This window comes from Rousettus aegyptiacus, unplaced genomic scaffold (assembly GCF_014176215.1).
Source record: "Rousettus aegyptiacus isolate mRouAeg1 unplaced genomic scaffold, mRouAeg1.p scaffold_m13_p_7, whole genome shotgun sequence".
NCBI lineage: Eukaryota > Metazoa > Chordata > Mammalia > Chiroptera > Pteropodidae > Rousettus > Rousettus aegyptiacus.
In genome coordinates, this window is record NW_023416310.1 from 51,692,768 (window position 1) to 51,764,856 (window position 72,089).

Sequence of the window (72,089 nt, forward strand, 5' to 3'; positions counted from 1 at the left end):
GTAATTACTTAACCAGGGAAATTGACCACATATGTTATTGTCTTATACATAAGCAAAAACGAAAATATGTTCTTCAGCTGAAATACCATCACCGTAGATAGTCACAGCATTTTGGATTATATCAGAGGTTGGCAAACACTTTCTGTAAAGGGTCAGATAGTAAAAACTTTAGGCTTTGCAGTCCATACAATTTCTGTCTCAACAACTTAGCTCTGTCATTATAGCACAAAACCAGCTGAAGATGATAAACAAATTGCTATAGCTGTGATCCAAAAAAATTTTTATTTGCAAACTAGTGTTGGTCTGGATTAATACATATATCACATTTTCTTTATTCATTCAACCATGAATGAACACATTTCGATTCCATATATTGGCCATTGAAAGCAAAAAAAAACCTTGAGTGCAGATATCACTTCAAGATAATTATTTTGTTTCCTTTGGATATATACCCAGAAGTGGACTTGCTGGATCATATGGTAATTTGATTTTCTTTTTTTTTTTTTTTAGGATCCTCTATACTATTTCCCCTAGTGGCTGCACTAACTTGCTTTCCCACCAACATGGTACAAAGATTTCCTTTCTCCACATTCTTGCCAACACAAGTTATCTTTTGCCTTTTTGATAAGAGACAACTTGATAGCTGTGAAGTGATATCTCATTGTGGTTTTGAATTGCATTTCCCTGATGATTAATAATGTTGAGCATCTTCTAATTTATATGTTGGCTATTTGTACATTTTCTTTTGAGAAATGTCTATTCAGGTGCTTTGTTCATTTTTTTTTTTATTCAAATCGCTTTTTTTCTTTACTGAGTTGTTTGAGTTCCTTATCAATTTTAGATATTAATCTCTTATCAGATGCATTGCTTGCAAATATTTCACCTCATGCCATAAACTGTCTCGTTATTGATTGCTTTGCTTTGCTTTTTCAACTTGATGCAACCTCATTTGTCTATTTTTGCTTTTGTTGCCTGTGTATTTGGGGACAGATTTTAAAAAATTATTGCCAAGATCAATGTCAAGGAGCTTTTTACCTATATCTTCTTCTAGGAATTGTATGCTTTCAGGCCTTACATTAAGGTTTTAATCAATTTCGAGTTGATTTTTGTATATGGAATAAGATAAGGGTTCAATTTCATTCTTCTGCATGTGGATAGTTATCTCAGCACCATTTAGTAAAGAGACTATTCTTTCCCCATTGTGTGTTCTTGGCATCTCTGTCAAAGATCAACTGACCATAAATACATAGATTTATTTCTACACTCTCTATTCTATTGCATTGGTCTATATGTAGTTTCCCCCCCCCCCATTATGCCAATATCATGTATTTTTGATTACTATAGCTTTATAGAATATTTTGAAATCAGATAATGCAATGCTTCCAGCTTTGTTCTCTTTGGTAATGATTGCTTCAGCTATTCATAGTGTTTTTTGGTTCCATGTGAATTTTAGTATTTCTTTTTTCTGTTTATATGAAAAATACCATTGGAATTTTGATAGAGATTGCATTGGGTAGATCACTTTGGGTAATAGGGATATTTTAACAATATTAATTCTTTCAATCCATGAATACACAATATCTTTGTATTTATTTATGTCTTTTTCAATTTGAGATGATATGTTTCTTAAAGCTATACATCCCAGGGTGTGAGCAGACAGTTTTCTCTAAACCTACAGTGTTCTTCAATCTTTTTCACATTATGCTATGCATAGAAATCACCATACTCATAGCATACTGGGGGAAAATATGATACCTTTTATCTCCAGCTACTCCATACTCTGGCTGGTGTCTTGGATGATCAATATATCAGGCCACCATAAATCAATTATGATGCACCGGAACTCCATAGTATACTAGTTAGGGAATTGTGTGCTCCAGGGATATGGGAGGGATTAGGAGAGAAATTATTACAACTATTAGAATAAATATGAACTCTCTGATTATCAAATGTTGAACAAATACTTTTCTAGAATTGTGATATGTCTTGTTTTACATTGTATATTACATCTCTTCCCCAGTGGAAATTTTTATATTCATGTTGAAAACCGATTACTCTTTGACTTTGTAGATTGGAAGTGAAAGATCTTTAGTTATTCATCTAAATATATTCTGTTTGTCTTTGTTCTATATTTAAATATATAGTAAATTTCAAACATATTTAGAGACAATAAAAAGAATAGGATTTAATTGTGTTTTTCTCAAAAAATCCCAAGGCAACAATCTGTCACTGTTTATTAAATAATTCATTCTTTAACCACTAATTTTACATGTCATCTCCTTTATAAATTTTAATGTTATTTTTCTGTATTTTTATTTTCAATTCAGATTCAATGATCCACTTATTTGCTTTGGCACCAATAACATTCCTATACATTTACTGTGGTTTTAGAATATATCTTGATTATCTTCTAAAGCTAATCTATACCCATTTTGATTCTTTTTTTCAAATATTTTCTGACAAATTATGCATTTATAAATGTAAGCATTCTTATAGTGATTTGGGGTAAATTCCCTAAAATGAATGTGATTTTTATAACAAAATATAAATTACTTAAGAAAGACTAACATCTTTTCTGTACTGAGCTATCTCATAGAAATATAAGAATCATCTCTCCATTTACATGATTCTTATTTTATATCTCTCAGTAGTGTTGTGATTTTGGTAAAGTATTATGGTCAAGCTCATCAATTAAGTTTATTGCTAAATATTTTGTATTTTGATAGATTATCTAGCTTTAGGCACAGATGATACTGATGTGGCTTTACATTGTCAGGCTTTAAGAGCTATGCTATCTCCTATGAAAGAATTTGAGCAAGTTCTCTCTTTCTATATTTTGTGTTTTATTTTCAATGGAATATGAATTATTTTCTCTATGAAATATATTGCTCTGGCACTTTGAAGAGTGGGAGATTAGTTATTTGGCACTTTCTTAATTTTTCATAAGTATTTAAGTTTTCATAAGTATTGTGAACATTACTATCATTTTCTAAATATTCTGAAATCATTGAGATGATTTAAGATTTAATTTGAAAATTGTTTAGGAAGGTTTTCATGTAGTTGAAATTTTAGTCTTTATTTTTAGAATTTGACTGAATTCAGATCAGAGAGCATGGCTTATATAATTACTTCTCGTTAGACAATTTCTTTGTGAATTAATGTTTAGTATATTTTTATAAATATTCATGGAAGTTGATAAAGTTTGTTTTCTGTTATAGATGCAAAATGCCCTTCCAATTGCAGAGGGATTCATGTGAGGTCAGAATATTATTTTGTAGCATTTGATGGCCCCTTTCCTTTTCACAACACACACTAGCAAGTTGGATATGTCTACATCAAAGCTGTGACAAAAAAGAAAAGATTCAAAGGTGAAAATAAAGAGAGAAAGCTCAGCAAAGTGCTAGAAAGGCTCCCATGCATGACTGCAGAATTTGTTTCTCGACCCCAGAAATTAGATATAATATCCGTTTTGTATACTCAGTGATTTGTTCCAAAATGAAGCATGTCAATTTGCAAAATCCTATCCTTAAACTACTAAATAGGCAGTTTCTATCACCTTAAAAAGAGAACTCTAATGAAAAACTGCCACCATCACACTTTCTTGTCTTGGGTACTGGGAAGCCATTCAGATAGCTATATTTATTTTATAAACTCCAGTCAATGTGGTCAACGTTAGCTGAAAATGAGCTGATGCCATATGCCTCCTTCATATTAGACCTGATCAACTCAGCTGACCCATGAACAAGTTATCTTTTAGATTTGTTTTCCCTGGTGCTTGATATTTACTTTAACCCAAATTCTCCAGATCTCTTTTCTGGATGATTGCAACCACTTCTTAACTGATTTCCTGACTTCTACCCTTGCCAACTCGCATTCCCTTGTTGACAGAACTAGAATGATCCTTTTGACCAGAGGATTTGCATTATTAAAAGTCTCATACCTGTCTTTCAGTCTTTGCACTTTTTACTAGATTTGCCTAAAATGTTTTCCCCTCATGTGACCATGAGACTAACTTCCTCACTTCCCTCATGTCTTTGATCAATTTCCCCTTTTCAGTGAGACCTACTCCGAGCATTTTAATACTACACTCTGCTCCCTGATGCCAGCCTTTCCAATTTCTCTTACAGTACAGTACCCTACTTGTTTTTCTATAGCAGTATTCCCTTCTGACATATTGTACTTATGATTTATTTGCTCACTCTCAATGCTTGAATGTAAGCAGTAGGCCAGGGATCTTCATTTGTTTTATTCACTGCGGTATCCCAAGCACTAGACCGCTTCCTTCTACACAGTATGCACTCAAAAGATATTTGTCGAATTATTGAATAATGTGAGATTTTTCAACGTATCTGGAAAACCACAAATATTTAAACATTCAAAAAAAAATACCCTAAAAAAGCTCTAGTTTGATGATGACATATCCCTACGGAGGTGAGAGTATAAGTGGCAAGAATGCTTCTGAGTCCTATCTTGCATTGTGCTGAGCATGGAGAAGTCCCAGCAGAGTGCTGTACTCAATTGCACAATCTCACATGATGAAGCATTCATGGCTCTGCATTTAAAACAAACAAACATATAAAATCACAACAGAGCTACACATTTCCTAATAAAGGGCTCAATTCAGATTTATATTCAGAGATTGCAAGAAAACTTTTGTTCTGGGGTGTTCATAAAACCGAGTGCACCCAGCCACACTGGTAATCAGATTGGTTAACTCCAATGTGTCAAACAATAGCAAATGATACATATGAGTATGTGTATTTTAAAATTATAGACTGTCAAAATTATTTTAAAAGAATGTGAATCAAATAATTACAAAAGGTGTTTTGTTTTGTTTTGTTTTGTTTTGTTTCCCCAAATTGCCTGATATAATACCAGACTTAATGACGCCTGCTGTCAGTACAATCTGATGGGATTTTTAAGAATTCCTTCCACATTCATATCCTTAAAAGCAGATTTGAAATCCCAGGCAGTACATGTTCAGTTCTGTAACTGGTGTTTGTGTACTTGTGGCCCAATAGCCAGAAGCTGCAGATGCCCAGCAGTGCCTGCATTGCCTTCAGATTTCTTGTGTTGTGGCCAAGTTCCAGGCCAACGTCTACATCTCACTGCTTAGAGGTTTGTAGTTTTTTGTTTGTTTGTTTTGTTTGTTTGTTTTTCCTTTTTCTTTTTCTGCATCTCAGGAAGTCTCCTTTGCCTTCGGGGGCAGATTACAACCAGTAATTCTCTTAGGGAGCTAAATATCCAATTCCTTTCATCCTTGGAGTGATTCGAATGTATATATTTTACACATTTCCCAGAGTTTCCCCACAGGATTAAGCTCCTTCTTGACTTAAAGTAATACACCCTGTAGGTCGGCCTTACCTTCTAAGTATCACTTATTCATTCTCCCCTGTTTCCTGAACAGCTCAAAAGAAGTGCTTTCATTAAAATCCTCAAGTTGCCAGATAATTAAGCTATAGCCAGAATAAAATATCAGCAGTGGTCAACTATGATACATGGAATAGTTCCAAAACTATTTTTCTGTACAAAAGTGACACCTTATAATGACATTATTCAAATTTTATTAATGTAAATGTGCTGGGTACCTTCACTTCTCTAAATATATTTCCACTTGTTTATATCTTGGTCTATTCTGCTCCCATGGATTGCATCGACAGGCTCCCTTGACCTCTGACATTTGCGAAGTTAGTCAATGGGAGGAACCTGCAAGATAACAAGAGTGAAAGGAGAATGGAGTCAGGATATTTATTCCCCTGGCATTTTCTTCTCTTCCACATCACTATGAATTGGCTATATTTCTCTCCCACAAGCTACCCTCCTGCCTTATCTATATAGCTAATCTTTCCTGTTCAGGTAACCACTTTCTCTCATTCTCCTTTAGACTTATGAGGTGTAATGGCTCTCTACTGTTACTAAGCCAGGATACAACACTTCCATGATTCATAGGGTACTCAGTTTGAATACATTTTCACTTTATGACAGCACTTGGAATTTTACAGTAAAAAATAAATGCACATAAATGCATATATATATGTATACACATCCAAACCAAATAGAAAGGTACAAAATTCTTCTGTTCCTTTCTCCAAACATCTTCAACTGTTTCTCTCTAAGCAGTATATTTTTACTTCTATATTTTGGGTTAGTCAATGCCTAATAAAATCTTCAGAAGGGAGGGTGTGAGAGAATGGGTGAAAAAGAGAAGGGGAATATAGTCAGTAGTATAGTGGAAAGTTTGCATGGTGGCGGACAATTACTAAAATTAGTGGGGTGATCACATTATAAGGTATAAAAATGTGGAATCATTATAATGTACACTTAAAATTAATATAACCAATATAAGACTGTATACCAACTGTAATTTTAAAATAAATTTTAAAAAAAACCTTAAAAATGAAAAAATAAAATCTATTGATTCCTTGCTTTGAAATACAAAAGCCTAGCTTATCCTTTTCCTCACTGTGCTCAATCAGTCTTGGCAAGTTGTATTATTTGTTTAGGCCACCTTCTATTTTTAGGATATTAAACGATATAATCCAACTTCTCTTTTAATGAACCTTCAACTTTAGAAAGTATGTCTCCTCTCTTCACCCTCATAGATGAAAAAATCAGTGGCTCTGCATTTCTCTACCCCCCTTCACTTTCCCCTCCACTTCTCAATTTCTGTTAGCTCTACCATGAGTTTATATGGTAAGGTTTATACAATTTACATTTTTTTTTCAGAATTCTGACCAACAATTAATCAGCTTTTGCAATACTTTTTTCCCCCGTCTTAAAAAAAAAAAAAAAAAACTTTGCCTTTACGTTATCACTAAGTTCATCCAGTTTTAACCATATAATTTGTTAAAGTGGATACAATTTTACTTTTTAATTTTACTAATTGCTGTCTAAGCTTACTGCACACCTTATCTTCCAAGATTTCTTTTCATTGTCCTCCTCTTGTACTTATATATTGTTCTTCCTTCTTATATTCTATTTTAATATCCCTAAGGTATATACTCAATTGTTTTTTCAGTAAAAAAACTACACAAAAACAAATTTTCTGAGATATTTTATGCAGAAATGTCTTTATTTTGTCTTCCTAATTAATTGTTACTTAGACTGGTTATATAATGCTAGTTCAAAATAATTTTCTTGAAAAACTTTGAAGACATTGCTTTCTCCTGTTATGATTTAGTGTTGCAGAAGTGAATATGTTGCCTTTTTTCTTTCTGGCAGATTTTTGAATTTTTATTGAATTTGTTTAGTATTCTATTGATTTTTCTTCATTTGATAATCACATGTTTTTAATTTTTAAGAATTTTCTTTTGTTCTCATATTGTTTCCTTTTCTCTAACAGTTCATGATTTTTTTAAATGGTATATCTTCTTATATAGCTCTGAAGACAATAAGTAGATTTTTTTAAAGCATCTTTTAATGTGCAATTTACCCATTTCTCCAGAGTCTACATTGTGCTTGCTTATCTCAGGTCTTCTCTATTTTGCTATTTCTTTTCCTTGAGTAGTTACTACTTGTTGAGTAACTACTCAAGGAAAAGAATACTTACATCAGTGAATGAAGAACTAGAAAAGAATACTTATATCAGTGAATGAAGAACTAGAATGTTTAAATTACAGCAGGATTCCTCTTTTCCTATGTAAGAGTGCTTTCCAACAGTCTTTTTCAAATCACAAGTATCAATCTCAATTGGCATGTCATATGGAGGGTTCAATGTACACTTGCTTGGTATGTCATATGTAGTTTTCCATGTACATTAGTGAGTATATCAAGTAATAGAGTTCTTCTACATGCAGTGCTTAGTCTTCTTGTATGGTGGGGTTCTATGTACACTCATTGAGCATGTCTGTGGTAACTGTTTAGATATATTATATGGACATGTTCCCCTACTGGGAATGTCGTATGGAAACTTTCAGGTATACTGGTTAGGTATGTCATATGGACGTTTCCAAATACACTGGTTGGGCATGTCATATGTAGTTTATTTACAGGTCACTATTGGGTAGAATTAAATAGATTGGCGAAAACTAAGGAAAGATCTATTCTGTTGTATTGATGCCCAAACCTAAAATCTTAGACCTTCTTAAACAGATCATTAAATTTCTTAAAAATAACAGTGCCCAGATTTAGCCTGAGATCAAATATTATTTTTGACGGTCACTCTTTCTGTGAAAATGGTTGAGGGGGACACAACGAAATACGAAACTTTTTAAATATCTATTAATGCGAAGCTTGGAACCTCTTGGAGACCCGGCTTCCATCTCTGCCACTGCTGCCCCCTGTGCATCCTCTGAGCCACTGTTCTCTTCATTTAGTTTTCTTCATTTAGATGCTAAAATTGTATTCACTTTTTGTCCTCTTTTCAAAATATCTTGCCTACTGATGATCCTCCATTTAATTTTTAGCATAGTTATGAGTTTATTTCCATTTTTTGGAGCAATACAATGACATAGTAGTTAAGAATATGGGTTAAAATTTAAACTCAGGCTGCCATTTATTCCTGTGTGACATCAGGAAAGTTACTTGATTTTCATACCTCAGTTTTTTCACTTGTACATGATTTTTAACATTTATTAAAATAGAAATACTAGTAATATCTATTTCATAGAAATAATAGGCATACTTATATCAGTGATTTAATACTTATTAAATACTTAAAATATTCTCTGACACATAGTAGAAACTAGATAAATGTTGATCATTGTTATTCTATATTATTTAAATTATGTAATTTAAATGAATTTTGAGAAGAAGAAAGAGGAGGAGGAGGAGGAGGAATTTCAGTGGCCATATCACTAGCTTAAACCACAAGATAGTAAGGTTAAATATTAGGTTCAAAAATATTACTTTAAATAGATATTGGGAAAAAATCATAATTTGAACTTGATTATAAAACATAAGTACTTATTGGTGCCTGCCCTTATTTTTACCAAACACAACTGAATACTGAGTTGCTTCCTAGAATCGTCCACCTTTTTATACCATGGCTGATGTAATAAAATTCTAAGATTGTATAATGAAATTCCAAGAGGATTATCTAACAAGCTCTGGTTATTGTCAGATCGAGATGTCACTAATTTCCCAGTTCTGAAAATGAGCCTTAAAGGTGAGATTCGAGGTAGCTCTGAACAAAGAGCTCCAACTTTTCTTTCTTATTTGTATTAAGTTGGTTAAACTTTTTAAGGTAATTTCTAAGCTTTTTTTTATTTGTCACTTATAGCATACAGTAAGATTTTGTTGTTCAAACCCTATATCCTGGGAACATTACACTGGCATATGTTTCTTTTCTGAAATATTCATAAAGGTATCAACTTTTATTTTTCTTACTAAATATATTTAAATATAATTAGGCCACAGATGAATAAAGTTTAGTCTATGTTCTCATGAATTTTTTTACAAATATATATTTAAATATTTTTTCTCATTCCACAACACGTAAAATGTTATTTTAAAGGGATGTCAGTTTTCAGGTAACATAGATTTATACTCACATTATTTTAAATAAAAGGGATGATTTTCCTAGTCCACGGGGTTTTTTAATTCAACAAACCTATAGTAACCGCTGCCCTTCTTCAAATAACATCATTATTAACTAAAAACATTTTGCCCTAAAGAATAATAATAAAACAAAAACAAAAAAAATCACAATCTTTCTCAGTAGAAGCTGATACTTTAGAGAAAAGTTGTTCAACATGTTTATATAATTTAGTTTAAATATATGATTCTGATACTACAATGAAAATTACCATAATATTTAGAAAGCCCAAAGCAGCTGTGTTTGAATAAAATCAAAGAGAAGAGATAAATGAAAGAAACGAGCAAAACACTGTGCTATCCTTAGCCCAGGTTTTTAAAGAACAGTCTTATAGCATCCATCCTCTCTAAACAGCAGCAGAACCAGCAGCAATGCAGCCATTCAACTAAGCATGAAATGAGTATGATTTCCAGGTGGCCTCCATCAATGGAAATGCATTCAGTGATGATTTAAATTTGCCAGAAAGGAAACATTCCTCAAATAAGAAGTCTATACAATTGAAAATTTGACAAGGAACTAAGAAGTAAAGATTTGAAGCTGATACCTACTTAGAGTGCCTTCATCATCAAGCATGCCAACATTTTTTAAATGTGCAAACAATAATAATGAAACTAATTTGGCTGAATCATCCTGGGAAAAGAAGATTTTTCTATAAATTTTTGTTATTAACAGCTAGGATATTCTGAAACTATTTACCATTAAGAGATAAGCATAAGGAGAAAGGGTAGGTTTTAAAATATAGTACAAAATGTGGAAATAAAACTACTGACGTAACAGAATCTCAGTATAATAGCATTTGCAATAGTCAACTTTATAGTTAAGGTTACACCTCAATTTCATATCCCTGTTTTACTTGCTCATAAAAACTTGGTAGAAAGTTCTTCAACATTAAAACTTTTCATACTCGGTCTCCAAGTAAATATGAATGATAAACATGAATTTGTTTTTTAATTTTAATAAAGGATTTTTTTTTCTTTCTCTAAGGACAATTCTCCAAAATAGACACTCAAACAGAGTGAACAATGAAGAGTTTAAAATGCGTGAATCTCCTAACTAAATTTTAAGCACCTTCAGATCATTTAAACAACACCTAAGTTCAGGGAATTTAAATTTTTTTCTGGCAAGACAGTGGTCCTCCAAAATGAACTATCTAGGTTCTAAAAACTACTGTAATCACCTGATACTTATTCATACCTTAACTTGAGAGGAACTAAGTGTGATTATGGGACGTTTAACAGACTCAGGTTGTAGTCCAGGTTCTACTAAAATCATATTTGTTTTTCTAAAGGACCTGTCCCAGAATTTTCCCCTTCTGCTCAGATTTCACCCAATGCCTCCTTAGTAGGAAAGCATTGTTAAGTCTTACCAGTAAATCAGATCCTTAATATTTGACAATGCTAGTTTCTTTCTATCCCTTTCCAAAAGCTGACTGCTTTCAAAATTTACCTAGTATCTCAGGAAATATCTAGCTCTGCTCCCATTGATGATATAAGGATGTCTTCAAAAAAACTGCTGACATTGCTCAAGACCTTCTCTAACTTTAAGTATTGCTTAACCTGTCCAGTGGCACTAACTAGAAGTCAGAACCCACTCACCCAAGGGAGTTTTGGGGATGTAGAGAGATCGTAACTTGGGAAGTAAGGTAGAGAGGGCATAGGTTGCTTTTAGTGAGTAGGAATCAAGGATGTTAATTGTTGCAAGATTCTGCAGCCACACAAAAATGACTTGTACTGTCCAAAATGTCAATAACACCTCCTTGAGAAATAACAATCTATGTATTCTTTACTTCAAGAAATTGGTAATCTAGGATGTTATTCCTCTTAGACCTGTACAGTCCTACGTGTCTTAGCAAACTAGAGGTTTGAAACATATTGCACAATCTGAAACTGAAAATAGCTCTATTGTTCTGGATCCTGAATAAATCTCAAGAACATGTCCCCAAACTGAGTATGGAAACCTAGAAGTGGTTATCCGACCTTTGGGCATTTATAGGTAATGAGGTCAGGAATATAACTGCCCTCTCTCTAATTCTCCACTGATGTGGAGATTAAAGGTGGTGGGGTAGAGGAGGGAAGGGGTGTAGGTACTGTAATGGTCTGGAAAAAAAAGAAAACAACATTACCACCTAACAAAAATGATGGAGGTGGTAAAGAGAATATTCTTTAAGAGTATGGACTTTGTTACCTGACATTCCCAAGTCCAAGACCTCTGTTCTGTTGTTTAATGTAAATGATGTTAGGCAACTTATTCTAGAAGATGTCACTTGTAGTAGATACCATACATGTGAAAACACAAAAAGAAAGAACCAAAAACCAGTTTGGGGTCCCACTTCCTAAGAAAAGAAGCAGCATTAGGAAGTAATAATAGATAACATTTATTGAATGCTTCCTCTGTGAGAAATGCTAACATATTCATTATTTCATTTAATTCTCACAGCTCTAAGAGGTATTGGGAGCCATTTTAGACACAGAAGTCATGAAGGGTAGAGATGTAAAATAACTTGACCAAGGTCACAGTAGCTGGTATATGGAAGAGTTAAGGTTTGGACCCAGGTCTTCTTTACTTGAAATTAGAAGCTCTTAGGCACTACTATACACTTTTTTTTTTTTTTTTTGGAGATCATGATAGATTGTTACAAAAAGATGCAGCATTATGGGAGTAAAGCAACAAAACAGACCCAAGTCATAGAGAGAGTGCTTCTTGGGCCTCTGTTTTCCTGGGGGGTGGGGGTGGGGAGAAAGCCACATTTGAAAAGAGTGGAACTGCCTAGATTCACCTGATAATGACACTAGGCAGACTTTCAGCAAGAGAATGACGTCTTGTCACTGGCACAGCACAGAGAAGGAGCTTGGATAAAGTATCTGTGGCAGCCACGGAAATGTGCCACTCAGCTCTATTGTATGTGAGCATAATTGACTGAAGGCCCCAGCTGCTGCCTTTCTGAATCAAACATTGCATTCACAGCCACGAACTATTCCCAACCAACAGTCAGGTGCTACAGGGATGCCAATGCAGATTCATTTCTGTGAGACATAGAATCTCTCCAACTTTGGTTTAAGGACTCTTGATTGCCCTGGCCAAAACTTACTTAGAACTACCCTGCAGTTTGAGACTCCTCCCAGCCATGCCTTCTTTTTGTTTCTCCTACAGTGGGGTCAGAACTACATTGAGATTGTGGTTGGAAGGTTTTCTCCAACTTCTTCAGCATTGTTCCATTTCCCCTTCACAGATATCTTCCCTAAGAAATATCTTACTGTCTAATCCATCCCAGGGGGTTTCCCAGATGGCATGAACTAATGGTCAGATTATCCATAACTTCTAGCTAGATGATTTCTCTGATCTCAGAGAAGAAATAGTGAAGACATGATTTCCTTTAACAGGATTATCAGCAGCTTTGCCTTCCCCAAAACTCATTTCCCTTGGGCATCTGGAGTGCTAATGCAATAGGACAACTATGAAAAGGAAATAAAATGGAGATCAATAAGGTAAGGATTACAGAGTAAGTCAAAGGACAATCAAAGAATTAAAATTAATGGTTTGATCAGTGAAGATTATAATTGATGCCACAAAAGAGCTTTTATAATACGCAGAGCTAGTGAAGAGTTCTCCCCAGGGAGTAGAGATGAAAATCATGAAAGAGTACATCATAATCATAAAGACGAGAAACCAAAGAGCCAACATATCTGGTATGTGAAAAGACCAGAACTAATAAATAACAAAGATAAAATAGGGCAAAACATTCCAGAGTTGAGGAAAGAATTAATTGTACAGATGAAAGGATTTCCCAAGCTTCATGTTAAACTGATAAAAGAGCACCTCAACTGCTCTCCTTTTCCGGTCTAGTCCTTATCTTTCAAGCAACATAATCTTTTCACATTTCTGGAGGCTTATCTCCATTCAATCACCCTTACATCTTTAAAGTAGGGTTTCAGACAGGTTTTGCCAAACTGTGAGTTATAGGGAAAGCAGCCTTCTGACTCTTTGTAGATTTATTCTTTGTCCATATTAGGAGAGGCAAACTGACATTAATTACCGAACAGCTCTCTGCTTCCCACCAACTATCTCAAATGCCCTCCTTTTCAACCAGCTAACATAGTTCGTTTAACCAAGTAGACCAATTGGTAACTGAAGATAATTGTAATAGCTAGACATTTGATATATAGGCACTAGTTATTACTGAAGTTCTTCATGGGATATATATTTGCTCCCTGCTGACCACCTCCTACTCAAGTCCTCCCAACTTTCCACACAGTTAGGACTGAAATATGCTTGGAAGCAGTCGCATCAATTTTAAATTTCAGTTGTGAAGGGAAGGTGGGAAGATAGAGGAAGAAATGCTGGAGGGAATGGAAATGGATGACTGTTATGAGAGAGTTTTCCTCTGATCTTATTTATTTGTTTGCTTACTTGTTTTGTTTCGCTTTTCTTACTATTTAGGTAAACAAGTTATCTGCATCAGAGTGATCCTGTTAAACACGTTGGATCATATATTGCTGTATATTCTCAGCGATTTCAAACACAGTCTAACAGTATAAAGGCATGACATCCCCACTAAATCTCCCAATGCCATATCCGACCATATACTTTCTTGCTCTCTCTGCTCCACCCAGTGTCCTCCTTGCTACAAACTAAGCACGGTGCCTCTTATGCCTCTTCTTTCCATTTGCTGTTTCTTCTACCTAGAGCACCTTACTCATAGATAGCCTGGTGGCTATTCCCCCTGCTTCCTTCAAGTCTTTCCTTGAATATTACCTTAAGAGTAGGTCCTATTCAGACCAAATTATGTAAGCTAATACTTTCCCCCATCTCATCTAAGTACGTTTTAACTTTGAAATATATATATTTTTTAAGTTGCATGTCAAAATTTAAAATTTAAAGTTTTCAATAAAAAAACGTTAAGGAGAAGATAGGGAAGGTAATTTTCATGTAGAAATTCTACAAAGATTAATTTTCTTCTATTTGATTTTTTTGAAATAGCCTGGATTTTATTTAAAAAATCTTTGGCTATTATAAAAATAAAGATACATATATCTTCTTCGGACTCATCTCATTTCAGTAGTTACTTTCAAATAAATAGGGCTTGTGTCTGTGTTTGCATCTCACTATGTATAGACCTCTTCCTAAGAGAACAATTTTAATTTTATAAAGAACATGTCTTAGCAGAGGGTTAGATGACATCTCCCTGCCAAAGTTAGTGGTATAATTAAAATGTGTATGAGGCAGATAGATGGCAATTGACTCCCTGTGGTTCCCTCTAATACAGATTCTCTAAATCACAGGCCCTGGTTATGACTACGGCAGTGTGTTGCCTTCTCCCTAACTACCTTCTTCACAATCATATTCAGAAGATGAATTTTGCCTTATTAGCTGCAAGAAAACAAGATGCAGTACAAGGCCTGAGTGCTGTTTTGCATGTTTTCTATAACTTGAGGATATACAATAAGATGAAAATTTCAAATTCATGAAAGAGAACAATGGTTCTCCACTTATTATGAAATAAGCTTTAGAAAGTAAAATGACTGAGTCTTTCAAACAAACTAAATGTACTCATTTATCAAGGCAAGTTGTTTTGGATATCACTGTCTAAAGGAGTGCTGCCCCAACTAAACTGTGTCATTGAGATCTGTCAACTCTTAGGAGAAGACAGAATTGAATGCTGATATTGAACATGTGAGCTATAAAGCCCAAATCACAAAGGCAGAACATTGAAGCTTACGTCTTTAGAGAGGAGAAAAACTTGGGGAAGTGACCAAGAAGAATCAATGTATTTACGACGGTTGTACAAACACGTGGTGCAAGACTGACAATATCCACTCTCAAACGTATACGAACAATAGATATGCTGTTCAAAGCAACATTATTCACGATAACCAAAATAATGAAAACAAATTAAATCCGTATCCACAGAAAAGAGAAATAGTGCTATATTAGTGCAGTCAAATTATATACAACAATTAAAATCCATGAATTAGAGCTACATACAACAAAATGAATGAATCTCATGAGCATAATGGTAAAGAAAAGAAATCAGACACAAATGAATCACTATGTATGGTTCCATTTAAGAAAACTGCAAAACAGGTAAACCTGTAGGTTGAAAGGTTGGACAGTGAGTGGTTGTCTTTAGGGTGGATGTAGTGTGGTGTGACTGAGAGAGATTATGTTTAAGGTTTCTGGGTTAATGCTAGTGTCTATTTCTTGATTTGGGTGATATTTACATGAGTATTCACTTTATGATCATTCAAAGAACTATACATTTTTTCCTTTGTTTATCATTCTTTATGTGTGTTAAACTTCAATAACAAAATGTTTTTTAAATGAAATGCATAAATCCATTTGAAAAGATAAATTAGTAAATTTCTAGCTAATAGAAATTTTATGGTAGCTCTATTTAACCTCAATTGTTGCTAAATACAAGATACAGCAAAAAAAGAAAGAATAAAAAAAGAAAGAAAAAGAAAGACTAGTACTCTTCTAAAGCTGCATTAATATAAAATCACAAAAGGGAGAGCTAGTTTGTGACTACAGTCACTTTTGCCTGCTAGAGAATGAAAATTCCTCTCTAGGACAGGTATCTTATAGTTAAGAAAAATTAGCTGTTTTGAAGGCAGAAAGTGAGGCCAACACTAGGCATAGTGTGGAAGGAGACAGCAAGAGTAAATAGGATTGCTCTACCTAGAAAAAGATCAGGAATGGAGGAGGAAGAGTTTAAAAGCTGTCAGTTGGGGCCTTTACACCACATGAGAACCCTTACCTGACCAAGCTGGCTTCATGATCTTGGACTTCTAGCCTCCAGAACTATGAGGAATAAATTTCTGGGTTTGTTTTCTTTTTCTTTTCTTTTTTTTAAGTTTATTGGGGTAACATTGGTTAATACAATTGTTTAATTTTCAGGGGCACATTATAATTTGACATCTGTATATTCCATTGTGTGCTTGTGTTTACCACCCAAAGTCCATTTTCCTTCAGCTACTATACATTTGATCCCCTTTACCCATTTCACCCTTGCCCTACCCCTATATATGATCCCCTTTACCCCGCCAACCTCCCCCCTCCTTCTCTACCCACTACCCTTTGGTAACCACTAGTCTACAGTCCATGTCACTGAGTCTCTATTTGTTTGTCCTCTTCGTTTGTTGCTTTTAGGATGAAATCCCACGTATAAGTGATATGTGATTTTCAACTTTTTCTGTCTGGTTTATTTTTCTTAGGATGAATATTTCAAGGTCCATCCGCATTGTTGCAAATAGCAGTATTTTCTTATGGCTGAGTAATAGTCCATTGAATATATATATGACCCACAGTTTCTTTAGCCAATCATCTATTATAGGACACTTTGGTTGCTTCCATGTTTTGGCCACTGTGAATAATGCTGCTACGAACAACAGTGTACAAATATCTTTATGGATATGAGTTTTTCAAGTCTTTGGGTAGAGAGATTGCTGTATCATATGGTAGATTAATTCTTAGTTTTTTGAGAAACCTGCATACTGTTTTCCATAATGACTGTATCAATTTGCAGTCCCACCAGCAGTGTATGAGGGTTCCTATTTCTCCACATCCTCTCTGACATTTGTTATTGCTTGTCCTGTTGATTATAACCATTCTAACAGGTGTGAGATGATATCTTATTGTGGCTTTGATTTGCATTTCCCTAATAGCTAGTGATGTTGAGCATCTTTTCAAATATCTGTTGGCCATTTATATATCCTCTGGGGAAGTGTCTGTTCAGGGCCTCTGCCTATTTTTTGATTGGGTTGTTTATTTTTTTGTTGTTATGGAGTCACGTGAGTTCTTCGTATATTTTGGACATTAGGCCCTTATTGGAGGTGTTATTTGCAAATATATTTTCCCATTCAGATTTTGTCTCTTTACCTTGTTGATGATTTCTTTTGCTGAGTAGACACTTTTTAGTCTGATATAGTCCCATTTATTTTAGCTTGTACTTCCTTGTTTTTGAGGTCAAATTCATATAATACTCTTTAAATCCAAGGTCCTTGAGTTTAGTTCCTATGCTTTCTTCCATGAATTTTATTGTTTCAGGTCTTATATTCAGGTCCTTAATCCATTTTGAGTTAATTTTGGCATATGGTGGTAGACAACAGTCTAGTTTCATTCTTTCACAAGTGGCTTTCCAGTTTTCCCAGCACCATTTATGAAAGAGGCTTTCCTTTCTCCACTGAAGGTTTTTAGCTTTTTTGTTGAAAATTATTTTCCCATATAAATATGAGTTTACTTCTGGACTCTTGATTCTGTTCCACTGGTCCATGTGTCTGTTTTGCTACCAATACCATATCGCTTTGATTACTGTCACTTTGTAGTATAATTTGAAATCAGGCAGAGTGAAGCCTCCAGACTTGTTCTTTTTTCTCTGCATGGCTCTGGCAATTCAGGGTCTTTTGTGCTTCCATACAAATCTGATGATTTTTTGTTCTATTTCTTTAAAAAATGCCAATGAAATTTTCATGGGAATTACATCAAAGCTGTATAATGCTTTAGGTAATACGGTCATTTTAACTATGTTGATTGTTCCTACCCAAGAATACAGAATATCTTTCCATTTCTGTGTATCTTCTTCAATTTCTTTTAATAGGGCCTTGTCGTTTTCATTACATAGGTCCTTTACATGTTTTATTAAATTTGTTCCCAGTTCTTTCTTTCTTTCTTTTGCAATTGCAAAAGAAACTATTTTTTTCATGTATTTTTCTGACACTTCATTATTAGAGTATAGGAACACTACGAATTTTTGAACATTGATTCTGTATCCAAAAAATTTACTGTATTTGCTTATTGTTTCTAGTAATGTTCCTGTGGAGTCTTTAGGTTTTCTATATAGAGAATCATGTCATCCGCAAATAGTGACAGTTTGACTTCTTCATTTCCTATTTGGATGCCTTTTATATCTTTCTTTTTTCTGATCACACTTGCTAGGATCTCCAATGTTATATTGAATAACAGTGGTGATAGTGGACAGCCTTGCCTTGTTCCTGATCTTGGAGGGAAGGTTTTTAGTTTTTCACCATTAAGTATAATGTTGGCTGATAGTTTGTCATATATGTCCTTTGTTAAGTTTTTTTTCCTTTTATACCAATTTTGTTAAGTGTTTTGATCCTAAATGAATGCTGTATCTTGTCAAAGGCTTTTTCTACATCTAATAATGTGATCATATGATTCTTATTTTTTAATATGTGTATATGGTATATCTCATTAATTTATTTGCATATGTTGAACCATCCCTGTGTCTCTGGGATGAAGCCCACTTGATTGTGGTGTATAATCTTTTTAATATGTTGTTGTTTTTGGTTCGCTAGTATTTTATTTAAGATTATTGCATCTGTGTTCCTGAGAAATATTGATCTGTAGTTTTCTTTTTTTATGTTAACTTTACCAGGTTTTGATATCAGAGTAATTTTGGCCTAATAAAATAAATTGGGATATATTGCCTCCTTTTCGATTTTTTGGAAGAATATGAGGAGAATAGGTATTCAATCTTTGAGTGTTTGGTACAATTCACTGGTAAAGCCATCTGGTCCTGGACTTTTACTTTTTGGCAGGTTTTTGATGATTGTTTCAATTTCCATACTGTTGATCAGTCTATTTATATTTTGACTCAGTCCAAGGTAGTACTTTTCTAAGTACTGGTCCATTTCTTCCAGGTTATTAAATTTAGGGTTATATACTTTTTCATAGTATTCTTGTATGATCCTTTGTACTTCTACAATGTCAGTCGTAATTTCCCTTCTTTCATCCCTGATTTTGTTTGTGTCCCTTCTCTTTTTTTTTTCTTTAGTCAATTTTATTAACCTTCTCAAAGAACCAGCTCTTTTTTGCATTTATTTTTTCTATATTTTTTGTTTTCAATTTCAGTTTTTTTCTGCTCTAATTATGATTATTTCTTTTCTTCTGCTTACTTTAGGCCTCATTTGTTCTTCATTTTCTAGTTTTTTTAAGATGAAGTGTTAGGTTGTTTATTTGGGCTCCTTCTTGTTTTTGGAGATAGGCCTGTAATGATATGGACTTTCCTCATATGACTGTTTTTGCTATGTCCCAAAAGTTTTGAAATGTTGTATTACCATTATCATTAATTTCTATGTATCTCTTGATCTCTCTTTTTATTTCTTCTCTGACTCAGTTATTCTTCAGTAGCATGTTGTTTAATTTCCATGTATTTGTGGTTTTTCCTGCCTTTTTTTTTTTTCTTCAATTGATTCCAGTTTCAAAGCATTATGATCAGAGAATATGGTTGGTATGATTTCAACCTTCTTATATTTGTTGAGGCTATCTCTGTGTCCCAGTATGTGGTCAGTCCTTGAGAATGTTCCATGTGCACTATAAAAAAATGTATAAGTAGCTGTTTTGGGATGGAAGGCTATGTAAATGTCAATTATGTCTAGTGGGTCTAATGTGTCATTTAAGGATGTTATTTTCTTATTGATTTTCTATTTAGATGAACTGTCCATATCCAGCAGTGGGGTGTTTAGGTCCCTTATTATAATAGTGTTTTGGTTTGGTTTGCCCTTTAGTTCTGTTAGTAATTGCTTTATATATTTCAGGGCTCCCTGATTGAGAGCATAAATATTAATAAGTGTTATGTCTTCTTGGTACACTTCTAGGCAGAACTGTTCAGGGAAGTGGTGGCTCCTTCACCCCTCCCCCTCTTCTTCAGGGAGTTCCGGAGGCTACAAGAGGCAGCTTCTTTATTTCTCCTAGTCCACTGCCCAACACTGGAGCTTCTGACCTATGGTAGCTCTTATGCGCAGATCCCATGCTCAAACGTGCTGATGTGCAGTTTAGGTTTATTTTGTTGAGTTTTAGAAGTCCAGCTTATTGTTCTTTAAAGGGGAGAGATCTGAGGATGTCTCTCACTCTGCCACGTTTCCCTTTGATAAAAGCTGGCAGGTAGGAGAGAGAGGTGGAGGGAGAGACACACCCAGGGTCACTCTTTCTTCAGTAAAATATTATGCACACAACTTGAACTGTTTCCATTTAGTTTTAAATGGAGCAAAGAAATGAAAACAGCAACAAGAGGTATGGAATAGTCTATACTAAAATGATAAAAAAACACAAAGGGGAAATAATAGAGTGCAAAAAGTAACAAGGAGCAACATAAACTTTATCATAACAACAGCAACATCTAAGATAGAAGTGAGTGGCCTTTTGTATGTGAGACAGGGTTTGGGCCATTTTATTTAATTTTACAAGAAGGTGATTCCAGCAAGATGAAAAATTTAGGAACATCTGGATTACATAAACATTTGCATAGTCCCTCTGTTGATATAACACTTCCTACATTTCATCTTCATTAAAATCCTGTAAGGCAGTTATTAACCTTATTTTACACCTAAGGCTATTGAGATTCAGGCCAACAAAGAAAGCCAGCCTCCCTTGTCCATCTTGCTAGTATGTGATGGAGCCAGAGATCAAAATAATTATGTTCTTCCCATTGCTTTTCCTCACCTCAAGAAGATCAATAGTTTCCTAAGACTAACTTCATGTGAACTAAATTTAGTTACCTTTAATTTATGAATACTTTACCTTATTCTTTCACTGGATCCAGGTGTGTTACAAACTCCATTCCATTCTAGCTTTTTTGATATCTTAAGTTTGATGTTTGGAAAACCCAGAAAATAATTTTCAAAAAGAAAATTCATTCATCATTCTCATCATTCAGAGATATTTTATAAATATACGGAGAGAGAGACTAAACTGTCTATCAATCTAGGTCTCAGCTCCCATAATACAGTTCTAATAAAGCGAGAAAGAAATTCCACTTTTTCACTAGGTACTATTGCTAAAATTATACATTAGTGAGAACATCAATCTCTCACTTTAAATGTTAAATTGTTTAAGCATTCAAATCCCCTCGGAAGTGGTAACAGATTCAGTGAGCAATCATGTTAGTAATGAGGGACTAAAGCTTTTATTAGGATCATAGAATGGGATCCAGGCTTTGGAGCAAAATAGACTTGAGTTAGAAGATTGGATAGAAGGCTAGCCCTGTCACTTACTGTGTAACTTCAGCAAGTTAATTTCCTAAGGCTTTGGTGCTTTTGTTCTTTAATTATAAAAGTACAATAATAGTATTTACTTAGTAGAGTAATATGACAGTTCTCTTTGGAATATAAATACGGACCTCTATACAGAGTTCTTGCAAATCTTTAGCTTTAGCATAATAACAGCCAGACATTACTTTGAATAATCAAACTTTTATTGAAAAAGTCAAATGTACTGAACATGTAAAATAATAATACAGGGCATTCTTTCTATAAAAACCATGAGTTTTGTGATTTGACTATATGATCATTATCAGCAAAGGATACATCATGAAAATAAAGATGATGTACAATCTTTTGTTAGCTTAAAACATAAAAAAATATAAAAGTTTACTAGAATAAGATTTTATTTTTACTATTTAAAAGTAAAAACAATATTAACAATAAAAATTTATTAAGTGCTCACTATTTGCCGGTCTCAGAATTATCTAGTACAATAAGTCTTCACTTAATGTTGAGGGGTAATGGAGTTTGCCACCACAAAATATGCCTTTTTTGAGATATTGATTATTTTCAGCTTTTTAAAAAAGTTTTTTTTTTTTAAAGAAACACAAGACTCAGAAAGAAACTTTGACCTCCTCCCTAACTACCTAAAAGAATTTAGGTAAAGGACCTACTCCATGGAGGGGGATATTAATAATGATATTTTAATATGAACTAGATGTGATAGAGAGGAACCTAGCAAGGCCCCTTTGATCAAACTCTTCTTTGTGTCTCATTGTTAAAGGTGGCCCAGCAAACATTGATTTACCAAACATTTGCTTTTTCATTTCCATGTGAACTACCTATCTCTTCTTCAAAGTCTTAACCCACTACCCACCTTTCTCCTTAGCTCAATATGGCATATAAGCCTCAACTGCCCAATTTGTCCTCAGGTCCCATAGTCTTATGGAACCTTCATTTGTCCACTGTAATTAAATTTAGTTATTTTCTCCTGTTAATCTATCTCATGTCATTTAATTCTTTGGCCAGCCAGAAGACCTAAAAAGGGGGAAAAGGAAATATTTCCCCTCCTCCACGGCATTATTGACAGGTTCTGTGAGTAAGTAAATCATTGTATAAGAAAACTAATTTTACCATAGGCTAATTGATAAAAACTTTCCTGGGGCATCTCATCAGCATTGTAACAAAGCAGCATTGGACATAATTACATTATATGAGGATCTACTGTCATCTCTAATTCAATAGATTATTATTCTCTCTGATGGATGGAATACTATCTGATATTTTTTTCATATATTTATGTATTTCCTGAAATTTTTACAGTGGTCATTGGTGTTTCTGCAAGTGGAAAGGAAGACAAATCGGCTACTTAAAGTCATTTAACTTGTACCTGCCACTACTCTGGTCATTGAGATGTTTGGTAGGAAATGCTAACGGCAGTCAAAGGTAAAAATAAGGGAAAAAGGAGTTCAATAGTGGAATTACCAGTGATAAAAGAGCATGAGATAGGAATAAAAATAGCCTAAGGAGACAGAAATTAATAAGTGAGATAGTGATAATAATAATTATTATTATTAATACTAACAATGTTAATGTTAAGAAGACTCCGTGTGAGAAAAAGAAAGGATTGGAAGTTATAAACTATCTCAGGGACAATAACCAAGTAGGAAAAGGAAGGAACTGAAAGCAGAATTCATCCAAATCACAGTGAATTTGAAGAAGAGAGCCATGAAAATATTTTTGGTTTCATCGATAGGTACAGCAAAAGGCTAAATGAAGGTAGAAGAAAAATTTGTCAGAAATCATTTTAGTAACAACATAACTGATACAATCAATTTGAAGTTGGAAGGTAAATATATTATTTTCCGTATTTATATTCCAAAGAGAACTGTCATATTGCTAAAAGAATGGAATACAAGATGTGTAAAATATAATTGCAATAACTCTTATATTCACACATGAGAAAAGAATGAAAGGAAGTTGGACAAGTTTCATATAATATCAGTGCTTTTCCATTCTTTTCCTGGAACTCGACAAAGAGGAGAAACAGGTTTTCACTAGCCAAATGCTAAAGGGGGAGAAAAATAACAGATTCACATTGATGAACCATGGAGAATGAAGTAAAACTAACATGGGGAGCTGCCATAGTTTTAGCACCGAGAATCCCCTAAAATTTTTCTTCCTGGGCAAACGTTTGGAATTCTGGCCCTGTTGGAGGAACTGACAAAGGACAGTCACTACTAATACCCATATTCAATCTTAGCAAAGAAATCCACTGAGCAAATAATCTGCCCATTAACAGAGAGCATTTACCCCATTAAAGCCCCTTACCTAATGCCCAAACTTGCATATCAAAAAATCTCTCTTCTGCACAAAGGTACAAAGGCTAAAAGTCTAGGAGCATCTCCTGCCTACAGTAATCTGGATTAGAAAGGTAAGGTGATTAACAGGGAGAACCAATGACTAAATTGGAAAAGATGTTCAGAAAGGGCTTTCCCAGCACCATGGAAAACATGTCCACTTCTTCTTTCCAGCCTTGGAGAGAAACACACACACACACACACACACACACACACACACACTTACACACACATTTTAAATTAAAGACAAATGGTGAAATGATTGGCCAAGGATCCACACATACCTTAAGAAGTTAAATGCTTTTACCTGAGATCTTTCCCAATAATTTCAAATATTTTTTTAGAAGACAACATAAGGTACTTTCTGTGACTTATTGCTAACTTCACATTTTGGTTTTTGTAAAATCATGCACTGAAGTTGTATCATGTTTTCATCTTTCTTTATGAAGAAAGTACAGTTCTGAACTCAATGCACTCCTCCCTGTGATGAGGCAAAACTAGTAATAATTACTAGGGTTGTTCTATAGTTACTTCCTTCTTTATTTCATTAATATGAACACACACACATGAAATGCAATTATTATAATTATTTGTAGCTGACAGACTGAGACAGAGAGATTAAATAACTTGCCCTCTTTCACAGCTGGTAGAATCAAAATCAGCATATGAACCATGTCTGCCTGGCTCCAAAATTAGGCATCCTTAATCACTCTGCTGTACTGTCAAAATAAACAACAACGAAAAATACTTTTCTTCTTTGAAAACAGGCCTTTTTGGATCCTAGAATGAGTTTTAAGGCAAAAAAAGAAAAAGTGAGGAAAGAATTCTGAGGAGCCTTAGGCTTCTTTATAAAGTATTAGTGTTATCGGTACTTAGTAATTTATTTTCTAAAGGGTAAAATGAGAGACTTTCAATGTTTTTATTTTGTGAGAGGTAGAGCTCATTACTTGTCAGAGAATATGAAAAACATATTGTTGAAAAAATTAGAGGCTTTTAGGAAAGTAATGAGTTCTAATTCAATAGGATATGCCAGGAATATTCTATAGGGTTCATTCTATTTCCTTCATTCAGGAATGATTGAATACCTGACTAATGTTATATAAAAGTCTGTTTATGTTTTCAATGAAACACTTTTTAACCTACACTCTTTAGTGCTATATTTACCACAGTAGGTAGATGCATACATGACATTCGTGTTTGGCTGGGAAAACCTCAAAACTTAGGAATAAAACATATTTGAATAAAACTTGAAGAGCAATTTAAAATCAACAACATGCAAAATAAGACAATCAGCACACATAATACAGTCAAAATACTAATTGAAAAACATTCCCTTTGAAAATAATCATAGCATAGTTATCAGTATAATGTGAAATATTGCAAGTGTGATAATCTACTGGTCACCCAGTCAATGACCTGCCACAAAATGAATTGAGAAGAAAATACTAATTCATGTTTTGGTTCAAGAATGACAAATCCAAGAATTCAACAGATATCATAAGGAAAATTAGTGATTTATGTCCTAAAGAGGAAATCAATTTAATTTTTTCATGTAAAGCTTAACTGCTTACTTCTTGTCCCGATAAAGCACTCATCTTATATCACCTCCAACTCTTGATAATCACACTGTATTTTGCATCATTCACTTCAACAGGTTTCTTTAAATGGTTAAAGTATTTCCCTGGGAAGGCTTGACTCCCTAAAGCTTACTAAAGCTCATTCTAACTTTTTCATTACTAGAACTTTGAGAGGTGTAATGAGGATTCTGAGTAAAATCAATCATGTGCTGGATGTGCAATTATTGGGATCTTTAGCATATATGCAGTAAGTAAATAAGCACTGAAGAGTCTTGCTGGGAAGAGATTCAAAATTAAATAAATGATGAAACCACAATTTAGGAAGCAGATTATTTCTCACCAGGTGTTTTAGAAATATGGAAGCACACTGTAGTTTTTTCTTTATTACTGCTCATTCTCTGAAACAATTTGAAAATGCCCCAGGAACGACATTAAGACAAATAATTTATGCCACACAAATCTTTAAACCATAAGCAACTTCATTAAGTAGCTTCCCATTGGTAGCCTGAACTAAAACAGCTAGCCTGACGGTTGGATATGAAGTAAAAAATAAAATTCCTTTTGCAATCAAAACCTCCTCTCTCAGATTTATAATGAGTTCCTTTATTTAAAGTGACCTGAGGAAAATAAACCAGCCTAATTAATGCTGACAAGTGAGGTCTGAGAAAATCAGACGTTTGCTTTAAAAAGGCCCTGGATGCTTTGTGGTAATAACAATTAGTATTTACTGAGCACTATTATTTACTGAGTGCTTACTAAGTGCCAAACAATATTCTCAATGTTTTATTTCTATTAACTAATTTAATCTTCACAACAACCCTATAAATACTATCAGGGCTGGCTACATAATTTGTGAAGCCCAGTGCAAAATGGAAATTCAGAGCCCTTTGCTGAAGAAGCATGCAAAAATATGTTTCCTTTCTTCAGTGGTCTCTCTCTTGACTCATCATGAAGTTTCCTATTTGCTATTTAATATTGTGTTCCCTTGTGCATGGGGAGCTGACCCTGATTATTATCCTCCTCTTAAAGAATGGTAACAACTACATTTATATCAATAAGTACCTTAAATGGAAAATAATTAAGTGCTCCAACCAAAAGACAGAGTGGCTGAAAAGATAAGAAAACAAGACGTCTATATATGCTGTCTAGAAAAAACTCAATTCAGATTAAAGGACATACACAGACTTAAAAAACAGGGGATGGAAAAAGATACTGGTTCGATAGACCTAGGAAGTATTTAAGTCAGACAGAGAAAGATAAACACTATGATTTCACTTATATGCGAAATCTAAGGAATAAAAAGAACAAACTAATCAAAAACAGACTACAAATATAGCGGACAATTTGGTGTCGAATAGAGGGGTGGGGGAGTGGGGTGAAGGGCTAAGGAAGTACACATTAGTAGCTGATGGATGGTCACAGGGATGGGGAGTACAGCATAGTGAATGCAGTTAGCATTGATGTATTGGCTAGGTAGGAAGCCAGAGGGGAGAAAGAACAATTAGGGGGATCATTTTATGAACTATATAGATGTCTAACCAATGTACTGTATGCTTGAAACTAAACAAACAAACAAATAAACAAATAAATAAATAGATAAATAAATAAAATGAAAATAAAAGATGAGGCAACTAAGGACAAGAAACACAATACATTCATATGGACACAATGGCTGGTTCAGAGAGGGGGAGTCAGAGCTAAAGAAACATGATAAGGCGGTTGGGAATCTGAGGAGAAGACTCACTTTTCTCATTGGACTTAAATGGAGACGAAGAGGCCCAGAGCTGCTGCCTCTGTCACCCTTCCTTGAGGCTGAGTCTAAAAGTGATGAACTGAGAGACAGAAAAAAACGCGGACCTGTAAGATATTTTGAATTCCTGCTCAAGATAAACTTTTCTTTGGATTTCTCCATTATATTAGCTCAGAAATTCCATTCCTGGTTGATTCTGGCTTCAGCTGAGTCTTAGGCATGGTGTAGGCAGAAAAAAGCTCCCCACACTCTTAAAAAAATGTTCAGATTCTAATCCCCAGAACCTGTGGGTATGTTATTGTAGATGGCAAAAGAGACTCTGCAGATGTGATTAAGATAAAGATCTTAAAATCAGGAGATTATCCTGAATTGTCTGGTGAGCCCAATGTAATCATGAGGGTCCTTATAAGAGGGAAGCTCGAGGATCAAACTCAGAGAAGGAGAAGTGATGACTGAAATAGGCTGCAGTGATGTGAGGCTGTGAGCCAAAGAACTCCAGCATCCTCCAGAAACTGGAAAAGGCAGAGTAGATTTTACCCTCCAGAAGGAACCCTGTTATTCCATTTCAGACTTCTGACCTCCAAAACTCTAAAATAATAAATTTTTGTTGTTTTGAGCCATTAAGTTTGTAGTAATTTGTTTCAGCAATAATAGGAAACTAATATAACATCTCTGGCAGAAAGAATCTTGACACGTAATTATATCAGCATACAGGCTAGGAGATCATGATTTATTTAAATATAAAAAAAAAGGAGAACACTCTGTCAGCAATACAAACGTAACTGTGTTTTCCATTTGCTATGTCCTTCTACCAAAATAAACTTCCAGGAAAGTGGATATTCTTTATTTCCACTTTACTATTAGTATTTGATTATAAATTTGCTACTACTCTAGCTTTTTTCTGTTCTGAAGAATTTATTGTCTGTACTTAGAACAAGCTGTGATATTTAATGATGAAGTCACTTTGAAAGATTCTAAAGTTTCAGCAACAGACTCATTAGAACATGTATTCTCAACCTTTCCTCTGCTTTCTATGTCCCTGAGAGACACTGCACACACTAGAAACAGTAAAATTTAATAATATGAGCCTGCTCCCTTCCTGCTCCATTGTGAATCTCATCATTGGTAATAACTGCTTTATGTGGTCTTTGCATCAACATGAGAGTAGAGAGGTGTGGAGCCTTGTCTCTGTTAACCTGGCTACAGAAAAAAATAATTAGGATATGTATATACTTGGACTCTTGAGTATTAACCAAATCTATGCTGGCAGTATGTGAAGGATTGTTGCTGGAATTTCTGCTAGGAATATATTTGCATGAAGGATGCAGAAGACTCCTAATAATAAAAAAAAATCATCCTTGGGGAAGAGTTCCCTATGAGTTTCTTGAAGAGAAAGGTAATTATGATGACAGCAAAGAACGTGCCACTCAGAGTTATACTCTGGTCCAGCCCCATGGGCTGGGATCAGGTTCTGTAAAGAAAGAAGCTACAACTCCAAAAAGAGTGAATTAATATAGAGTATCTTCAGAGGAAATAAGCATAAGGAAGTACTAATATAAACTGGTACACTGGCATTGGGGATTCAGTTTTCCGCAGGGAGCCTTGTGGTTCTCAGCTTTGATACACTGATGATTGAAGTGCCAGCTCCAGCCAGGATGGAACCCAGCTTCTAGGAGGAAAGGGACAGAGGCCACACTGAGATGCCTAGTGCACACGGAATCAACAACAGCAGGAGTCAAGATAAGACAATGAAAGCAAAGAAGTCAAGTTGTCTCTTAGGGCTGGGGGATATCTTTGAAGGTTTTAGCAGTATTCGATAGGAAGAAGAGCCAGAAAAATATAGCTTGGTACTGTACCTGTGGCTTGACTTCTACTTCTAAAGACCAAATGAAACTCAGTTACTGATGCACATTTTTGTCTTTTCTCTAATTTACCCTGTAGTATGCATACAAGCAGCCCAAGCCTGCTCTCTTTCATGCATTCTCTCTCTTCCTCTCTTCCTCATTCTCTCTCTCTCTCTCTCTCTCTCTCTCTCTCTCTCTCTCTCTCTGTCTCTCTCTCTTTCTCTCTCTGTCTCTCTGTCTCTCTCTGTCTCTGTCTCTCTCTCCATCCTTCTCTCTCTCTCTCTCTCTCTCTCTCTCTTATACACATGCACAGACACACTTTGATTTTACTTCTTAAATTTTTGCCATTCGTACTTGTTTATTATTTCAAAGACCGCTTATAAAGAGTAGCAGCAGCATAAGAATCAACTGTGATAACCAAATAAGTGAACTGCTCTGTTAGATCCAAGGGTAGAATAGATAAAGCTGTTGATACCAAGGTAGGAGAATTTGTCCAGATTCAATTAGAGAAATTCTGTACTTTTCAAGACAGAGGAAGAAAATGGTAACGAGTAAGTGTGTGTTGCTTAAGCTGGTTGGCAGTATTGAGAAAAGAAAAGTAGGAAAAGATGGCTTTATATTTTTTCTTATATCAAACAAATTTATTATGATTAGTTATAGTGGGTTAACACATTTGCTCAGTCACAGGTCCCATAGTAGCACAAAATGGGACCTCGAAGGCCATTTCTGCTGGAAACAAAGACATATTTTACTAGGTGATGAAAGAGAATGGAAATTCAAGAGCCAACACTGTCTGAAGACCCAACACGGTGCCCATTCCTCTCTGGTTTATTAATAAAATTTCCCTTTCTTACATAATAGGTACTTTAAATAGTTTTCCAATTAAAAAAAAATTAAAGAGAGAGGGAAGGAAGGGAAGGAGGGAGGAAAGGAGAGAGGAAGGAAGGAAAGAAAGAAGGAAGGAAAGAAAGAAAGAAAGAAGTAAACCAAGATGACCTTAAAGTTCCTCTCAGCGTGACTAAACTTTAGGTCCTTCCTGACTATGGGCCCATAACCTCCCTTTTCTTAGAGTATTTACTTTAGAAAACTTATACATACTTCATCTTGCCTCTTTGAGATATATATCTTCTAAAATCCAGGTAATGTCTTTCTTGAGATCCTGGTAGGTATTCCTTCGAAACAGCTATAATCATCAAGAAGGACAGGGCCCGTATCTCCCATTTTGTGAGGGAGGGCGGGAGCTGAACTTTGATGAGGAACAATTAACAAACACAGATAGCCTAATAATGTTGACCAACCTCCCCATTTATGTCCTTCAATACTTTTCCATTAGCTTGTCCCAGCATTTAAAAATCCTCCCACCTTTTGTTTTAGCAGTGTTATGTTAAATCTTTCTCCCCTACTGAAATAGTCTTGACCTCTATTAGTCTAGAACAGTTGTCCTTGCTTTTTTAACTGATCTGGTATGAAGGAAGGAAGGATTTTAATTTATAATTTGGAGGTCTGGGGTCACACTTTCTGTAACTTTGACTATGCGTAGCTCCCTGTGTTTAGTCTGCCCTTATCTAATTGAAATGTTGTCTGGGTTTAGTCCTATCTGTTTCTCTTAGGTGCTAAGAGAGCTGCATCTTTAGAGTGGATGTAAGAAGTAGAATTAGACTCAGGCAACATTTCAACCAGACAGAGCCCTCCAGTGTCATTTTTGTTTTGCCTTTCCTCAGATTATCTGCTTGGGCATCAACTTCCTTACATTCATTTCTTCAGCAAGTATTAACTGAGCACCATTTTGCACTGTGCTATGAGAGGCCTCAGGCATTGTCTACCAAACCCTAAGTAAATTCATACTAAGTTGCATACTTTTCAGGATTCAGACATTTTATAACTTCTTAGAGAGAGCTATTATTTTACAAAAGCAATAAATTCCTTTTCAAATTTTCTTTATGAGTGTATGATTGACTTGAAAAAGCTGTACATATTTCATTGATACAACTCAATGAATTTGAGAATATATATATACCCATGAAACCACCACCACCATCAAGTCCATAAACATACCCATCCATCATCTCAAAAAGTTTCCTCCAGCCTCTTAATTATTATTCCCATTTATTTTTGTGTGCGTGGTTAGAGCAATCAATGTAATATATATCTCCTTAACAAATTTTCCCTATATAACACAGTAGTGTTAGCAACATATACTATGATATACAATAGATCTTCAGAACTTATTTACCTTACATAACTGAAACTTTATACCCTTGATCATCACCTTCCTCTAGTCCATGGCAACCACCATTATGTTCTCTGCTTTTGAGTTTGACTATTTTGGATTCCACAGATAAAAAAGTTCATACAGTATATCTCTTTCTATTCTGGGCTTATTTTACTTAGCATAATGTCCTCCAGATCCACCCATGTTGTCACAGAGTGCAGGATATTCTTCTTTATTTAAGGCTGAATAATATCCCTTTGTAAGTATATACCACATTTTCTTTATCCATTCATCCCTCAATGGGATGAGCATTTATGTTACTTCCATACCTTGGCTCTTGTAAATAATATTACAATGAACATGGGAGTACAGATCTTCAAAATCGTGATTTCAAATTCTAGAGTAATAAATTCTTAATCTAGAGAAATGACAATCTAGCTAGGTAATTGAATAAATCAAAGGGTGGGGGAATATTTGAGAAGCAGGTTGCATAAAATACCTACCTAGAAAACATGAGCATGGCCATGTGCTTGATCCTCACCACCAATTGGAGATACTATTACACATTATTAAAGATGTCAACATTGCCAAAAAAAAGGATCTGGAATCATTTTTTTAATGTACCATTCTTTTGAATCTATTCCTCTTATTTTATATGACAAGGAAATGAGAGTAGTTATTAACTTGGCATTTTGTTGATTAAATCAAGTTTCCACAGCAATGCAAGTCAAAAATATTTTTCCCCAAAGAAAACCTTTAATAGCCTATCATTCATATTTAAGAAGAGACATAAAGAAGAGAAAAAAAATAAAACTACATTTTGTAAGAGGAAGATAAAATTCCATTGTGTTCAAGTATTTCAAGCATAAAACCTTCTGAAATCTGCTGTCATCTAATCTCTCTGCTCTATAGGAGTAAGCTCTTCCCTGTTTGAAACCCAATTAACTCTTTCAGACCTCAAAGGAGAGGATGGTGTTATTTATCACTCATTTTCTGGATTAGGCTTGAGGTGTTTATGGCTATAATACATCCAATTATCCCTCTTTGGGGTTATTTTCTATCTTTAGAAGGACATTTTGATGTTTTATGACAACATTTTATCCAAGGAAAAGAAGAAAATAAATTGTAAATATTTGAGTGTTTCACACTGATAGTATCTCTGTGGTTTCAGCAAATGGCTTTGGCAAGCTTCCCCACATAATGACTGCACTATAATACAAATACTAAACTCACAGTACCAAGGGCAGTGGAGCAAGACCTTTCTAGTTATATAATGAGCCCCATCCACTGCTGAAACTCTTTTAGAGACTAAATAAAACAATCAATTTAGCTTTTGTATGTCTTATTATTATAAGCTATTGCAGCATCAATAATTAAGTAGGTGATAAAGCAGTTAATAATTAAGATCATGAGATTTGAAGTCATCCATACCTGAGAACACATCTCAGCTTTATCATTTAATCCTTGTGTGACCTTGGATAGGTGACAGTCTAAGGTTGTTTTATCATCCACAAAAAACATCTATTAAAACTTACTTCAAATATTATTATTTGGGGAATTGGGGGAACACCAAGCGCAGTGTAGGCCTTACATAAGTATATGATTGGCCAGTTATTATTATGTTGATCAGGTAAAGCTGATCCAAAATTATGATCCCGTCATAAGAGAAACATAGGACTGGAAAATAAAGCGGCCCATTTTCTTATTAGTAAAAGTACTGAACTTCACAAGAAAGCTATGTTGAGCTTTGGGTTTGTCAAATGAAGTAGAATAGGCTCAAGAGTTCAAGTTCCTCCTGATATCGGCTCTGTCACTAACGAAATTAGGGAATCAATCAGTCTAATCTGATACTAATGAAAACATATGACTGATCTTGAAAAAAATATACTCACTTCAAGGTAATGTGAAGCCTTATGACTTAGGATTGTTGACAGAAACAGCCATATGAGTTACAAGAGAAAAGAATTAAATCAATAATATTCAATTTATATAATGTTTTCTCTACCTTGGCACAATGCAAGTATAATGAGATTTTGGAGGACAGACTGAAAATGCAATAGATGGTTCAACTGAATAGCATAGCTGGATTTTGTGAGTAACAGATAAGGTGACTGTAAAAGTCAATCAAGTCTACTGTGGTCTCAAAAGCAAGTTTTTATTGCCACACCTTCGCCCACAGGACAGGAGCCCTTTTAGACTAAATAGTCTTGAGGCATTCTTTTATCAAAACATGTGTTAGCAAAACTCATCTCAGAAGTTTTAATTAAGAGAGTCTCAGTAACAACAGCACAGGCCCTGATACCAAACTCTCTTAGGTCTAGTACTCACTCTGCCACTTACTAGCTACATGACTTTGGACAAGTTTCTATCCTCTCTGTCTCAGTTTCTTCATTTTTAAAAATGAGGAATATAAAAGAATAAATACCAATCCCATGTGGCTGTTTTGTATATTAAAGGAGCTCATATAAGAGAGCTCTTAGAACAGTACCTGACACATAGTAAATGCTTCTTTGAGTTTAGCTATTTTTACCTTTGGGGTTTTATTTCTTATTTTGGTCACTTGTCTCAGCATCTACATGGGTTTCCTGGCTATCAAGCAACCACAACTCCCTGGTCACAGCACTTTCACTCGCGTGTTACCCGAAACAATGAAAAAGTCACTGTCATCCCAAGCCTATATAATTCTCAGAGAAGAAGTTCTTGACTTCACTCAGAACCATACTTCTCTATTGTTTATGCCCTGCTTGTGCCCAGACTTATTTTTAAATTCTCGGGTGGAATTAGCCAATAGGCTAAACTAATCACCGATCAGCTCAAACCACCTCTCTCTCTCATCTTAGACTACCTGGTCTTCACCATGAGCCCATTTGATCAACCTGTTGTTAGCCTCTGCCCAATGTAGTCTGAAAATACTCACTCATTTGATAAGCATTTACTGAACCAGGAACCAGGCTAGATGCTGGGAACTCAGAATAGAATGAGTCTGCCGATATGGGTTAAGAAAGTAGGCAGCTGACATTAGATGTATATACGAACAGGTATTTGAACTGCATAACTTGACCTGAGAACACTTCAAGCACTACACATCTAAACAAAGTGAAACTGGCTGGTTCACAATTTTTGCTTCTTAAAAGGTCATGCTTTGCATGGCATGACTTTGGATTCTTGGGAACAAGTGATTGATCAGAGACTAATTGGGCCCAAGGGCAGCCAAAATGTACAATCTGATTTAAAATAAATAAATAAATACATAAAATAAAACAAAGAAAAATGGAAAAAAATGATGGTCTATGTCATGTAACAAAAAGGAATGATTTGGGCCAATCAAGGTGCCTTGTAAATCTGAACTAAGAAATGCTTGGGTTCATTAGTGACAGGAGGTAAGGGAAGGATGCTGTGAAAGAGAATTTTGTACCATGGCACGCTGAGTTAATTGCATATTAATCACCTTAAGTGCTTGATTGCTGAAAGGACTCACTGGACCCAAGGGTTTATATTTACACAACAGCTTTATTACTGGCAAAAAGTGCAGATTGGCAACAGCAAGTGAAGAATATACATTGAGAGGGGCCAGCAGAGCTCAGGCACAGGGTGCTTTGCATTCTTTTGTTTAGATTGGGCCATACAGAACTCACTCTATCCCCACGTCCTAGACTATCACTTCTATGCATGCAAAGTATTTCAGCACCAAGAAGCCCAAAGTCAACTCATGGAAGAGATCTCTTAGAATGAGCTCTCTGGCCGCACTTAACCACTTAAATGCCCCTGACCCAAATCATAAATCCAATTATTAGTACTAAACAAGGCTGACAGGCTGGCGCATCCTTCTTATGGATACATGATCACAGAACATCAGATAGTTTTAGTTAAAACATTCCATAGCGATGGACGAGGATCAGTAGCTCTAGGGATAACCATGTAATCAATCAGACCAGCTGATGCTATGCACAAGTGTAAGTTACAATTGAGTAGAAAATATGAGTAAACATAGGAAGCTGTTCAAGAAAAGAGGAGCATAGAGAAAATAGAAACAAAAAGAGTGAGCAAGAAGTGGGAAGAGAGACACAAGTTTTTAGGGCTTTCTCCATCTTTAATGATTTTCCAGATTTCATTCTAGTTTCTATTTTTTTTCAAGTAAGCTCAGTAAGTATTTGTTTTTTATAAAACAGAAAAGACAAAAACAATTTTCTATGTAGACCTTTCTAGAAATGGCAATTGTAGCATCTCTGATCTGGGTTTCTGAGACAAATGTTAAAGTTTAATGGAAGCCAAATTAGTCACACCTCTCCCACTATGGATTCTTAAGCAATTGAGAAATTCACAGGAAGATATCAAAACACCAGCTTACTTTTTCTGTCCGACTTAATTTGCTTAGCATGATTAACTAAAGATCTGTCCATATTGTCACAAATGGCAGTATTTCATCTTTTCTTATGGCTGAGTGATATTCCATAGTATATATGTACCACATTTTCTTTATACGATCATTCGATTTCACTCATATGTAGGATATAAAATTGAAAGCAACAAACAAACATGACAAGCAGAGACTCATGGACACAGAATGTGAATTAGTGGTTACCAGAGGGAAGGGGGGAGTGGGGAGATAGATGTGGATATAAGGGGTCAAATATTTGGTGAAAGAAGGAAATTTAACTTTGGGTGGTGAACACACAGTACTATACACACACACACACACACACACACACATATGATGTATTGTATACTTGAAACTTATTGATTTTATTAACCAATGTCGCTCCAATAATTTTAACAAAAAATATATTAGCTTGCTACAAGCAACAGTTCCAAATAAATAGATAGATAGATAGATAGATAGATAGATAGATAGATAGATAAATACAGAAACATTTGAGTTAATCCTGTCAGTTCCCATTGTCAGGCTCAGCAATCAAAGAAATCAATCCTACTTCCTTGGGAAAACATGAGTTAGAAAAAAAAAAAGATTCAAAGCATTGTTGTAACTGACGTCCTCTCACAGATATATGAGAACAGGAGACTGAGGTTTCCATAGAAAAGGAATATAATTGACCTGATAGACTATATTTGTGACCTGTGAAAGTATCACAGACAGAACCTTTACCTTTAATTGAAATTCTCTTTGTTCCTGTCTTCCCTGAGAACTGGCCCCCTGGAGTCTCTTCAAATTCATTCACATGTAATAATCTACCCTCATAGAAAAGTGAAGAGCACTGCAATCCACCCTGAGTTATTTACCTTGTTTACAGAGCAAAACACTGAAAGTGAAATCCTGGATAATGAAGGTAGCACTGTATTCTTTGTGGAAGCTAAAGTTCCTTGAGTTTAGATAGAAGCAAGTATTTGCTCGTGGAAATCAGCTTGTCACTTTGTACTTTTGTAGTAAATGAAAAACTAGTCCCAAACTCAATTCACTGAACGTTCAAAAATAAATCAGCTTCCCTTTACATTACCCTCCCATATATCTCTGTGATTCCCACATTCCTTCTGACACCACAATTAGGGAAGCTGAAAAACTGAAATAAAAGCATCCACGATAGTCATCTCTCTCCAGTTAGGAGAACAAATTATTAGGGGAAATTTAGAAGACTTCCAGCAATGATGTTTTCCAGCCTCTTTCCATAGACTATCCTTGGTGTGCCCAGTCCTTATACCACACCAGAATTTTCAGGTTAAGAAATGAAAAATAAAGGTGTGCTTTCATAAGTTAATGCAAATGTTAAAGAATATCCACAAAAGAAAATTCATGCAATGTAAAAACTAATCATTTAAGAGCACTGATCTAATACTAAATTCCCAAGTTAACAAGCATCTGAAATCAAGATAGACAGTTAAAGAAATAGGAGGGTGCTAAAGTCCTCATTGTAAACAAATGGAATTCAAAAGACACAATTACACTCTCACCTATGATAATGTTAGAAAAATAGTTTAAATTTATTTATTTAAATATAATCATAATTTAACTTTAAAATAAAATATATAGCTCTCTAAAATTTATGAAGGCAAACAAAATGTATTCTACGCAGCAAACTAAAGAAAAAGAAAAACAACAAATCAGATCTTATTGCTCCACTTCTTTGTGATGGTGGCTGGAGTTTAGGTGGCTTACAGGAATGAAAGACCTCTATTTCCACACGAGCACACTCTTCATTCCCATGCAGAAGCCAGCCTGGCAAGGGGTGCTTCTGTGAGCCTAACTGCAGTGAGCTTAGCCCTTAAACAGTAAAGGCACTTAAGGTCTGTATCTCCCAGTGCTATAAACTTTTAACTTGTTTTTCTCACCTATAGTAATCATTTTTTAATTTTCTGTCCTGGCTTAGAAAAACTTAACCATGCTAGGCAACTTGCAGTTTATTATAGTTCGATTCTCCTGAACCCTGTAGTCAAGGGTGGCCAGCGGTTTTATTAATTTTTCTGAGAATCAGCTATAACCTATCTCATTAGCCCAAAGCTCATGTGATACCTATAATCACCTATTTTATCTTCTGATAGGCCAACCCAGTAACTTTATATTCACTTACTTTTTTTCTAAGAAATTTGAACATTTTAACATATTGCACAAATGAGCATCCTTTGTCTTATTGGGTCATTAATTCTACTAAATTATGACATCACTAATGTTGATTTTTTTTCCCTCTCCACATCTCTGTTCCAATTCTTTCAGATATACTGTGCTTATTGATGTTATACATAATGTAATAACTGCTATGACAAGTACAAATCTCCTGTCAACATTTTCAGTAATTTCTCAAGTCCTGGACTTTTTGTCCTATCCATCTGTCTTGTAGGTTGTCTAGATATGTACAGTAGAACATATGCTCAAATAAAACTAGACACAAGTGAGCTAAAAACTAAATAAACAAAGTATTGATTTTGAGATAGAAAATGGGTAGAACATACATAGATAAGTGTGAAAAACAGACTGAAAATAACTCATTTAAACATTACTTGTGTTGATAGTTTGGTTGTAAGATTACCAATTCTTTCTTAATTCTTGTTCTTTGCATTGTTATAGTTACATATTTTCTATAGGTATTCGTATTTCTACAATATAAAGTGCTGCATGATACCTAGATATAATATGTAAATATATGCAATAGTTAAATAAATGCAAAATATAAGTAGATATATTTTTAATAAGTCCTGAAATAGGTTATTTTAAAATTTGATATAAAATTTATTTTATTATAGCAGAAATAGAGTGAGTACATTCTCTAGAATAATCCAGGCACATAGAGCTTTATAACTTCCAACGAAGTCATTCCTATGATTTATCTTTGAACACTTCTTTTTCCTTCCTATCAACATTCGCAGAAGAATAAATTACTCAGACTTGTTTTTCTTTGCGGCCAAAATGTTAGTGTATAAAATCTTAACTTTTATGACTATCATGAAGCACGCACAAATAGATACATTCAAATCAGTATCATGTTTTAGCCTTTTAAACCAGAAAAAAAAAAAAAAAAAAGAACATCCTAAGAATGATCTTAACCAAAAAGCCTTTTGAGATGTGGCAATGTTATTAACTGATGTTCCACAACAAAATCCTGAGTTATTGTCTACCCTCAAGACTAAAACAAAGCATTCCATATTGTGATTTATAATTTTAAGTAGACTAGGCAATCATCACTCCCAGGAGAGTTGAAATCATATCCATCATAGACAATTGAGGTAACCAATCAATGCTCCTAAGAAAAATACAATTCCCCCAAAAGTAGGTCGAAACAGCTTAAGGACACACAGACAAATGAAATTTGTTCCTACTTTCCTCTCTCTTTGTGGAGACAAAAATGTGAATTATCATTGTCACAAAATATTTTATCATCTAAATGCAAAGGATAAGCAATCTGTAAAAATCAATTCAGGAGTATTATGTTGTGTTTTAATAAAGAGCATTAAAAGTGAGATATGGGTTCCACATGTCAGCTTTGTTGATGTGAAAGATAAATTACCATTTCAAAGGGACAACAGCTGTAACTTTCTTAACTAATGAAGAATGAAAAGAAAGAAAAATAACAGTTATTAGAGGCATTATTTATAAATGTGGAAGTAATATTCAAGTTGAGATTTCATGGCATTTCTTTAGGCAATAAGAACAAGTTGCATGGGGTTAAAAGAAATAGTTAAACTGAAATACTTTCTAAACTCAAATCTTTTCTTGCCACCAGGTCAGTCATGTTAATGAACTTGAGGCTCTTTGCTCCTCCAAAATTTGGTACACATTCCTCTCACTCACCCTGCTTCTTCTATTAAGATCTTAGTCATTTTTCAAGACAAAGGTTAAGACTCATCTCTTCCCTAAAGCTGTTTCCTACCATGATAACCTCTCTGTCCCCTTATATTCCTCTCATCAGAGCCCAGCAGTCTTTGCAGATGAAGAGATCTTTGGTTTATAAGTGTAGATCTTGCTTTAGAAGCGCTGTGAGCTTCTCAAAGGCAGACACTTTTTGTATTTCCTTGAATCCCATGTTACCCAATACACTGTTTCTGACCATGTAATAGCTTCTAGCTATAGCTATACCTTCCTCCCTATTCATCTGTTCTCATTCAAACTTTCAATTATTACCAACTGGCCACCATGACTTAGTGTTCAGGTATGATTGGGAAACACATTCCTGGAGGAGGACCTAATTAGCACTGGGAAACAAGGAAGGCTTTCTGGTGGAAATTTTACAAATTTTCCCCCAGCAAACAGGAAGATGATGAGGAGAAAAGAGTATTCAAAGGAGACGTCAAAAGATATATTGAGATGAGAGAAGTCTGCAGCTCTGTACAGGGAACCAAAAGAAATTCACCATTTTTCATATATGAAGTGCAAGAAGGGAAATGGCAAGAAACAATTCTTGGACAGGTCCCTGGTGTCAGGTCCTGAAAGCCCTTATATACTCTTAAAGATTTTGAACTTTATCCTAAGGAAAATGTAAAACCATCATTCTAGCCACTTTATGGAAAATGCACTAAAGAGAAGTAAGGGACAACTTAAAGAAAGTTAAAAGAAATAACACAAGAAGTGTACACTGGTTGGCAACAGAAGAGTATCTTCAGAAGAACCATCAAGAATAACACCAGTAATTAAAGATGGGGGGAGGAAAATAAGGTTCCAAAAAGAGATTTAGAAAGGAACAGAGAGGCATGAGAAAAGACAGAAAGTGTGTTATCACAGAAACTAAGAGAACTGTGTTTTATACAAATAAGTGCAAAGCAACCTAGAGCCCAGATCTTGTTAAACACACACATGCATGCATGCGTGCATGTGTGCGCGCACACACACACACGCATTGATGAGAGTCTGTCAAAGGTATACCGGAAAAAATTGAAAGATCTCCCAATGGTCAAGCTGGAAAATAAATAAAGTAGATTTGGATTATAACCCAAAGTATAAAACTAATATCCATGAGTTCATAGTGATATAAATAAATGATTTAACAGTTAAATAAATGGCAGAAAATAGAAAAGTCCCTATGCAGATTTCTAAATAATTTATGTAGATAACCCACCCTCAAGGAGGCAAAGCTTAACTCCTCACTCTTTTGATATGAGTGACTTCCTTCCAAAGAGTACAACACAAGAAGAGAGAATATAGAATTAACTTACAGTAGAGAAACCTTACAAACAGTACCCAGACAGGTAATTAAGGTCAACATGAACAGTGATAAGTCATATTGTTAGTATGTATCTTGACATGATAGGATGAAATAGCACTTTACCTCTGGAGTCTTCCTTCCAAAGACTCATAACCCCACTCTAATCATGAGAAATCGCAATTGATAGACATTTTATGAAACACCTGACCTAAAGTCTTCAAAACTGTCAAAGTCCTCAAAAACAAGGAAAGTCTATGAAACTGTCACAGCCAAGAAGAGTCTAAAGAGACATGATGACCAAATATTATATCCTGGGTGTGATCCTAGAACAGAAAAAAGACATTAAGGAAAAACTGAAAAAAAAATCTGAATAAAGTAAGGACTTTGGTTAATAATAATGTATCAGTATTTGTCTGTTAATTACAATAAATATTTTATAGTAATGTAAAATAATAACAGAAAAATTAGTGTGAACTGTGTACTAGCTTCACTGTGAATCTAAAATTGTTCTAAATAAAAGTTTATTTTAAAATATAGGGAATATTCAATCATGTCAAATGCAGCCAAAATAAAATAAAGATACAGACTGATAAACATCCTCTGTCTTTCCAGGCCTTGCTAATTTTGCAAAAAGTTGTTCCAAAGTAATGGAAGAGTAAAAGTAAGATTACAGTACAAAATAAGGAATACTTCTAAAAGCATATAAAACATTATTTTAATATGCCTGACTCTGAAGGAATGAGAAAAGAGAGTGGAAGCAGAAGGAAGTGTGATCAAGAGAAAATAACTTCAAGTAGACAATAGAGAAATAGGCTCTTCAAATGCTGAACTGAAAAAAAAAATAAAAATAAAAAAAAAACAGTGTATAAACTTGAGAAGGAGTAGCTTCCAAAGATGCTTTTGATGTTGGTACTGTTGCACCTAGCGATTGAGATCAGCTATTTTTCTCTTGTATATGTTGTTTACTTGGACCATGGACTATTCCCCAGGCAAAAGGCTCTGAGCCTGAGATTAGCATTAGTAGGAAATTTGAATTCATGATCAGTACATGCAAGGAAGGCAGAGAGAGAGGTTAGGTGATGGTGAAGGTACAACAAGAATTGGGCCAACCAAGTGGAGAGCTCTGAAATTCAGATGAAGCACCAAAGATATTCCACATTGCAATACAGGAGTCAGGCCTTTATATTCCTCCATCTACCGGTCACTGAATGCCAGTTAACCCAGGAAGGGGTATGACCTAGGGTGAAGCAGCCAACTCTGGTCGAGGGCTGACCATGGAAGACTGATGGAAGAAAGCAGTCTCTCAGGAGTTGGGGCAGACAGAACCTTCCGTCCTGAAGAGGGATCTCTGCAGCATGTTACAGCATCTACTATACTCCGCGTTCTTGCTATACTTGTTTCATCTTCTCGGAATTTGCCTGATCTTCCTTATATATTGATGTTCGTGGTTGCAGAAGCCACCTAGTTTCTTTATTTAAATTTAAAATTTTATTTCTGCCTTCCATTCTCCTTTTAGCTTTCAGATGATTTCTGAAGGGAACAATAACCAGGGCTTTGTGGTCGTGAGCTATGTATTTCTACCAGAGTGGTGCAAATGTGAGCGATCGCTGAGGACGACCTGAGGACCTCATGAAGGAGTGCAGCCCTACATTATCTTGAAAAGAGTCTACCCAAAAGAATTTTACTCAGCAATCAGGAAGGAATTGGTCTGTACTTTTCAAATATCAAAACTGATAGTAGGTTGGGGGTAGGAATTTGGGAAGGAAAGAAATTGAGCAGCCAAAAGGGCTCAATACTTATGCCAGAGCACGGAAGGCGTAAGTCCCCAGTCACCTTACTGTAATAAATAATCTGGCTTTAATAGTCACAGAAACATTAGAAGTTATTACCACCACCCCTTACGCAGGCCAAATTCCTCCAGAAAATACTTCTTCCATATAAACTATTAACTCTATGTCCATAGGGACACAATGTGCTGAGTGAAAGCACTTAAAACAACGCTTCAGGTCCACTCATGGGCACCATGGGCTCTATTAGTTGTACTGAAATAGTAATTTTCTAAAAGATACCACAGAGGCTTTTGGAAGTCTATTGACCTTCAAAATATGAGCCTTCTCTCTCCATTCACTTGCAGATCAGATATAATGTAACATATTTAGGCTTATGTTTCAAGAATAACAGCAGATCTACACTTAAGTAGCATAAAGAGTAAACATATTTAAAAATAAAAAGAAATTAAAAATAAAGATGAAAGCTAAGTACTAGATAACACACTGTGAAAAAATATATCTTTTAATCTTACAAAATTGATACATCAGTCAGTACCTCAGGCAAAATTAAAGCATCAATCAATGCGCAAGTGAAAAAAGGTTTTAAGGCTAAACTAGCAATACAGGCAATGGGCTCAGGTTAATGAAAGCACAGTAGCACATGAGCCAGAAAGTACATGAAGTTTAAGCTTTAGGCTCCTCACTGCCATCTCACCCCAGGTCCCTCCCAAGGTCCTGAATTACTTTCAACATGTTGTATTCTTTTTCACAAAGAGGGCCCCTAAAGGTGTATTAACTAGACCTCCAAACCTGAATGCCACTCCTGCTAGGGTCATACAGATATAAAAAGATCTAATATTATGTGAAAAGGTAAGAGGTATTTGTGACTCATGGTAATATCCACCCTTCAATCTATTGTAGTTACCTATTTGATGTCTTGAATTAAATGTCACAAAATACATATCTGTGTTATAAAATACCAAACTGGACACTTAGAAATGTCATCATGGCAGGCAAGTATAATATGCAGGTTAAAATTTTTAAATATGTGAAGATAATTTAAAAAAAGAAAAAATAATTATTAAACTATTATTTTTTGTTTGTTTGTTTAACTAATATTTAATCAAGGACATTGTATGGGCCAGGAACAGTATTAGGCCTCCAGCAAATAGACTTCAAATAGAGCTCAAATGAAAAGAAGAATTTTTATGTTTGAAATATGAATAGCCAACAGGAATACAGCTTCAACAGTCAAGCCTGTAGTCTTTGTGAATTTGAAGGGAATAAAGATAAGGTTTCTAAAGACCTATCTAGGTGTCATTGGCTTTGCTCACTGTGTAATCATAGAAGTTTAGGGCTCCATAACAGCAGTTCTTATACCTTCTAGCTGTTTGGCCTTATGTATTTATCAGTTGCACTCCCCACCGAGGGTTAATTACTTTCAAGGTACTATTCTGCATGGAGGAAGTACCAAAAGCAATGGAAAGCAAGTGGAATAATAACAAGCAAAACATTCATTTGTTCAACAAATACATATTGAATACAGCGTTCACCATGTACTAGGTCTGTCTCAGTCTGTTCAGGCTAAGATCAGTGCACCAGCAAGGCCAGATTCTGGTGAAAGCCTTCTCCTGGATTGCAGGCTGCTGCATTCTTGCTGTATCCTCACAAGATGGAAGAGGCCAGGGATCTCTCTAAAGCCTCTTTTATAAGAAACTTTAAGCATCTCTCAAAGGCCTCACCTTGCAATACCATCATATTCAGGAGTTAGGATTTTAAAATATGAATTTAACCATAGGAATGTTGGACATATACCCAATAGGAAAGCATAGCCCCTGCCATCACGGTCATATTCCAAGAGCATGTGAGAGGAGGATGGAACCCAGGTTTAACACAGTGTATGTTCAAGGAAGACTTTACAGAAATAGCATCTAATTTGGACTCTAAAAAAGGTGAAAGAGAGCTAAAGTGTTTCCAGGAATTAGAAAGTAATCGAAAGTAATTAGAAATATTCAGAACATGGAATGGGATGGGAATGGGTAGAGTGGAATGAAAATACAAGGCAGGTCATCAAAGGCTAGCCTTTCCATTTTAAAGTTTTCGAAATGGGCTAGGACAAGAAGAAGAAAGATACCATGCTAGGTATTTGGAAGCAGCCCTGACTTTACATTATATCTCTAATAAAAATTAGGTGATGTGAGCTGCAGCGTATTATTTAACTTGTCAGAGACTTGGTTTTTCATCTGTAATGAATGAATAATAAGTTATTAAACAATGTTGTGTGAAGCAAATAAAATAATAGATGGGAAAGCACTGTGGGAAAAACGTTTAGACATGTTCTATGAGTATAAGGTGCCATTATTGTATGAATAATTGCGAACTGCGCTTAGGAAATGACATCAGAACTGAAGACAAAATGCAGTGATATCCAAAGGCTACTCAACCAAGAGGATCTATGCTTTCTTCAGCACAGTTGATGTATGGTCGAGAATGAAGTCTGACAGCACAGTCAGTGTAGTCAGCACTTTGTACTGCGTCTCAGCACCAGCATGGCAATGCAACTGGGGCTCTTTCCAATTCCCAAAAGGCCCAGGGATATGCAGAAGGACTCTGAGTGCTGAATCCACACATTTTGCATTGCATTCAAGCATGCTGGAAAGATTCTAAGTGCAACTGTGAAGGTTACTTTTCTGAATCAAAAGGATAACCCTGATGGCTATGTTAGAAAACAATAAGCATAAGCATAATAGCAGATTGAGGACTCCTCATTTTGAGGGCTTTTTATGCATTAGGAACCCTGCTGAATCACACACACACACACACACACACACGCGCACACGCACACGCACACGCACACGCACACACTCACACATGCACACACACACAGTGATCCTATAAGTTTGTAATGAATATTAGCTTCATTTGAGGAAACTGAGGGTTAGATGAGATAAGTAACTTGCCCAATAAGTGTTAGATGTGATATTTGAACCCATTATTCATCTGACTCTTGTATTGTGCAGAACTTTATATAATAAGATACTACACCATAAAAAATATACAGACTTGCACTTCTGGATCAAAATAGTGTCACTGAAGCAGCAGCTCCCAAACTATCACTGTAAAGTTAATGAGGACAAGAAAAAAACTCATGATATTACTAAAAATTAAGATGTGCATATACCATAGGGCTAGAATCTAGGAAGAATATCCATTCAATACAAGATACTATAGATCTTGATTTAGAAAAAGTGACCCAAGCTATGCCTGATGGCATATAATGACTTAAACTCATGAAATTGAGTTTGAATCAATCCAAGTTCACCCAGGCCTTACTGCTATGGGCCTCTTTTGAGGTCTAAGAAATGCACCACAAAGCCATATTTTATTTTTAAAGATAATAGGATTGATAGAATAATTCTGTGAACATAGAGCATTAGAATTTTAGCCGAACATTAGACAGGCCCTTTATTTTAGCCTTGGGGGCAAATTGAAGAAATATGAGCTGGTATCTTTAGTTTGAAGTGTAAATAATGCAACCATATGCTCAGTGGGAAATGTTTAATGAATTGATAGCCACATATACGGCTAGTCTGAACTACAGTGCCTAGTTTGTATTAATATCCTGGAAAAGAAAATGTTTGCCGAATTATAAAATGGCATCTAGTGAGGAATAAGAGATTACTGGTTTATTTGCAGAATCAGTGTTTTCCAAGAACTAAACAATATAAAATGTTCATGAGGACAAATAAAAGTTTTTGCTCTGAGAACTAAAAACTAAGCCTAACAGTATTGGAGTGAGAATCACTGACAGTCAATCATCCTTATCAAGGGATCCACTTCAGAGAAACACAGCTGGCAGGAAGCTAAAAACCTCTGCATGCCATGGAGTGGAGATATCAAAGTCAGCAATGAAAATTCAGTTGCTTCAACAGAATGACAGTGTCTATGACCTGGAAACAAGGAGCTCACTCTCACATGCAAGAGTGTGCATCGATCAGTGTTTCAACTCTAATGACACCATTGAAAAATTAGTAATAAGAGGACAGTTTGATCAAGGACTGAAGACCAAGTACGAGATTAGAAGATCAAGAAATTCTAGTAAAGAGGTAAAATCTTTAACGCTGTAAACTCCAGGCAATTCTCTCTCTTCTTTTGATAATAAATATATCTTCCCATTGTGGCCAAAAAGTTTTAGGTGATGTTGGAGTGCTGGCAGAAATTGTAAGGGCTTGAAGAAAGTATTGTAATAATTAGTGAACACTTCTATAAAATCCCTGAAATTTCTCCTCTGAGCAAGGTTTGGGACATAACACTGATTGTTCTCATGAGGCTCATAGGCTCCAACAAATCAATGAAAGCTTTCAAGTTATACAAATGTTTCTGCCTTTTCTATATTACCTAGAAACCCTAAAAAATCTTGTGCATAAGACAAACTTCCTCTTACTAGAAACAAAAGGCATTTAATAAATATCTGATGACTAAGTGAATGAAAGTTATTGATCCTGCAAGGGAAAAGGGGCAGAAACATTCTTACAAAGGCTATCTTAAAATTAAATGGATACTGTAAGATTCTAACTAAATATAATAAAAATGAATTTGATGTAACAGAATAAGGATTAAATTAGAATAACTTTCTATCCTGTGATTCTCAAACATTACAAATTTTCCTTATGACTGTGACAGAAGTTCTAAGGAACAATATACACACACACAACTGAACCAATTATGACTATAGGGGAGCTTCAGAATAGCTCTCCACTTGGCATAAAACCTCCCCATTACACAAAATATCAGCCAAAGTCTCTAGACTCCCCCTCATGATTTCCTCATCCTTTCACTATTTCCAATTTTGAAACTAGTAGTGTCAAATATTAAGATAGCCTCCAGTGCAAGTGATTTCCCTTTGAAATGTATTAAAAGTTTGGATGGCTTAGAGGATGTATTAATTAGAGTTCTCCAGAGAAACAAAACTAATAAGGTGTGTGTGTGTGTGTGTGTGTGTGTGTGTGTGTGTGTGTGTGGAGAGAGAGAGAGAGAGAGAGAGATTTCTTATGAGAAGTTGGTTCCTGTGATTATGGAGGCTGACAAGTGACAACTTACAAGATTTGCAGTCAGTCGGTGGCAAGCTGGGAAACTGGAGAACTGATGGGTACTTCTAGTCAAGGCTTGAGAACTATGAGAGCTGATGTTAAGTTCTAAACCTAGAGCCAGCAGATTTGAGACCCAGAAGAGTCAATATTTCAACCAGAGTCCATAGGCAAGAAAAAAATGATGTCCCAGTCCAAAGGCAGTCAAGCAGACAAGAAGCATTTCATCTTATGTGAGGAAGGACCAGCCTTTTGTTCTATTCAGGCTTTCACCCAGAATAGAACAATAGAATCTGAGGTCCACCCAGATTAGAGAGAACAATCTGCTCAGGCATGTTGTCTTCTGTGATTCCACCCATATTCCTTGCAGAGTCCAGTATTCTCCCATTGAAAATATACCCTCAGGGAAGAAAATGCATTATTATAGACAAATCACTTTGATCTGCAGTCTTTGATTTTCCTCAGTCTTAGGTAGATAAATGTCAATTTCCTATTTTCCTTGTAAAAAAGATGCGGGTGGGGGACATTGCCTGTAAAAGCATTTCAAACATTAGCCAATGAGAATGTGTTTTATGAGGGAAAGATTCTTTTTCTTCATCTTCTCAGTAAGGCCTAATACCCATGCTACCTGTTAGAGCCTGTCTGTGGATAATTTAGTAGCTTTAAATTGTATACTACATAAAAAAAACTCCCATCAATCTCTTATATCCTATGGCTAACACTATTTTATTATTTTCTTTTGTGTCATAAACCTCTCAATTTATACTTGGCAGCAGAATGGAAACCCAAACTGACATTTGATACTGAACATATTGGCTAAACCTTTCCCCCAGGTTACCAGATCTGAAGAATAGTCAGCCTCAAAAAAATTCAAAGCCACTTCTGCAAAAGCTTCCCAACCTTAAGGTCTTTCTTTCAACCCAGTTCCAGAGAGATTTATGCCTGCAAGTTTTATCTCTCTGAATAAAAATAACTGCAAAGTAAGCAGTATCTAAACAGCATATACAGAATTGAAAGAAAAAAGAAAAAAAAAAACAGAAATTAGGAGAACTAAGAAATGAGACTTTCAGGGGGAAAAGCCAAGCTTATATGTTATTCAAAGGAAAGAAGCAGTCAGTATGCCTCAAAAAAACCTCTTTGGAAACATGAAAGAAATGCCTAGAGCTGCATGCCACATCAAGAGGAGAAAAATACAGTCCCTGATGCTTATTAAAGTAAATATTATCTCTTTTGTTCAATTTTAAGAGGGAAATTTTTTAATTTTAAATACATTTAAAAATTCAATTTAATGACACACAGCATTTAAATTTACATAATATAAAATGCTATTATGACACCATATTTGGCTTATTATCAATAATGTTCCCAAACATCATTTACTACTTAAAGGTGGATTTCCTAAGCAATTAGGCAATGGAGCATTCTAATTAAAAATTAAATCAATGTTCAAATAAGCATCATCAAATAATAACTATAATCCTCTGAAACACATTAACAGCTAGAAGAGTATCTGGTTTTATCACATTGCTTTTTTTTTTTTTTAATTTCATCATCTCTACTGTAAAACTACTCTGAAAATATACACAGAAATCACCTGTTGGGAGGCTGAGTAATATATTGAATCAAAGTAGGTGTGCATGTGTCTTCGTTTTCTTCTTAATGGAAGGTAGAAATTACCATAGTGATAAATCCAGCGTGGGAATGAGGGACACCGAGGAGTGCTCTTGGGGTGGGATAGGGCTGGAGAAGAGGCTTCCTAAAGTCCCTCGAAGTCTTTGAAGCACAGTGCTTTTAAGAGCTCCAAAAGAGTTCTTAACTTATTCCATCAGAATTGCCAGGTTGAAGGTGTGTTAGTGAAACAGGGTAGAATAATCATTGACAACGTGGCAGACTCTGGAGCCAGACTGCCAGGGTTCAAGACCTGATTCCGCCACTTATTAGCTGTATGACTTTAGATAAACCATTTATCCTTTCTGTAACTCAGTTACCTTATGGGAAAACAGGAATCATGACAGCAATACTTTAAGAGTTATTGTAGGGATTATGGGAGCTAATCTATGCAAAGCCCTAGAATGGTAACTGCCACATGGTAAGTGCTCAGCAGGTCTAAGTTAATTATATGGGAAGCTGGCATATAGCAGAGGACTGAGTAGGGTCAGAGTGACAATTCTGGGTCTGCTGCTTAATCCTGTGTGACTTTGGGCGTGTTATTTAACCTCTCTGAGCCCTTATCTTCTCATTTTCAAATAAGGGTAACTCTAGTAATCACATAGGTTCTAAGAAGATTAAATGAGATCGTGAGGGCTGAACTAAGGGGTCAGGTTAAGTGTGAGCTCCCCCAGGAAGGGCCAGAAACACCCCAACTGCTGCATGAGGCCATGGTCCTCTCTGCTTTGCATTTAACAAAGATCTTTAACTATGTACTGTCTTTTTGCTCCTATGTTTATTGGAAATGTTCAAGGAAATTTTATTCACCTTTTTTTTCTCTTTCACATAAAAGTAAAAGCAAAAGACAGTGATATGTGCTGGTTTGTCAAGTACTGCAGCTTCTAGCCAGTTATACTCAGACACCAAAGGAAAGGGGTCATGTGTATTTGTCTCATTTTCTTGGCTGGGTGGATTTCGATTTGACAAGATGTAGTCAAATGCAGTGAATTCATTGCCTACACCTCATGGAAAAGAAATAGAAAAAAGATTTTGCCACTTCTGCTGACCCCCTCACACTACACTCCTTACAAAGGTGACATCACTTGGAATCAGATGCACCTTCTACCAGCTGTGGAATGTGGCACCGACTGAAATGGCATTTTATCGAGTTCTAAAGACCCAGTGTGTCTTAAATCAGACTGACCCAGAAAAGAAGGAAACGGAGCTCTAACCTGGGTGCACGGTGAGGCTTTGGTTTGTCTGATCTGACTGCTAATGAGTGTAATTCTGAGTCATCTCTGTCATTTAGGCAATTTCTCTGCAGAGGAAACACAGTCAGGCCTTTCCCCGGAGGCCAAACATCGGTCAGAGGGAAAGGGTTTCAACTGCTGCTGACTCAAAGCAAGATTCCAAACAGAAAACCCAGAGCTGGATTTGGAAGAGACCCACAATCTCTGTGGTCTCCCTTAGGGCTTCTTCAATCTCTGGCTCCCTTTGATGTTTCCAGGTGACTTAAGCAGGTAAATGGAGGAGATAGTTTTACCGAGAGGATATAGGTATAAGCTAGCCATGGCAGAGAGCAGGATTTGGCAAATTCCGCTTTCTTCATTTGCAAATGTGAGGCAGTGACTTCTGCATCTGCCTCTGCCTGAATCACTGTCCATTCGCCTGGCTAAAGGTTATCACCTCCGTTAAAGAGGCCTCTATCCACTCCTGCTCTCCAATTTAGTTAGCTCTTATGTCTATATACTATTTCCTGTGGAAGACAGAATTCTAAGATGTTCTCCAAGAGTCTCACCCTGTTGTATGTGTCACGTATAATCCCAGGGACCTTTGAATATGATGAGGTAGTCTCTTCTATGATGAGCTTCTGTTCTATGGCACACTTCACTTTAAGGAAGGCAGATTGAGTGGATCTAACCTAATCAGGAGAGCCCTTTAAAAGGACAGGGCTTTTCCTGAAGAAGGAGATTCAAAGCATGTGAGAAACTCAACATGAGACATTATCTGCTGCTGGCTCTGAAGACGGAGGAGCCTAAGTGACATGGAATGTGGGCCAGAAGTGGCCCCAGTTTGCAGCCAGCAAAAAAAATGAGGCCCTTTCTCCCTTCAGCTGTAAGGCACTGAATCAACCACTTGAGACTGGAAAAGAATCTCGAATCCAGATGAGAATGCAGCCCAGTAATAAATTGATTTAGCATCGTGAGACCTTGAGCAGAAAACCTAGTCTTGACACATCTGGATTTCTGGCATACAGAACTGTGACCTAACAAATGGTTATTGTTTTAAGCTACCAGATTCGTAGGAATTATGAAGCAATACAGAATGAACACATCCCCATAGGACTTTATACTTTCCTTTCAGAAACTTATCTAAGCTGTACAAAGGCAAGAACTAAAACTTTTATTCTGTCCCCAGCACCCAACCAAGTTTCCAGAGTATAGTAAATGCTCAATAAATATTTGTTAATGAGTAAGTGCATATATTAATCCATCCTTTTAAATTACATTATTTCCACTTAATCAAAGTATTTCTATCATGAAGTTAGAGAGGGATGCTGTTTTCATTTACATTAAATTATATATTTCCATTTCCACCCTTGTTTCTTAATTCGATGTTTCATTGATTTCTTTAATTAATTTAAACAACCCAATACTGCTCATATGCAGAGTCAGAGGCATGACCATCATCTATGGAGTAGACTCTGCCTATTCCTTGTTTTAGCTCCAGCCCTCAAGCTCTAAACTCAAGTTTTAGGCAGCAAAATGAGTGTATATGGGTGTTCCAGGTCACCTGAAGCAAAATAATGTCTGTTTCTCTTGGTGAAGGCTTGTTTTCCTCTCTTTCCTTCCCCTTCAGCATTTCTTCCTCATCTGCCCTATGACTGTTAACTAAACACAAAGGCATACCTTGCTGAGTAGCCTCACCCCTGCCATTGCCCAAGCTTACCCTACATTGTCTTTGTTCATAAGATTGTCCTCTGTCCGTATTTGACCCTGGACATCATCACCACATGAAAAATGTCATCTCATCCATCAAGACCCATATTAAATTCCAACTCTACCTTAAAACTCTCCTAGGTCTTCCTTCATCATTATTTTGTATACAGCGCTTTTGTTTCAGAGATGCCCATTCTGTAAAAGAGCTATGTGTTTACTCACATACAAAATTCTATGTGGATCGTGAGTCCCTCCAGGGTCAGAAACAAGCCCCTACACCTAAAAAAGTGCCATTTCCAATTAAGTGTTTATATATTCACTTATCGTTTTATCTTTGCTTATAGTCGAAATGATTTAAAGCTAGACCTTCAAAGAGCACTGATGTGTTAAATAGGAAACCTTGAAAGCAGCAAGCCTTACTCTCTTTAAGGAAAAATCTGTTTGGTGACACTGAAACTCTAGCTAACCCACTTTCGAAGGAGGTAAGTGAATGGACATTACAGAGTCTTATCTGACTTCATTCATGGGGACTTGGGTCCCCTCTGAACTTCCAACAAAAGTTTATCACCCCCTGAAATCTATTTTAAAATGGAAAAAAAATTATTTTCATGACGATAGCAACATTGCAACATTACTATATTACCTAAGTTGTGGGGTTCAGACAACGAAATATAAAGACCAGCAAGATAAACATGACCCGTTTGAGACTAACGTTAATATATTTTGGCATACAATGTGAAACAAAGTTCTAATTTTATGTTTTTCTAAATAGACCAAAGCAATTTTGTGAAATAACAAAAATATCTAGCTTTATTAAGAACTTGTTATGTCAAATGCTTTATGGGCTTAATTTAATTTAATTTTCATGGCACCTCAGAGATAGGTAAATAATGTTACTTCCATTTTATAGAGTAAGCCAGTGAAGCTTAGAAAGTTTTACTTACTCCAGGGTCACTGTCAGAGCTGGTACTCAGATCCAGGCATGACTATACTCTCTACTCATGAAAGGTAAAAAAGCGTGATTCTACACTGATACGGTGGGGCTTCACTGGGCATCTGAAATACTCAGTAAAAGACAAAAGGTAACAGAATTCAACTGGAGTGCCGCCTCACAGAATCAAATACTGGAAAAATTCTCCCCCCTACCTGCTAAAGAAGAGAACAGAACTAGCCACTCTGGGCTAAAAATGGTCAGAGAATGAGTATCCTATCATCCATCCATTGTCCTAGTTCAGGGTTTCTCAGCTTTGGACTCGTTTACATTTTATCATGGGAAACTGTCCTGTTGCACTTTTTAAACTGCTGTTTAGCAGCATCTTCTGCCTCTACTCCCAACTAGTTAGTTGTGACAACCAAAATGCCTCCAGATATTCCCTGGCAGAGGTGGGACAGAGGTGGCAAAATCACCTGAGGTTGAGAGCCACCGTTCTAGTAGATCAAGACTGAGACAGGAATCAAAAGATCTGGGTTCAGGTTCTGAAAATCACATAATCTTCCCAAACTTTGGTCTTCTCATCTTAGAAAATATTGGTATATGTTCTAACTAGACCCTAAAACTCTTATAAGAGCAAAAACACAAAATTTCAATGAGATCAATGTCTATTAAAACAGCACCAGTAGGAAAGGTAGTCTTTTAGCTCCCTCTGTGAATTACACAGAGTTTAGATAGAGTTGTAACATAGGAAAAGCACTGGAATGAATATTGAAAAAGCTGAGTCCTGTTCCTGGCTCTGCCTCTAGCTGCCTGCGTTTCTTTGCACAGATCACCAGGTCACCCACAGGAAATTTGTATTTTTATTGTTGTTGTTGTTATTATTAATTAATTAATTAATTAATTAAATTGCGTTGAAACTTTCCTGCTCCACTTAGCAATGCTTAATTTCTTTTGGAATATAATCTTTCCTTCACTGGTATTGTCTCATGGGAGGTAAACACTGGTGTCACCTCCTACCATAGAACTCAACAGGCAAATTCCTCCTCTCATCATCTCTGCACGGCCTCTGCACAGCCAACATATGACCCAAGCTTTGCCTATGAGCAGCTGTAGCCCAGAGCTTTGACTCCTGATCAAGAGAGACATAGATGGAAGTATTGCCTAAATACCCACTTCACCCTTCCTAGGAGAGACTTCCTGTGTTTTTTTTACTTTGAGTCTGCCTTTTAAAGCCTGGGTCTCTAGTTTTCCTCTCACTTCTGTGAACTTCTCATTTTTTTTTTATAAGAGCCTGCTGATTATCCCTGATTATATCTGCTCTCCTTCTTTCACATTAACAGTATCCAATTTTTTGTTTAGCACATTGCCACACAAAATGAAACATATTTCTCAAGTTCTTTAGGCGGCTGGTGGGGCTGTACAATTAAACTCTGGCCAGTGAGGCATAAGCAGCAGTTGCATATATGAATTCCAAAAAGTGTCCACAAGAGGGAAGGCCATGCCTTCTTTTTCCTTTCCTTTTCCTCCTGTTTGGAAAGTAGACATAACGGCTGGGGCTCCAACAATCATCTTGGATTATAAAGTAATCTTGGAAATGTAAAAGCTTTGCATGGCAGAAGGATCTTGGTTCCCTGTTCAGACACTGTGCCAGATTTGGACTGATTATTTCTAAAATTCTAGAAGTCTAGAATTCTAGGAGAATAAACTTTTGTCTTGGTTACTATGGTTGGTATTTCTGTTCCTTGTACTGATCCTAATGAATTCACCCTTTTGTTTCAGTTAGCCATGCTTACATCTATTGCTAATGCTTCTTTCGGGTGAAAGTGATGGAAAATCCAATTCTGGCTTAAATAATAAGAAAAAATATATTGGTTTACAAAACTGCAAAGTCCTGAGGTAGTCCAGACTCCAGACAAAATTCAATCAACATTTCAAACAATTTCAATCACCAGAGATCAAGTTTCTCTCTCATCCTGCCTTCCGCAATTTCAACTTCACTTTCAATTTTCATATGTTGATATTCTTGCAGCTCTAGCAATTCTTAATGAACTGCTGAGAATGGCTGAAACAGTTTAAGACCTCATATTTCATTTTCACACTTGGGGAAAGAGAAAGGGTCTCCTGTAGTAGGTTCCAAAGAAAGAGAATGCTTGCCTGCCTTTCTCTCTCTCTCTCTCTCTCTCTCTCTCTCTCTCTCTCTCTCTCTCTCTCTCTCTCTCTCTCTCTCTCTCTCTCTTTCTCTCTGTCTGTCTGTTTGTCTCTCTCTCTCTTTATCAAAAAAATACCAGAGTAAAAACCCTCAGGAACTATATCCTCACATTTTATTGGCTCTCACTAGCTTACAAACCTGTCCCTGATCCAGTCACTGTGGACAGGAGATTAGCACTATTGATTGGCTTCTGTTCATCAGGCCCCATTCCTGAGACTAGAAAGTGGGTCATTGCCATACAAAACATATAGCTCAGAACAGGTGTGAGGTGTTTCTCCAAAGCAAAGGTGGATGGATGCATTTATCTATGCAGCAGGAATAGCAGTATTTATCCTGACTATCTGAAAAGGTTGCTATGATGATTAATTAAATCCAATAGTTCAGGTGATGGTGTTTTGAAAATTATGAATTACTACATAACTATGAAACACTATTATGGGTATTATAATGCATTTCTCTCTTGTCTTTTTCCCCATAGAATTTTATTAGAGTTTGTGGCACTATTTTAAGAGTAATAGCAATCTACAATTTTATGGACTTCCTCACTTTTTGAAGGCAAACATTTATGATATTATAATTTAATCCTTTCAACGACAAATGAAAATATCCCCTCCACTCCCTCCTATGGTAGGCTTGTAACTACAGTGATGACCTGATCTTTTTATCTCCCTTTAAGGTTTTGGATGTTCCTTACTAAGTCAAACTTTTAGCGATAAGGATGTAACCCAGGAATAAGAGTGAAAAGGCACTGCCCTCTCCTCTTTTTCCTTTTTTCAGCTTGATATAATTATAAATGTATTACACATGGAATTAAAATCCCTCAATGACTTTCCAATACTGTGGGGTAAATCCAAGCATGGCTTATGTGGCCTTTTGTCTTGGGGCCCTGGCTACCCCTCCACATCCATCTTCTGCTTCTTCCCCCTTTCTTCTGAAGTCCTATTGAGTTCCTCTAGGCTCCTCATTGTGCCACAGTCTCTCTTGAGCCAGAACTTAATGTTCCCTTTGCCTGTGATACCCATGCCAACCCCAGAGCATTTGCTAGTAGCAACAACAGTTCCACCAATTTATGACTCATACTTTCTTTCAGACTCAGCTTAGATATTATTTTCTTAAGGTAGCCTTCCCTCTGAAATTGAGAGACCTATGTGAGTCTCCCATTATCTGGCTCATTAGCATGGTATGCATACAATTTCACAACCCTGATAGTCATTTGTTTAATGCCTGTGTTTCCTGTTATTTCCCAAAAATGCCGAGTTCAGGGACTATGTCTTTCTTAGCTCTGTACCCTCAAATCTTAGCACAATATCTGTAACATAATTGTATTAAATAAATAATGGTATTCAGTTAATCAGTGAATTAACCAAGACCCACAGAGTTTATTTCTAGAAAGGAAGATGGTAGAATACTACATAAGAAAATGTATTATCACCTACTAACAGAAAAATGAACAGTCACTGTGATAAAGGTTTCAGAGAATGAAGAATATTTGAGCATTAGGTTATATTTCTGACATCTTCAGTTTGATGTGCTGTGCTTACATCTGTGACCCTCATCTTTCACATTTAGAACATGTTATGGTTTGTTTGATTTCATAAAGGTCTCATCTTTAAAAGTGATTTTTTTTCTAATACAAAGGATTAAGGATTATTTCTTCTTTTGATAACATTTATCAGTATTTCTTAAGATAAATGATAACTCCCAGGGCTCGAAAGCTCAGTGCTGCAATTCACTCGAGAAATTTTAGGATATGTATAATCCAGCAAACCAAATCCAGCCCTGGGAGGTATGGATCTATGTCTTGGTTTTCTTGTCTCAGGGCTCGACGGGAGAGCAAAGCAAGAAGATAAAGCTGGGAGGGTAGGAACAAGCAGTCCAGAACAGATCATAAAAGAAGTCTGGGTGTTAACAGATCTTGAGGTTGTCATGAATTTCAGTTCAAAATAAGACACTTTTTCTTTGTCAGAGTTCTGCCTCTAAAATGGGGCATAAAAGGTTTCTAATCCTAAGACAGGAATTCAACCATGATGGATGGATATTCTTGAAAAACCATAAAAAGACAATGTGAATAGTAAAGTTGACTCTGAGGCTGATCCTTCAGGAGTCTCTTGTGACCCTTTAAATCTACTTTATAAGAGAAGTATTGTAAGTTGATTTAGTGAGATGGCTAAAACTTAATTAGTTATCAAATAATTACCTAATGGACCCTTCTTAAGATATTAAGGTTGAGCCACAGCTCTAGCTGCAATGCAATTAATTCCAAATTTTATAAGCCATAAAAGGTAATAACAGTCTTACAAATCAACTAAGGTAGGAAAATAATATTTAGACGCTGCACTAACACCAGGACACCAAAAGCAGGTTAATTGGGTGGCAATTAGTAGAAAGTGTTAATTACCATACTAGTCTTATATTATGCAAATGAAATTAAATTTCAATTAACAGTTAAGAAATCAAATAATTCAAAATATATGGGCAGTAATAGCAATTGGCATTGTTCACAGAAGTCAAAGAAATACTCTACTACATGAGAGATAGATCTTATTCTTCATTTGGTAAGGTTGTAATCACTTTCTCATTTCTGCGCATAAATTTAGAAGTATAGCTCAATATTTTAGAGTAGACACCTGCCATACCAATGGTAATTTATAATAGTATATGCTACATTATATGTGAAAGAAGAAATGGATGGTTCATTTAGTTCTTTCGCTCCTTTAGTGTAGGAGGAAACTAAGATTAAGAAAATGTAAACAACTTGTTTACATATAAATGGCGAATTAGAAAAAAAATCTGGATTAAGATTTCAGAGTACTGATACCAGGACATTTTCTACTATATAATTACCAACAGTAAAACATTATTTACAATCAATAGAAGAGAACACATTTTAAGAGTTTGGTATTTGAAGTCATACCCATTTGTGTCTTTCATTTGCTTGCTGTGTGACTTTGGGCAAGTTATTTAACTTCTCTAAGATTAAATTTCCTAATCTGTAAAATGAGGATAAAAGTACCCACCTTATCCTTCTACTGGAGGTATTTATTGAAATAACTACTTAGATTTTGGTTCAGCGAGTAGCATATAGTAAGCACTCTCAAATCATTAACAATTGTTATTAGCTCTGGTTGTATAAGAAAATAAGTTTGTGTAATTTGAGGGGCTCAGAAAAATAATCTCTTTCTCTCCCAGAGAGTCATATCACTTAAAATCTTCTTATTAGAAATCTTTTATTTTTTATTGTTGGCAAAATGCAAATGCCACTGGAAGCAATAACACTCTCCCTTATTTTTAGCTAACAACTTAACAGGAATTAAAGTTATACTGATAATCGAAGACAGAGGGTCCAGTGACTTCAGACATCTGGGATAGAATACATGAGTGACTTAGAAATAAAGAAAAAAATGGGGCATAGTGATGTTGAAAAGAGAAATAGAAGGACACAAAGTAAATGTTACTGTCATTGTGATTTTGCCAAGGTTGTCCTACTGGGAAAATCTAGGTTGAAAGCTTGCCTCTAAGGGTATAGCCATTGACATAAGAATTACTGGGTCTGGTGTTTTATTTTCAAGCTGTGTAAATATACACAAAGATAAATAGTGATTTTGGTTATTTTGACCAATATAAATTACTTGGCTAAAATCATCCACAGTTGAGGCAAAGAGAATTAGGTTGGTCATGCTTCTGTTTTTGCCTGAATTATCAGTGTAAATACAGTTTCCACTGCTGGCAGGTTTCTAATGCATTATAAAGAACTTCACCCATAAATGAAAGTGACAGAGGAGAAATGAGCAGCTGAGGCTTTGCAGTGTTTTCTCTGCACATGTAGGAAACCAACCATTTAAAAATCTTGTAAAAACTATGACTTAAATGATTGTAACAATGGATTAGGTTCAGGAAGGGAAAGAGGGAGATTGGCACAAGCACTTCTTAAAGAGAGCAGCACATTTGAACAAAGGCATGTATAACTGCACTTTCACTTGGCGTTTAGGTTGCACAAGGCTAAATCAATTGGATGTTAAAAAAAATGTGGTATTAATAGGAGTGGCTTGCGGTTGCTTTCTTCACTTTATTTCGCTTTTTCAGTTTTCTTCAAATCCCACCTCTCACTCTCAGCTATTCTGAAGATTCTTCTAGTGTGTCTCATGCCAACTTGCTCTCTAGAAGTACAGTGTATCAGATACTCTGAACAACTTTCCTGATTGAAACGACTGAAAAGACATTAAGGTGACCCCCATGATCCTGCTTCCTGATACTTAAACCCTTGTGTAATCTCCTCATCTTTAGTGTGGACAGGATCTGTGATTTGCTTCTCACCAATAGAATATGGTAAAAATCACTTCTGTGATTATGTCATGTAAGACTGTAACGTTCATTTTTCTAGGAAACTCTTCTCCTTGCTAGCTTTGATGAAGTAAGGAACCATGTTGGGGTGATGCATGAGGCAAGGAACTGAAGGCAATCTCCAGGCAACAACTAGCAAAGAAGTCAGGGCAGCCGCCATTGGCAACCAGCAAGAAACTGAAGCTCTCAGTTTGATATTACTCAAGGATCTGAATCTTGCTACTGAATACAAGAGCAACAAGTAGATCCTTCCCCATTTGAGCCTTCAGATGAGAACTGGCCGTGGTTGACACCTTGATTTCAGCCTTGTAGAACACCCAGCTAAGCTAAGTTTCTCATGACCTATAGAACTGTGTGATATTAATTGTGTGTTGTTTCAGTCCATGGAGTTTGTGATAATATTGTTAGATAGCCATAGATACCTAATACAGTGATATTGAGTAAATTATTGTAAATATTATATTTTTATGTGCATTGCTGAGCTGCCACAAAACTAAGGAACCTATAGATCTAGAAAAAAAAAAGTAAAATTAAGAACCTTAGAAGTTAAACTAGCCTTAAAGGCAGAATTTCATCATGAGGATTTATTATATACCTTGAAAATGTTGAGTTTTGTTTTGTTACATGAGGCACTGACAGGGGTGAGGGGGGCAAAGTCTAAACTTTGTCACATAGGGAAATATAATAGAATATCCTTGAAAAAAGATAGTTACATCTTTTATGTAAGGAATAATAAAAAAAATAAACAGAAAAAAAGTGTAATAAGGAAAATTGCTTTTCTTAAATATGACGCTTAGTGGAATAAAAATGAAAAATTTCTCCTTAAAATTCATAATTGTAAGCCAGTATCGTGTAGATTTTTGATACAAAATTATCTTACTTATACAGTCTAAAAAGTCTCAACTGGACAATTTAGTTCATCTAAAAAGGTAGTGAGCCAGGAGATTGTCAGAGTAAATGTTAATCCTAGTAAGTGATTATGAATTTGAACCTAGGCATTAAAGAATTATAAAGGATAAAATTCCAAAGAAAATAACCAGTACACAGTTAAAAAATTGTAAAAACACACAAGGGAATAAATGTAATGAGAGAGAACCAGCAGAAACAATAGCAGTGTAAACAGAAACACAAAAACTTCAGATATAAATATTTTCAGTTATAGAATATTAAATAGAGATGTCTAACATATTTTTAAAGATAATATAAAACCTTGAAATTATAATCAGAACAAAAAAACACAAAATTAAACAATCATTTGAAAAAGAACTAAATAGATTTTCTAAAAATAAATCACATTAAACACACTAGATGAGAGAATTAGCAAACTAGAAAATTGGTCTGAACAAATATTCACAAAGCAACCCAGAGAAGGGAAGAAAAACTAGAGGCATAGAGAATAGAGTGAGTCTAACATAATATCATATTATAAAATAAAAATAGTGATATGCAATTAAAGCAGTACTTTAGAAAAATATATGGTCTTAAAGTCTTAAGTTATGAAAGAAAAACATTTCAAAATTTATGAACCGAGCATCTATTATATGAAGTTATAAAAATTATCTCAAATAAATCCAAGAAAGTAGAAGGAAAGTATGATGTCAAAAATTAATGATAAAAAATATATAATGGAAGGGATCAATAAATTCAAAGTAGATTCTTTTTTAAGAGATAATAAGCTTGTTGAAATTGATCCAAAAAAGAAGTAATAATAAGAAAGGGCACATAACTGTAGATGTTGCCAGTATTAAACATTTGAAAAATATGATTCCCACATTTTTCCAGATAATAGAAATAGAGGAAATGCTTCTTTGTTCACAGTATGAGACTAGAAAATTTTTAGACCAAAACCAAACAAGAGCAGAAAAAAGAAAATTTCAAGCCAGTTCTCACTCATGAACAAAGTTGGAAAATTCCTTTGAAAAATATTGAAGCATTGCAGATAATATACCATTACCATTTGGGTTAATTTCAGGAATCTAGGGATGATTTAGTATACAGAAAATGTAAAAAGCTAATCTGACATATTAATAATTATGTAATAATTTTAGATGGTAAGAAAAAAGAAACAACATAAGATTCAACATCCATTTGTGGCAAAATTATTAAAAGTGATATGGAAGAGCATTTGCTTGATCAGGTAAAGAACATTTACAAGAATATGAACACAAAAAGAGCTGCAGGAAACAGTGTAAGTGATGCCCACTGTATCTCTTCTAATTAACATTATACTAGATATCCTACTAATACAGTAAGAAAAAAGAAAAACAAGAATGAAAAGGAAAGATATTGGAATGAGAAAACCAAAACAATTGTTTTCTGAAAATGATTTGATTGTCTTCATAGAAAATCCAAAATAATCCAGAGATAAAGTATGAAAATTTATAAATGAATTTCCTAAAATGCTTCTTTTGTGGTTAATAGATAAAATAATTATTGCATTTCTACATACCAGTAGTAGTCAGTTGTATTATATACAATATATATGTGATATGTGTGTATGTATGAATATGTGTGATGTATATATATATATCATAGATGTAAATCAAACAAAAATATTTCAGTTTTTTATATAAAAAGATAAAACTTAAATAAAACATTAAAGATGTAAGTAAGTACATATGTGTAGATTGATGTTTATGAATAATGATGTCAATTAAACTTATAGATGGCAAAGGCATTCCACGGAAAGGAAAATATATGTGGTACATAAATATGTGAAAAATTTTAACCTCATTTAAAAAAAGAATAGTCATTCATAGCAAACATATCACAATGGGATTCATTTTAAACCCAACTTACTGGCAAAAATTATAAAATCAATAATCCAAGTATCTGCAAAGATGTGAGGAAATGAGAAATAGCCTACTGATAAATATTAAAATTACTATAACCAATCTAGAAAACATTTTGACATTACCCACTGATGTTGGGTACGTTTGTGCTCTAAAAGCCAGTAATTCCACTTAGATATATCCCTTATGCAAAAAATACTGCATCTTATAAGTATCTACGTTAAGAAAAAATCTTACATATATGAATCATGTGACATGTACAAGAATTTCCATAGCATCAGTGTCCATAGAAATGAAATAAGTAAAATGATCACCAATAGTATAGTGAACAAATAGCTTGAGTATTTCTTCCATGGAAAAGAAATGAATAGACTGCTAGGACATGCATCAACCTAGTTTAACCTTAAAAACATGTTCATATATGTGTTGTAAACAATGTTGAAAAAAAGAAGCACATCTCGGAATAATGCATATAGTAAGAAATTTTAAAACAAGAAAAATAAGGCAAAACCAGACAACATATTGTATAGGAAAGCCTACACAAGTGTCAAATCCTGTGAAAAGGACTGTGAAAACGATTAAGAATAAAGGTCAAGTCTGGGCAATGGGGTGGGAGAGATACACGAGAAACTATAAGATAAAAAAAATGTTCTCTATCTTACTCTGGATAGTTAGAACCAGATGGTCACTTTATAATTGGTTATGAAATAATAAAGACATATTTTAAAGTTCTTTTGAAGCTTAGCATATTTAAAAAATTTAGAAAGTTGTTCTAAAGTTGTATTCACTACCACTTATGACAGGGTACTGTCTTCCTTTCCTGATCCTGCCTCTTGAATTATGTTTACTTCTAATTGTTCAACTCTCTGAGAATGTAAGTGGAGAGAAGCTTTGACAGGATTCCAGATTCTTCAGTGAGCTGCCTATATCTGGGCATGGCTGCTGATGTGCTGTGGTGGATGAGCACCATAGCTGCCCTGTGGTCTGGATTCTCCCTGGCTCCACAACAGTGATGTGCTCTGAACAAAATTCCGAGAATGTCTTCCCCCAACCCAGACACTTACTCACACTCGGCCCAACAGTGTTGCTTTGCCCAGGGCCTCAATGGTTTTGGAGAAAATAGCCCCTGCATTTTATGCTAACATTCTCTCCCTAGGGTCCAACCTAGAATCCATAGGATGCACCAGGAGGAATATTTAAATCCAGAGAATTGAATTTACTCTACTTCTCCTTAACATTTATCCAAAACATTTGTCTTTAACTGTACCAAGCTGCTCTGCTTAATTTCCTTTTTCCCTTGAACATATATTCTTTTAGGAAATTTCAGTTTCCCCTAAAAAATACTCTCTACTTTCATCAAAAATGCCCACTTTTCTAAATGTTGGAGAATGAGTGTTTTGTTAAAAATAGAAACTAGAAATATATGCAAAATATCTTTATCCATTGTTTTAAGTAATACACCAAAAATGTACCAAACTTCAAAGAAAAAAGAAATAGTCTAATTAGTTATAGTATATACACATAATAGAATTTTTTCCACATTAAGGCAAGAGAATTTAAATAAATTAGAAGTTCTCAATCATACTGATTTAAATGTAAATAAAAGTTATACAATATGAAATCCTGTTTGTAAGTCTGTGTGGGTATGTGTGTGCACCTGCGTGTGTGTGTGTGTGTGTGTTTGGAAGAATGTACACAAAGACATTAAGAGTAGTTATTTCTGGGTAGTGAGATTATCGGTGATATTTACTTTATATTAAAGAATAACATATAATTATTTATTTGATTTTTAATTTTCCTTGTACATTAACATTTCTTTAAGGTATTTAAAAGTCAGCTTCCAATTCCTACAATCTGATTTATATATTTGGCTTTAATAAACACTTAAAAATTAACGTTGGTTTATTTAAGTATAGTTCTGACCATTTCTATTAACTAAATGAATGAAAATGTTGAAAGAAAAATTGATAACATAAAATTCTAAACTGCCAATCATATTCACCTAAAGGCTTAAGAGAACATCTAATTTTCATGTCGCTCAACATAAGAAAGTTATTTTTACTATTTAATTAAAAGACAAAAGAAAATCCCAGTAAAAATGATGAGATTAAAATGACAGCATTATTTTTATTTTTTTCCTATTTTAAAAAGAACAGTTATTCACAGAACAAAAGCGTTTTATTGCTGTGTTAACACTGATAATCAGGTGTTTTTGCTGTTATTAAATATACAATTTAAAAAAAAGCAGCAAATTAGAATTAAGCAAACCTCCTGGATATCAACCTTACCTAAACAAGACAATTTATATTATTATTGGTTTTTATTTTTTTCTTTATTTTCCTATTATTTTTTGTTTTATTCCAGCAAGAGCTTAATCAAGTCAGATGTAGGAAACAAAAGATACTAAAATGACTAATAAAATATGGTATCCCAATTATAATTGGAAAACAAAAAAAATTATTTTAAAAAAATTTAAAAGATGCTAAAGCACACACACACACAAAAAGACAATTATAATCTCACACCCAATTACATCATTCTCAGGTTAAGTGGATCCAAGGAGAAACTGAAAAGTTGAAGCCATGCAGGGACACAGTTTTGCGACTGAGCAAGAATAGAATGTTCCATGATAAAATAGAAAGAGAGGGAGAAAAAAATTCTGAAATTCTAAAGCTTTGATCATTGATGTGCATTCAAGTAAATATCTGCGTTTTGCAGTGGTATATTAGTTGTTTGAGCCAAGCAGGTGACATGAGTCACATGATCCAGGGTAGGCCTTGCCAGAAATATGGTAACTGTCAGTTACCATATACTAGGTGTCGAAAAGGACAAAACTTTACATTTTGTTTTCTAATTTATTATTCTCCCAAATCACAGCACACAATGCACCCTCCAAACATGAGTGTCTGGTAATCATAATAAAAAGTGACCTAATTTTTCAATATCAGAGAAACATGTACAATTAGGGAAATAAAACTTGCTCCATTGATACATTAGCATTAAAATATAAATTAATGAAAATAAAGAATACTGTCCTCTATGTCTCCTGACAGCTATAAGTCATAAACTAAAATTAATTTAGATATAAGATATGCATCCTTTTTATAGTTTTAATGACCTGTTTTTAGGAAAGATATTTTTAAAGAAGAACAAGCTGTAAAATGTTCAATTTGGATTATAATCAATACTTGCACAGAGAAGCCATTCCATATTTACTAAGCCACTCAAAGAAATCTTCTTGTTGTCAGGCACTGTACTATATATTAGCTCTATAATGGTGAGAAAAATTGAGAGGGTCCTTGCCCTAAAGTGTAATGAGGAAGGCAGACTCATTTCAAATAAACACATTGAAATCTGTAGTAAGTGTATAGCAGGATGGGATCTTTTTCTTTCACACTTGATTCTTTCTTGTCTTTCACAAGGCCTACCCTGTCTCCACTGCTTCCCACTCAGTCATTTTTGACTTGTACAAGAGTATATTTGATAAGATAGAAAAAGAACATAGAGACAAAGTTATGAGATAAATGTGGCCAACGTGAGAAAGAAACATTATTTCTCTTACAAATGAGCCCTTCTGAGAAATCTGGAAGAATCAGCACCTCCTACATTAAAATCAGAAAGCCACTGCTGTCTTACCTCCCCAGGGACAGGAGCACAAAGCAGAGCAGAAGTATATAAAAGTGGTGTTTTCATGGGACGGCAGCAAAAGGGAGACCTTAGAATGGGTCTCAGAGAGATACCCATCTAGGGTATGGGCAACATAGCAAATAATCTTTTGGTGCATCCTCTGGTTTCCATGCAATGATATAATACAAAAATTTCCCTGATTTTGGATCAAACGTTGCAGGCATACCTAAGACATCAAATGCCTAAATAGAAAGTAAATAGTCAAGACTGAAATTAATGGGGAATACCCAGAGAAGTTAGGAAATGCCCCTTGAGAACAATGTTTCAGCAGAGATCTGAAAGATGAGAAGATTTTATTCAGCAAATAGCATAGAATGTTCTTTTGCAAAAGCTAGAAGTGACATAGAGAAAGACAAGTTCAAGAGCTAAAATTGCTCGGAGTTAGGGGGACAGAAACAAGATGTAGTCACTGAAAGAGGCAGGGGCCAGAAGACTACATTAAGGACTTTCTTCGCTGTGGAAACAATAGGAAGCTTTTAGATGGTATGAAGGGATGTGACAAAATCATTGAGACAATATATCAACATGATCATTCCATTACAGATGAAGAGCACTACAGAGGGAGTAATAAGTATAGGCAGGTTTGCAAAGTAGAAAGCTAAAGTGTTGTCCAAGAGAGGTAATGGCCACTTATACTAAATATATTAGCAGTAGAGATGAAGAAAGATAGACTCAAGAGGTATTTGGAGGTTACTTTGACCTGAATGAGTAATGAATTGGGGAAATGGAGTGTAAGAGAAAGAGAGGGCATGAAGACGATCTATCACTTCTAGCATGTGAATTTGGATGAATGCTGGTGTCAGTAGGCAAGATGAGGAAAACGAGAGGCCAGAACAGGTTTAACAGGGAGATTTTTCAGGACAAACTTGGATATGACGAGTTATGATGCCTTTGACACAAGATATCCAAATAGAAATGTTGACTCTGTAAGAGAATATTCAGGTCAAGAGTTTTGGGTTCAAGTCGAGAATGAAAACAGTTAAACTGGGCAAAGCTTGAGATCTGGAACATGGCTACTGTTCAGGCAGCACCTGCATACCCCAAAGCTCAGATATCAAGCAGGAGGCCAATGGGAAAATAATCCAAGAGTTTCAACACAGGTTCTGCTTTCTCCTCTTATCCTTCCTGCCTCTCTACAACTTCCAGAACTTCCTGCCTGATCATTAAGAATTGTTTACAGAGTTGTCCAAGACTCCCAAAGTTCTACTAAAAGTATAATTCATCAATTAATTCACCTAACCTTAGAGGCAGGACAAATTTTCTAAATAAAAAAAAAAAATTGTACCAAATATGTGCAAGAAACTCAGTTAAAGACTGTGGATAGATAATGAGATGTAATAATAGCAAATATTTGACGAGTTCTTCCTCTGTGAGACCCACTATTCTGTGTATTTTATATGTATTAACTCATTTAATTCTCAAAACAACCCCATGAGGTAAGTATAATTGTTCTCTCCACCTTACAGATGAGAAAATGGAGGAATAGTGTGATTCTATAACTTGTCCAGCTGTTAAGTAGCAGATTTAGGATGTGAAATCAGGTAGGTCGGCTTTGGAACCAATAATTTTAATCACTATATTATCATATAAAATAAGACTTGATAGGTCTTATGATCTAGCTAAGAAAATAATATATTAAAAAATAAAGGATACGATAAAACTGCAAAGCATCTAGTTACTTAGATCTAGGAGCTTGAGATATTCATTACATATACCATAGTTTAAATTCTCAATTGACTAGAGATATTTCCATCAGGATTGGCTAATATAAGCACAGTAACGATCAATTCCAAAATATTAGTCACTTAACAAAGCATATGTTTACTTATTATTAACACTACATCTCCAACATGAGCATCCAGGGAAGCTCTTCTCGTTGTTATCACTTGGAACCCAGGCTGGTAGAGGTCGCATCTTGACACGGGCTTCCAATTTCTCAGAAAGGTAACAAAAAGTGGGAAATCATGTACGGGCTTTTAAAACACCTACCTAGGACAGACAAACATCCCTAGAAATTCTGATCATATTCATCAGCTAAAACCAGTTATATAGACACACCTTAGTTTAAGGGGACGGGGAAATAGGAGAACTGAGATATTTGTTACTATTCCTATAGCCCACCAAATTGGATTCACTATATACTCGCATGATAGTGTCTCCCATTGCTAGACAACCCACAACTGAAGAAGATGGTGATTCCCATGCGAATATGTCCTTCTCTTGTTTCCTTCTATTGAACTCACATCCAGTCACAACTCTTAAACAGAGGAATCTCAGAGAATTATCACTTGGTTGGGTACAACCGGAAGTCAGGAACATTCATTACAAAAGGAAAAAAGGACTCCAACTCCAAGTACAATACTGAATATCAATTCAAGGACAAGAAAAAAGATAGGAATAGAAGTAAAAATGAATGTATTATAATACAGAAAACAGTAACCAATGCATGTAAAAAGTATTTCTCATTGTCAGTGACAAGATATATTTTATTGTTGCCATGGTCTTTGAATATACAGGAGTTCATTTAAAAAAAAGAAAATCAGCCTGGCTGATAGCAAACTTTATGAGGGAAAATCTATATTCTACCATACTGCTTTTCTATACTTTTGAAAGCAGAAATAGCTGAAGACTCAAACTTATTGTTTTGGGACACCTGGTCCCTGAGTGCACAAGGATGAGAGCTTAACTGAAAATTAGGGCCTGTGGGTCCTTCTAACATCTATTACCAAGAGGTCAGCAAATGAACAGCCATGAGATAACATAAATGCTACTTTGCAACTAGGAAAAAGTTGAATAAGATTGAGCAACTGTAGGATATAATTTAAAAATTTTAAGTAAAGAAGTTACGACTTCTCACCCCAATGTTATGTAAAGAGACAAATCAACACCTCTGATAAAACTTCCTATCGAAATTTAACTAAATGTTTAGTCACAATAACAATAGTAATATAAGTACACTTCTGACAATTCTCAAGAATAAAATTATAAAATTAAGAAATGAAAAGTAAATATAAGACTTCTGGCTTCTGTTTCTACATTTAAGGGACTTGAAAGTAGCCATTCCATCCAAACAATAAGTAAATAGCTGAACTAACCAAAAACTTAATAATTCTTCTTAGACGAACTTTCTTTTCTAGGGCAACATTAAGAGAACACACAGCCTGATTTAAAAATGGGCTGAAGACCTTAACAGATAACTCACCAAGGAGATATAAATATGGCAAATATGCATATGAGGAGATGCTTTACATTACATGACATTAAAGAAATTCAAATTAAAGCAATAAGATACCACTACACATTTATTAGAATGACCGGAACCCAGAACATATACTGCAAACACTGTCAAGGATGTGGAGCAGCAGGCACTCTTGCTCATTGCTGATGGGAATATAACCACTTTGGAAGACAGTATGGCAGTTTCTTATGAAACTAAACATACTCTTGTTATATGATCCAGCAATTATACTCCTTGGAATTTAGTCAAAGGAGTTGAGAAGTTATGTCCACATTAAAACTGCATACAGATGTTTACAGTAGCTTTATTGAGAGTTGCAAAAAGTGGGAAGCAGCAAGATATCCTTCAATAGATGAATGAATAAATAATCTGTGGTACATCCAGGCAATGAAATATTATTCAGCACTTAAAAAAATAAAAGAAAGAGCCATCAAGCTATGAAAAGACATGAAAAAACTTAAATGAATATTACTAAGTAAAAAAAAGCCCAGCCGAAAAGACTACATACTGTATGAGCCCAACGTGTAAAATTCTAGAAAAGGTAAAACTATGCACAGTAAAGGCATCAGTGGCTGCCAGAAGTTGGGGAGAGGGGAAAGGGAGAGAAGAAAAGGTAGATCACAGGAAATTTTTAGGGCAGTGAAACTAGTTTGTATGATATAATAATGCAGCGGTCCCCAACCTCTTTGGCAACAGCGACCAGGTTCTCCTATGAGAATCTAATGCCTGATGATCTGAGGTGGAGCAGAGGTGGTGATGCTAGTGCTGGGGAGTGGCCGCAAATACAGATGAAGTTTCACTCACTTGCCGGCCACTCACCTCCTGCTGTGTGGCCCAGTTCCTAACAGGCCTCAGACCTGTAGCAGTCCATGGCCCAGGGATTGGGAACCCCTGCTATAATGAAGGATTCATGTCATTATAAATTTGTCCAAACCCACAGAATGTACAACAATAAGAATGAAACGTAATGTAAACAATGGTCTTTAGATGATAATGATGTGTCAATGTAGGTTCGCCAATTGTCACAAATATACTACTCTAGTGAGGAATGTGGATAATGGAAGAGGCTATGCATGTGGAGGCAGAGTATATATGGCAAATCTGTACCTTCCTCTCAATTTTGCTATGAACTTAAAACTGCTCTGGAAAGTAAAGTTTGTCTAAAAAAATATATACACAAACTTATGATGACACAAGAAAGAAGGTCACGTCAGCAAGACAGTGGAATACAAAACCCTAAATCTTCTTTCCCCTATGAAGACAGTGATCTAACAATGATACATGAACAAGATGTTTCTGTAATAAGTCCAGATAACAGTTTAAGGATCCCATGCACTGCACTATAGACCAATTGGACCTGGGAAGTATACAGAACACTTCAGCCAACAGCAAAATACAAATTCTTCTCAAGTGCACATGGAACATATTACAAGATAGATCATGTGTTAGCCATAAAACAAATCTTTTCACATTTCAGATTGAAATCATATAAACTGCTTTCTCTGACAACAATAAGATAAAGTTAGAAATCAATAACAGAAAGAGGAGATTCCACAAATGTGTGAAAATTAAACAATGCACTCTTAACCAATTGGTAAAAGAAGAAATTACAAGCACATTTAGAAACTATCTGGAGAAAATGAAAAAAATAAAAGCATAACATACCAAAAGTTGTGAAATGCAGTGAAAGGAATATTACGTTTAGAACAGTAAACGCTTAGATTAAAAAAGAAGAAAAATCTCTAACCAATATCTTAAACTTACACTTCAAGAAACTAGAAAATTAGGAATAAACTAAACCCAAAGTCAGCAGAAAGGATATAATAATTAGAACATAAATTAGGCAGAGAATAGAAAAACAAAGAAAAAATTTTTAATAAGTATTTTTAAAGAATCAACAAAATTGAAAAATCCATAGCTAGACTAACTAAAAAAGTAGAGGACTCACATAACTAAAGACAAAAAAACAAAAAAACAAACAAACAAAAAAAAACAAAGAGGTATAACCACTGATGTCACAGAAATGAAAACAAGAGAATACTATGAACAGGTATATACCAATAAGTTGATTAATTTTGAAAAAAATAGATAAATTCCTAGAAACACAAACCTACCAAGACTAAATAACACAAAAATAAAAAAAAAATATGAACAGATCTATAGTTAGTATGGATATTGAAGCATGAAAAAAAAAAAATCTCCTGAAAAAAAAAAAAGAAAGAAAAGAAAAGCACAAGACCAAATGGCTTTACTGTAGAATTTTACTAAACATTTAGATAATAAAAATACCACCCCCCCTTTAAATTCTTCCAAAAAATTGAAGAAGAGGAAACATACCCAAACTCATTTTATAAGGCCAAAATTACCTTAATATCAAAACCAGACTAAAACACAAGAAAAAAAAGAAAAGATCAATATCCTGGATGAATTTTGATGCACAAATTCTAAACAAAATACTAGCAAACCAAATTCAATGGCACATTAAAAGGATCATAAGCTGTAACTAAGTGGGATTTGTGCACAAAATACAAGGACAATTCAATATATGAAAATAATTCAATGTAACATGCTACCTTAACAAAGTGAAG